Source organism: Juglans regia, chromosome 6 (genome assembly GCF_001411555.2).
Source record: "Juglans regia cultivar Chandler chromosome 6, Walnut 2.0, whole genome shotgun sequence".
NCBI classification, from domain to species: Eukaryota; Viridiplantae; Streptophyta; class Magnoliopsida; order Fagales; family Juglandaceae; genus Juglans; species Juglans regia.
The window spans coordinates 12118897-12190985 of NC_049906.1; the positions used below are offsets into that span (position 1 = coordinate 12118897).

At 34.1% G+C, this 72089-nt stretch overlaps 3 protein-coding genes and 1 pseudogene across 3 annotated transcripts in view; 2 read left to right on the forward strand and 2 right to left on the reverse strand.

Annotated features, from left to right (window-relative positions):
* LOC109002494 overlaps window positions 1-10663 on the reverse strand; it is a 13142-nt gene extending 2479 nt beyond the window's left edge. The window contains exons 1-2 of the mRNA XM_018980282.1: window positions 10645-10663; window positions 8113-10105 (exon numbers count right to left, since the gene is read on the reverse strand). Of these exons, the coding sequence (XP_018835827.1) occupies window positions 8113-10105; window positions 10645-10663 (2012 nt within the window). The remainder of the gene's footprint in view (window positions 1-8112; window positions 10106-10644) is intronic.
* Window positions 10664-22130: 11467 nt separating this feature from the next.
* On the forward strand, window positions 22131-23318 carry LOC109002520 (pathogenesis-related protein 5-like). Its single transcript, XM_018980310.2, has 2 exons — window positions 22131-22287; window positions 22392-23318. Exons 1-2 carry the CDS (start codon window positions 22233-22235, stop codon window positions 23084-23086), a joined length of 750 nt encoding a protein of 249 aa, XP_018835855.1. The 5' UTR covers window positions 22131-22232; the 3' UTR covers window positions 23087-23318.
* Window positions 23319-24102: 784 nt separating this feature from the next.
* LOC108988632 lies at window positions 24103-28722 on the forward strand (annotated as a pseudogene).
* A 2137-nt stretch (window positions 28723-30859) lies between these two features.
* On the reverse strand, window positions 30860-41093 carry LOC108988633 (leishmanolysin-like peptidase). Its single transcript, XM_018961950.2, has 17 exons — window positions 40664-41093; window positions 39436-39795; window positions 39180-39320; window positions 38840-38972; window positions 38614-38727; window positions 38440-38513; window positions 38255-38329; window positions 37543-37635; window positions 37374-37434; window positions 36742-37074; window positions 35954-36080; window positions 35735-35834; window positions 33982-34051; window positions 33643-33795; window positions 33426-33521; window positions 32399-32718; window positions 30860-31596 (listed from the first exon to the last, which is right to left on the reverse strand). The coding sequence occupies exons 1-17, from the start codon at window positions 40748-40750 to the stop codon at window positions 31339-31341; spliced, it is 2595 nt and encodes an 864-aa protein (XP_018817495.2). The 5' UTR covers window positions 40751-41093; the 3' UTR covers window positions 30860-31338.
* Window positions 41094-72089: the final 30996 nt, after the last annotated feature.

Here is a 72089-nt window from a genome sequence, read left to right on the forward strand (position 1 = left end):
TGGTAGGGTTATAAACCACCATTATACCCGTAGCTGGGCCGTATACCATGTTTCACCCCCGTGGTAGGGTTATAAACCACCATTATACCCGTGGCTGGGCCTTAACAGAAACAAAACGGATTTCATCGAAAATCCGATTACAAACATATACAGAATCAGAACTTCATGCCAAGATTTTCAGATGATACAACATGTCTAAACAAAACACTGAAAAGCTTCAAATCATTTCACATGTTCGAGATAAACATAAACAAAATATTCTCATTTGTTCATAACAAAACTTTTAGAATTCCTTATTCGCTCTTTTACACAGTTCAGAAACAAAGTGCACAAAACTAGCTCATGTCTACACCAGTCATGACAGAAAACATTTTCTCTTATATTGAATTTATGCATATGCAGAATAAACTTCTGAAGTTGTTTTCAGATCATTTCTTTCAAAAAGAAAATAAACACATTTATTCTCAAAGTCAACCTCATTTTATTTCTTTTATGCAAAACTAGTATATGAACCCCGCTTACCTGACTTCTTCGTATTATCAACACCTTGAGCCGGAACTCTAATAGTAACACCACCTAAACAAAAGAATATATATCCAACATTTAATAACCAATCTAGTAGGCTGCTATTTATTAAGTAATAAATCAAAACAATCCCTTCACAACTCAATAACTATCCTAACAATTAAACCCGAACAACTCTCTTCACCCATTCGCATTTAAAACCCGAAACAACCACCTTCTATAACACCAAACCAATTATAATTATTTCCAAAACCAACAACAGTAACTCCATTAATTAAAACATAATCCAACCCAAACCACTTCCAACCTTTGAATAAGACAATTCCAGTGCACGCATCATTACTCTAATCATTCAACAATTCAAAACTTGCACGAAACTTCAATACAACCAGTTCCAAAACATCCATTGTTCACACCAAAGAGTCTGAAATAATATTTCAAACACCGTCTCACAAAACACCCAAGATTATACCCCTCAACATCCTTAATTCTAACACACTCCACTGCTCTAACAATTAAAATACATCAACCTAAAATAAAAGTCACAAAATTTTCTACTGAAATAAATTAATGGTCTGCGTAAAGGGGAAAATTGACTAAATGTGATGCACGGCTAGACAAGCAGTGTGCGTGTGTGCGTCAAAACGGAGCAAAACCGAAGATGGTAATGAGGCCCGTAAGAGTAAAACCGAAAGAAGAAGGAAGGAGAAGAAGTAAAATAAAATAAATAAAAGAGAGGAGTTACCAATCTCTGTTCAAGAAGCCGAAAAAAATCTGCAATGGAAGAACAATTTGAAGTTTCAAAACCTTGAGTTGAGCACACGGTGAAGAGATGAAGAAGAAGAAGAAAAACAATGAGAACCCGATTGAGTAATCTGTAAAAAATGAGTAATAACCGAACCTTGAGTGTGAAAGGAGATGAAACACAACTGCTGGAGTCGTGGGTTGGTGCACACGGGTGAGTGAGATCCGGAATTGCAGAGAAATGGGGGAGGCAACGCGAAGAAGAAAAACAGTGTTTCCGTAAAAGGGAATTTAATCCCTTCACCCAAACGGCGCCGTTCGGTCTTACCTTAACCACTCGTGGGCTGGGCTTCTCCAACGGGCTGGGCTTAAAGCTCGGTTGATACATTTCTGGATTTGGCTACCCCATAGGGTTTTACCTTTAAGAAGTTCTTTAAAAGGTTTCACTTCATTACCAATTTTTGTGTTATGCAATTAATTTATTTTATGTTATTGATTGGTTATTAAATAATTGCATGATTGACGACTAACCAATTTGTTGAGTGAATTGGTAGATCTTTGTATTAATATGCAGAGATATGTGGGTAATTTCAATGGCATCAAAGCTTGGTTCGCTCATCCGAGTGTGATCCGTGTCCCTGTAGATCACGTCATTGTAGTTATATGCCTCACCATACTTTGATGGGAAAAACTATGTTTGTTGGAAAGTTCGTATGAGGGTTGTACTCAAGTCTTTAGATGAATGTGTGTGACATTAAGTGATAGACACTTATTTTTTTTCTTGCACATCATTAGTCTAGGACATGCATTTCACATATTTTTATTTTCTTTCATTGTTTTTTACAAAAAAATGTTGATTTTTTTTTCTTTATTTATTTTTCTGCTTTGTTGAGTTTGGTGAAAATCATGCTTGTGTGCTTAGCTTTGAGTACTCACTTCTTCACACTTCCTATACTTGGAGATGGAACATCTCTCTAATTTTTTGTAGTCTACAATCTAAGTGTAGACTCCATGGCTCATTTTGGCAAAATTAACTTTTAGTGCACTGTGAGGAACTTATTTTCTACATTTATTTTCATTATGTATGTTCCATAAAGTTTCATAGATGATGTCTCAAGTGGGAGTCTATACCTTAAATTGACTAATACTAGTTGAATCTAGTACAAAAAGTCAAGAGATCTCTTCTTGCCAAATATAAAGGTTTGATCCATATAAAAAAAAGTCGGTGTTTCTTCATTTCAGAAAAAGACAAACATCTTACACGGATCTTGTCCCTTAAGACCTTATAGAAAAAATAGTTGCTCTATTCATTGTAGAAAAAGATTAGTGATAAAATGGACGTATCAAGAGTTGTGCAACTTTATGTTTGGAAGAGATACTATTTCTAAGTATCTAGGTCCTAACATAATGTTTGACTTTTCAAGTCAAAAATAACCCATTTGGAAGTATCTATGTGCAAAAATGGGGAAAAAGAAAATACATATATTATTTTTAAATATTTAAATATTTGATAGTGGTAGTAAGTTGCCTCACTTACACACTCACATAGACTTTGGCCATGATGAATTTGTGGTGTATCGTCATTTTTTTTTTTTTTTTTGGACTCCTTACTTCAAATAAGAGAGTAAGAACATCTTTCAAGGTTGGTTGTGTGATGGATACATTGTGATTGGACACTTGGTGCATTTAGGCAAGTGACTTGGCTTCAAAGAATTAAGTTGCTTAAAATTTTTTTGAGGGTGTGGGTCAACCTTTATGTCATTTTATTTATATTTTATTTTTGTGATTGTTTTATTTTTCATTTAGGCATATGTGCATTTTCTGCATGAGATTGCAATTTTTTTTGGTCTTTAGGCACATGGATTTGGAGTCTCTTTTGTATGGAGTCTCTAAGTCCCAGTGGGACTCTGAGACCTAGTGGCCATGCCATGCATGTGTCATGTGCAGTGACTAAGTGTAAGACTTAGTTTCCAAATACTCGTGCCCACCCCGCGATATTTCCTACTTCACTCACCCACATCTCTCTCAATCTCTTTGTACCCTATCCAAACACAAGTTCTCACTTTTCTAGTGTTCTAGATGTGACACCTCCAACCTCTGCTTGAGATGGAAAAGAGACTTAGAGCATCGAAACATGTAATACAAGGTTACATACTCCCGTACATGACTGTTAATATGCAATGCATCCTATAAGTGCAACTAGCAGAATGCAATATTCGTAACGGATTAAGGGTGAAAATAAAAATTATGCCAAAATAACTAAAAACATCTCAATGCATTATTGTCCATCATAACTTCAAATCAAACAGTAGCATAATCTTAGTACAGCTAAACATAAAAAGTCTCCAAAGCTAGATCAATCCCTTCATGCATTCTAGAGCATGAAGGACTAGTGCTATAAACATAAGGATATAATCTAGTATTTTCTTGAGGTCTAACTCCTGCTCAATCAGTTGGATCCACTTCTCCATCCAATCCATCATTTTCGAGTCTTGACACAACTTCTATCATTCCAAGTAGAATGATAGTGGGTCCACAAGGGGTGAGATTTACTTGAAATATCAGTAAGTTAAACAAACAACGTGCGCAAAAATAAATTATGCATGAAGAATGATAAATATAAAATGCATGAAATACAAAAAAATCAATCTGTCTCACATCCAGATTCCTTAACATTTTCAGAAAAATTGAAACACATATTTTTGCTCAAAGAACGTTTTTCACTTTACTGGCAAAAATAATCATAACGTTTCATCATTATTAGCAATTCATAATTTACTGTAACATCGTAACGTGTGGTATGGTTACAGTTCCTCATATGCAATGCGAATACCTTCTAGTGACCATAGTACAACTCACATTGAAACTACGTTGCCTGCAAACTCATTTTCAATGCATTGGTAATATAGCATAACATCATCATAACATCATATCATGTACACCCATGATTACGTCCAAAAAATAATGCGGTAGTTGTAGCACAGCTTTGGGGTGTCGATTCCATAGAGAGACAAATTAAAAGAATAGTAGAAGAAACAAAAAAAACCCAAGAAAAAAGTTAAATGATTAATGGAGAACAAAGATTATTTTAAATGTAATTAAAGTGAAGCAAAGTGACTAAGGGAAAAAGTACTCAAATTTGACAAACAATAACGCGTCCGTAATCCCTTGCACAAATATGGTATTTTAATTATTCTTAATTCATTGAATAACTCAATTGGGAACTCAATTTCTAATATTCTCAATCGGAAGGTATAGATTTATAAACCAAAATTAAATCAAATGTAACCATTTGAAAAATCATTCACCACTTTTAAAATACGTAAATTATTATCACTATTGAGAAAATCCAACGATGACAATATACTCAGGAAGCGATATTGCAGCAAAGAATTAAATCAATATAGATAAATAATTGATCCAAACATAATCAAAGAGCTAATCCATTCAATAGAAAAAGCATGACTGAATCCATAAACAGAATAAATTCTATGATTATTCGTAGAAGAAAACATCAACAATGAATTGAGAATGATAAAACAAAAGAGTTTTAGAAATTGAAAATCAAATACATAAATTAAAAATACCATCTAATGTGTAAGTTCATCCTTAGCCCTACTTGAGAATTTAGTTACCTATAAACGTAATGGACAATAAAAATCTCAAGAGAAAAATAAAGCAAACGGCGGCCATGGAAATTAATTTCAGATCTTCCTCCTTCAAACTGAGTCGTCTCCCCTCTTCTCCACTCCACAATTTTTGTATTAATGATATGCTTAAATAGGGTAGGAAAGAAACCCTAATGTCTTCATATTCTCGCACACAAAATCGCCTAAATTGTTTTACTCAACTTTGTAGCCACTTACGCGCTTCAGGAGTTCGAACGTGGAAGTCCTTATTGGAGATAACTTTGTAGCCCTTTAAAATAGCTTTCCAACGCATCAAGAATCGCATCAATCCAATATTTGAGAGGAAAGTTATGATTAAAATACTAAAGTGTATCCATTCTGTCTCCTAGCGCATTTTGGATTCTGATCCGAATTACTCTCAAACCCCATCATTATCCTTATTTGAAGAGTCCTACACTCGTTGATAGTTCTTAGATTGTTCCAACATCTTGCCCACTTAAAAATCCTTTGAATTTGAATGGGTTTGGACTTACTCTTTTATAGACTCTGAAATTAAATATAAAAATCTACTCAGGAGTATCCTAAAGTAAATAGAAACTCAATTCAAGAATACACATTAATTCCAATGATTTCTATTAAAATTTTAACATTTTAGTCCAATAATAGAGTATTTAGTGTGCACTTTCATACACTCATCACACTAGCATTAGGTGTCATAACATTTAATTTCGCTTCGACATTCTTTAAAAAAACTCATTCAAAGCTCGTTGACTGTTCTTCATCAACTCAGGAGTTATCACTCCATTCTTAAATACTCCAGAGTAGACTGAGGAGTTTCACTAGGATAATCCTCCATCCTAACCTTTGGGACTGTGACAAAAATTATTTTCATGCTATGTTGAAAATACTATTTCATGACATGTGCATATGTAGCAATCTTTTATGTGAAAAAAGTCATTTATAGATGCAATATGCAAAAATGGTTAAAATATCACATGTCATGTAAGTATGCACTCAATGTATCATATAACACAATATCTTATGCTGAAAATGACAATTATAACATAAATGTGGCATATATCAATAAATCATAAATAAATTATCAATGTATAAATTAGATGTCAACTTACAAACTTCCTGAGTTTGAAAAGTCGTAGGGTCTGAAATCAAATTCATACTAAGTTAGAATTTATGCCACTATGTAAGATGTTCATAATCAAAGTGTTCAAAATGAGTATTTACAAAAATACCCCTAAACGTTCAAAAATTACCACTAAGGCCCTATTTTTCACTATTTGCAAACAAACCTCAAATTTAACCAACTTTCATGGACCTCATATTTTGATACTCTAAAACCATCTATACCCTTAGAATTGTAAAATTCAAAGTGAAACTAGCTCAAACACTCCCAACTCGTGGCATGCACTCTAGTTGATATCCTAGTGTGTTCTCAACTATTAATCCCTGTGAGTCCATGCTTATGCAATTTTCTTTAGTCACAAATAGTCATTATAGTCCTTAATGATATGATAAAGGGTAATTCATTGTTGAGTAAGTTCATCCCAACACTTAATCATTGCTAAAAACCTTAATCTTCATTAATCCTCCATTAATCAAGCTTGATGTTGCTACTGTAAATCACGAAGTCATGCTTTCAAAACTCACCCAAAACATGTATTTTCGTTCTTGTCCCAATCAGAAGGTTTCTAAATGCTTAATCATTAAGCCTAGGTGGAATAAATCAAGCTTTATGCCTTAATCACAAACTTACTTAAAACCCAAAGCATGTTTTGATGATCAAAACAAGATAGAATTAAAACCTATCATGACATGCTTTTAATAAAAAAAATAAAATCTTCCATGATCATTATAAGACATTAATAAATCATATCAAAATATGCTAAGACATGTCATAGCTAAAATTTCCACTTAAAACAATTTAAACACTTAAATCATTCTTAATGAACCCGGTTTTGAATCAAGCATGGTAACGTTTTCTAGATTCCCCCAAAAATCACTCCAAAACTTAAAACCACAACTTGACATGTAAACTAAGATCTGGGGCAAGAAAAATTACAAATGTTGTAGCCCACTCAAGCTCCTAGCACAAGAACTCATAAGAACTTCAAGAACACTCAAGCGCGCACATGCCCCTTTTGGATTCTCTCAAAACTAAGGGGGAAGATGGCTCTCAATCCTCAAGGGGGAGCTGGAGATGAGGTGTGGAGGAAATGAGGGGGCGGTGGATCTATTTATATGTGGCCAAGGGGCGGAGATGTCAACCTAAGTCCATGGGAATTGGATGAAATGGGCGGTGGTGTAAGGAGCTGAATTTTCAGCTTGCACTTCATCACCTTATGTCACTTGTGCAAAACAAAATAGTGCCCTAAATCACCATGGCTTCATCACTACATGTGCTAAATTGATCCTAAGGGTGCTGGTCAAGTCGTGCTGTAGAAAGAAGAGAAGAAAAACCATCAAAAATCAACCATGGAGCTGACGGGTTCATGGAGGCTTTCCTTGGACAGTTTTGATCATGGCCTTGACTCATCCATTTGTCTCTTCTTCAAGGCTAATTTGAGCAGGTCATAAGTCACTTCTCGAAAGCTTTCTCAGGTGGTAGAAGATGGAGGGTTGGTTTCCATGTGACATGAAGGTGTTGCTCAAAGAAGATGATGCAAGGGAGGGTGGTTACCGAGTGGAATGGTGCACAAAAACCATTTGGTTTTGGTGCCCTCTTTGGTGGAAAAATTGGTCAAAAGCTCATGATGACAATGAGGGCCTCTTTGGGATTGGGTGGTGTTGGAGGTGGCATGGGGTGGTGGCTCAGCCATGGGCAGATGGGAGGTTGAAACCCAACTAATTCGGTTCCTATCCAACTAGCCTTTGGGTGCAATCCGTTTGGGGTTTTGGTTTAGCTTTTAAAACCAAATTTCATCCAAGGCTAGGTCTTGGTCTAAAGGGATCATATGAGGTGTTTAGAGGCCATATTGCCCTTGAGAAAAATGGCACAAAAAGATTGGGCTTAAGGGCAAAACAACCTTTTTTTTTTTTTTTGAGAAAAGGAAACTTCATATAAATATCTCAAGAGAGATGATGGTGAATACAATGAGGATAGTCCTCTACATGGATTGAGTCCTCATCTAACTCTAGAGAACTTCTTGCTAGACTGTGAGCCACTACATTGGCCTGTCTAGGAACATGCAAAACTGACCATGAAGAATAATTGCTTAGAAGTAGCTTGATGTCTTGATAAATTAGCCCCTCCGAGCTCCAATCTTCAGCTAGACTGTTTATGCCATTCACCACTAGGAGTGAGTCCCCTTCGAAAATGACGTTTCGTAATCCCATTTCAGTTCCAAATTGCACAGCTCGTAATGTAGCTAGTGCTTCTCCTAGAGTGGGATCAGGAAAAGAGTTGCTAGGGCTCCTCAGAGTTGCTGTGAATGGACCTGACCAATCTCTGATAGACACCCCAATGCCCACCTTGCAGTTGACCTTGTCTATGGCTGCGTCCCAATTTATTTTATAGAAATTGGTTGGAGGTTTGCACCACTTGGCTGGAGGTTGATGCTGATTAAAGTGCTTTTGTTGGTTCCTTGTTAGCTCCTCCAAATCTCTCATGCAATTGGACACACGATATAGTACCTGTTGAGGTGACTCGAATCTGGATTCAAAAATGAGTTTGTTTCTTCTAAACCAGATTTCTTTTGCTGTGAGAGCTAGCTTAGTGAGATCCTCTGGTGGTAGGGTGGCTAGAAGCTCTTTTAACAAGTCAAAGAAGGGTATGTCCTCAGTCCTACTTTTCTGAAGTCTTCTTGAGCTACTGCACCAAACATCCTGGGCTGCCTTACATGTCCAAAGAGCATGAGAAACAGTTTCTGGTAGAGTTAAGCAAATAGGACACATGGGATTTTCAATGATCTTCCTTTTGTGTAAGTTAACTCTGGTGGGAAGGATTTCCTTTGCTGATCTCCAGAGAAACATTTTGATATTGCTTGGCACCTTTAGCTTCCATAACAGTTTCCATAGGTCCTCATGTTTGGTCGATTCTGATGATTGCCCCTTATTGATCCCATTCATAGAGACTTGAAGATGGTATGCTGATTTTACTGAGAATATACCATTCTTAGTACATCTCCAAACTTGTTTGTCACTCCTGTTGCAGGGACTAATGTGAATTTTGGAAATGATGGCAGCCTCCTCAGGAGTGAATACATTATGAACCAGGTGTAAATTCCAAGAATGGGTGTCTTGGTCGATGAGAGAGCTAACCGTGGCATTTGAGTTGAGAATCTTTGGAGGAGACTGGGATTTGTAAGATGAAGGGGTAGGCAGCCATCGATCTGTCCATATCTTCACTGTGTTTCCATTGCCTATCTTCCAAAGAAGGCCTTCATATAGTAATGGCCTTGCTGTTGTAATACTCTTCCACACAAAAGAGTCCTTTCTTTTAACTCTTGCTGAGGCAAAGTCACTTGATGGAAAGTATTTAGCTTTTAGAACTCTAGAGGCCAAGGATTGGGGATTGGTGATGATTCTCCACCCTTGCTTTGCTAATAGAGCTCTATTGAAGTCTTCAAAGTCACGAAATCCCAAACCGCCAGCCTGTTTACCCATTCCAAGACCCTTCCAACTTAGCCAGTGCATTTTAGGATTCTGGTTTCTAATTCCCCACCAAAATGACTGTAGTAGCTTATTAATGTTCCTTAGGATGCCCTTGGGAATTAGAAAGATACCCATGCTGTAAGTGGGAATGGATTGAATAACTGATTTCAGCAATACTTCCTTGCCAGCTGGAGAAAGCAGATTTGTTTTCCAATTTGTCATTTGTCCTTTTATTCTGTCAATAATGGGAAGAAAGGCCCTTGATTTGCTCTTGCCAATGTGAGAAGGTAACCCCAAATATTTTTCAAAAGGCCCCGACACTTTGAAACCAGCTGCAGCCAGGATGGAGTCTTGGATCTCTTGCCTTGTGTTCTTGCTAAAATAGATAGAGGATTTCTCAAGATTTAGCCTTTGACCTGAAGCTAATTCATAAGACGAGAGGATGTTATGTAGCCCGCCCCATTCCTGCAACTGAGCTTTGCAAAATACCAGGCTATCATCTGCAAAGAAGAGATGATTAACTGATAGAGAGCCTCTAGAGATAGGGAAGCCAGATATTAATCCCTTTTGTTCAGCTTGATTCAAAGAAAATGTGAGAACTTCAGAGCAAAGTATAAACAAGGGCAAAACAACCTATTGCACACAAAGGGCACACATGTGTGCCGATTGGTATATTTTGGGGTTTAATATGTTATTTCTTCTAATGACATGTGTGGAAGTTTATCTAGGGTCCTAATATGATCTAAGAATGATATAATTGAATAAGAAACAAAAATATTTCAGATCAAAAAGGCTAAAAAGATTAAAAAAGAAAATTATGCTCTAAAACATGGTTTAAAGAACACTAATCATGGGTAAGTTGATTAATGGTCTTAACCCAATTTCAAAATTTAATTTGGGTACTTAGGGTATGACATGGGCTTGAGAAAACCCATGTTATGGTGTATTGGACTTTCAAATTAAATAGTGAAATAGAAGCAAAACAAGGCTTTGGGTCTTGTGGACTTAAAAGGACCATGAGTGTGGGTTAATGGTCCATGGGCTTTTGGGTTTGAGTGAATGGAAGCGTCTTGTTTCCAGATTTTGAGGGATTAAGAGAGGCCTCAAGATCCACAAAGATGGTGCTTGAAAGGCTTACCTTGACCAAATTGGGTCATGGGTCAAACCTATCCCAAGTTTGGCCCAAATGCCTTATGCCTTCCTCAGACTTGGGCCCAGGCTATCATACCAAGTCTTGCATTCCTATGAGGCTTGGTTTAAGGCTTCTAAGGCTTGGCCCATAAGCGTTCTAAGGTTCTAAAGGCCTTAATAGGATTACTAGTGGTCTTGATCCTCTAATCCTTCATGCTTAATGATTAATGACCCTAAGTGTCATGGTTTAAATAAATCTAACTATCAACATTGAAATAAATAAATAAAATAAGCAAACAAAATAATATGATAATAATAATAATAATAAATATTTAAAGCCCAAAATCATAAGCTTAATCTAAGGGCGTTAAAGATTAATCCTAATGGTTAATTAGGCGGGGTGTTCCATTAGATCACTTTGTTGCTTAGAAATCGCGCAAACCTCCTCATCTACACGATTACTAGTCACAGTAAGTGTTATATTCATTTATTTTATATTCATTTTTAGTTCTAGCCCACTTCATACACCTATTTGGGATTGTTGGTTTTTGGTGGGATTTAAAACTTGGATGTTTGTGTTTGGGCTGTGATTTGTGCCGGTTGTGGTTGGGTATGCACTGATAACGTATTGAGGATGGTTTTTGGGTGGGTTTTTGCCATTCGATTTCCAAGGAGTGCCCACCAAGTGTTTGATTTTTTGTCTCAACCAAATGTTCTCATGTATTTGTCAATTTCTTTACATGCATTCATGTTCAGTCATCGTTTTACTCCCATTCATGTTCATTCCGATGACGAGGAGGTTTAAGCCTTGTCAAATTAGAGACAAAAGGGAGAGTTAGAGGAGCATTGGAGGAGCAGATTGATTTTTTGGTATTGAGAAATTTAAGGGGAGTTGAATGGATTTTTTGTGTTGTTCTGTTTAAGATAGTTTAATATTGAGGGGGATGACTAAATTCGAGCTTGCAAAAATTACTTTAGAAACTGTTACTTGATGGTTGATTTCATTTAAGTTTATTTTTGCTGGACATAATTTTGATGTTGGACTTGAACATGCTTAGACTTTTAATTAGATTTTAAATCTTGTGAATTTTGATAGAACTAATCTTAGTCACTGTTCGATATCAGTATTTTTTATTATTGATTATTGGCTGGGAATTTTTACTCGGTTTCATGGTTTGCATGTTGTGTTTTGACAAGTCCATATTACATTAATCAAAATTGATTTTGTCACAAATCCGCCAAAGGAGGAGATTGTAGATACAAGAATTTGGGTAGGACTAAGTGACTAAGATGATAAGTTTGGATATGACTAATTGAGTAAGATGATAGAATTCATCTTATGTTGAGATTTATATTTTGGATAAATGTAAAATAATTTGAGTTTTAACTAAAGTTGTTTTGATCTTATCTAGAGGCTGTTAGGAACTGTTTTAGATAAGTCAAAAATGTAGAAGTCGAATTCCAAGAAATAGATCTTATCCAAAGAAGAGTTTGAATATGAAACTGCCAATGCTAAAAAGATAAGTATCAGACGCCAGAAGTTGTCAGTAGAATCCGTCAATAAAGTTTCACTATAACTTGGGAACTGCTTCCAGAAATCAACTTAAACTGTCATATTAATTAGGATATGTAAAGATTTAGTTCTAGATAATTTTTAGAGAATTTTATAGTGCATATTTTGGTGAGAAAATTCCTTTGAAAATTTTCATATTGCTTCTCTCAAAAAGTGTGATCGTGCTTCATGTTGGAGATTGAGCGATCGTGTTTCAACCACTGGAGTTTCAGGAGAAAGTCCAATATTTGAAATTCATCATAAGTTCTGGATGCTACTGATGTAGAGGCAAACGAGACGTTTATTGTGTCAAGTAGGAGAATCAATTGACAAAAGTTTTGTAATTGGAAACTTACTTGTAATTGATTTTTAAATAATAAAATTGACTTTTCTGGGTTTGCCCTGTAGAGTTTTATCTTTAAAAAATTCTTTAAAGGGTTTCACTTCGTTACCAATCTTAGTTTTATGCAATTAATTTATTTTATGTTATTCTTTGGTTATTAAATAATTGCATGATTGATGACTAACCAATTTGTTAAGTGAATTGGTAGATCTTTGTGTTAATAATATATAGGGATACGTTGGTAATTTCAACCTTGATACCTTGTATAAAAGCCAAACTCCAGGTTTGATTAACTCTCTCTAAACTCTCTAATTCGTCTATAATTCTCCAAGAAGAAGTACTGACTTTGGCATCAAATGCTCCCTAGACCACCAACGAGCCCACCTTCATCTCTTTAATTATAGGTAAAAAGATCCCGGCCCGGATTGTTGGAGCTTAGCCCCAATGTTTGAAACACATCATCAACAAATATATATCATCCACCATGTTTAGAAGCCCATGAATGTCTTGTTGTATTTTTATGTGTGGACTAGCGTAGTCATAATGTGAGCCCATAATGGGCTAGGCTATTTAGTGAGCACTTAAGAAAACCCTTACTCTCACCCCATACATATATATATATATATATATATATATATATGTATGGAGTTGGCCCATTAAACTCCATGAGAGCCATTTCTGTGTCATAGAAGGAAGAGAGTAAAAGTCTCCTCAACACTCAAACACCAGATTATTTTCGAATACACGAAGGTGATGGCAACCTCATCTTCTAACCATGGAATAGGTATGTTTTCTTCTGTTCATGAGTTTAAGCAATTGGTATCAAAGCTTCTTGTCTCATTTTCATGGCTGTGTGAACTCTACCTTTACCTTCTTTTTTGTTTTCTCTATTGGTTGTTGAAACTATAAGATTGTGTGCATTCATTTTGTCATCAAGCCTAGAAGTTGTGTCAAATTTATTTTAGTAAAATTTCAAAAAGGAGTCATCATTTAAAAAAACAATAGTGCGAGTGGAGATGGTGGTCAGACGCTAATGTCTGTTTTCTCCTTTACCTTGTTCATAACTCCAGTCGACGCTAGTATGGTGGCTTAAGACATGTTTTGGGTTGTGGTGAGAGTTGGACTCAACCACAAAGACCCAGTTACAGATATGGAGTGGTATGGGCGACACTAGCATGGTTGCCATGAGGCAGGCGAACAGACATGGCGTGCTCCTTCTTCTTTCTTTAGATATTTTTCTTCTTTTACTTTTACTTTTGAATATGTCAAAAGCTGTCTTTTATTTTTTCCAAGGAAATTTTTTTTTATATATATTACTTTTTGGGATTGCTTTATGGACAAGCCGTTCATCTGAAAGTGTCTTTTAGCCTTTCTTCGTTTAAATTCTGGTGCATATATTATATTTTAGGGAAACTTCAAAGGCTACTATGAGCCTTTTATTACTTCTGCAAAGCTACAAGCTACCACATTCTGAAAGGTTGCAAAGGATGCTTTTAATTGTTTTAGTCAAGACAAATACATTGTCCGCATATCATGAACGGTCACGTCGGTAATTTTAGAGCCTTTATTTTTTCAGTTTCGGCAAAATTGTCTCAATGTCCAAGTGTTAATAAATAAAATTTGATGTCAAGCCTTTATATATATATATAACGATTGCTTATATGAACATGTGTGTATGTATATATATATATATATATATATATATATATATCCTCGTGTGACAAAGCCGATGATTTAATTGGTTATGTTCCTGCCTATCGTAGAACTAATCATGATAAATTGTTGGATATGGTAGGGATTTATTTAAATATATATATATATATATATATATATATATATATAAATGGGGCTCATTGCTTGCAGATGGTAACTTTACTAAGTTTTATACGAATAATTAATTTACCCTATCAGTAAATATTTATTTGGCTAAACACCTAGGATGATAAAGAAAATCTTTAAATACATTGTACTTGGTGGCTTGGTTATATACTTTAGATAGCTAGTCATCTTAAGCCGTTGTATTTAATTATTTGGCCTTATCATACGAAATGATCTATTGTGTATTATGGACCCTAGCATAAATTTGAGATGAGATTATTCTTTAGGTGTCCATTGTATATTACAGACCCTAACATAAATTTGAGATGAGATTCGTGTTTGAGTGTTCATTATGTACTAGGACGCTAGCATAAATTTGAGATACATATTTTAACATTTTGAGGAATGAGGATAATTTAAGTTTGCATTTTCACATGCTTAATTAATTTCCTTTGTGATGTCCTCAGCTTTTGGGAATCCTGGATTGTCTCTTCAATTATCTGACATCAAAACACTAACGGGGACTAATTATGAGGATTGTCATGAGTCACTCACTATTAGCTTGGCAATTATGAATCCGAATTTGGCTTTGAGGACTGAGATATTCGCCAAGCCTACTAATGAAAGTTCTATTGAGGAGAAAACTTACTATGAGCGTTGGGAGCACTCAAATAGGACTTGTCTTATGATAATGAGGCACACCATTGACAAGTCTATTATGCAAAGCATTCACCAAATTGATAATGCCAAATATTTTCTCGACGTTGTTGGGAAGAAGTTCACAAGATTTGACAAAGCAGAAAAGGGAACCCTCATGAAGTTGCTTACGAAAATGACTTACGATGGTATCAGTGGAGTTTGTGAGCATATTATGAAGCTTACGCATTTCTTTAATAAGTTGAGAGAAATGAATGTTGAGTTGGCATATAGTTTCTAGTGTGGCAAGTGCTTGAATCTTTGTCGTCTCAGTTTGATGCTTTCATGACCACATACAACGCTCAAAGAAATGAATGGAACTTGAGTGAGATGACTAATATAGTCTCTCAAAAGGAAAAAGTGATAAAACAAAAAGGGGGGGAGGTCTCATGCTGCATCTATTATAACTCAGGACTCTGGAAATTTTAAGAAAAAAAATTTCTAGGAGCAAAAACAGCAGTAAGCCGTATAAGGTGAAAAAGGTTGAAAAGCCCACTCGACAAGCTAGCTTGGGTACTTCTTCTAATCCTCAAATGGAATTTTTAGAGCAAAACGTAATTTTTGTGACATGTTTGGACACAAAAGGGCAAATTGTAGGAGATTTACAGCTTGGTTAGAGAAGAAAGGTATACATATGACACTAGTACGTTTTGAGTCTAATATGATTGATGTTCCCTCTGATACTTGGTGGTTAGATACTAGGCAACAATTCACATTATAAATTCTTTTCGGGAATTAAGAAGCATCAGAAAGCTGGTTGATGGTGAATATCGGAACGACGTGAAGGTTAAAGTTGAATACATTAGAACAATCAGACTTCTTTTGGCCTCTAGGAAGTTTTTAGACCTAAAAGGCACTGCTTTTGTACCTTCCATCAGGAGGAATCTTATTTATGTTTCTCTTTTAGACCAATGTGCTTACACTTTTGTATTTGCAAACAGAAAGGTTACGATACATTATGATTCTGCTGTGATTGGTTATGGCGTTTTGTATGATGGTTTATGAAAAATTGACTTGATTCCCATTTTGACTCATTGTTCTTCTAATACACATGTTGTAAATGCTACAATTGGCTCCAAAAGAAGTAGAGGGAATGAAGCATCTTTCATGCTATGGCACAAACTGCTTCATTCATGCTATGGCACAAACAATTGGGTCACATTTCCAAACCTAGAATGGAAAGGTTGCTCAAAGATGGTGTCCTTGTTAATTTAGATTTTTTTTATTTTGACACTTGCATTGATTGTATTAAAGGAAAGCTAACTGCTAAAGTGAGAAGGAAAAAGATTGGTAGAAGAGATAATATTCTGGATTTGATACACACTGATATATATGGTCCCATCACTCCTGCTACCTTGGGGAATTATAAGTACTTCATCACCTTTATTGATGATCATTCTTGTTATGGTTACATTGAGCTCATTCGTGAAAAGTCTGAATCATTGGAAGTCTTTAAAGCTTTCAAGGCTACTATTGAGATTCCGAAAGACAAATATATTAAAGCCATGAGATCTGATAGAGATGGAGAGTATTATGGAAGATATGACGAAACTAGGCAAAATGCAGGACCATTTACAAGATTCCTTCAAGCATGTGGGATTAAGGCACAATATACTACGCCTAGCACTCCTGAGCAAAATGGGGTTGCAGAAAGAAGAAATTGTACATTGATGGATATGACGCGATGTATACTTAGTCACTCACTCGTCTTTACCTGAGTTCTTATGGGGAGAGGCTTTAAAAACCGCTGCATACATTTTGAACCAAGTATCGCGCAAGACGGTCCCTAAAACTCCTTATGAATTATGGTCAAGAAAGAAACCCATTTTGCGCCCTTTTTAATGATTAGGGTTGCAGGGTAAAAGTAAGACCTTACAATCCATACCTAAAGAAACTTGATCTTAAAAAAATTACTGGGTATTTTGTGGGCTATTGTATTGGCTCAAGAGACTCCAGGTTCTATTGTCCTTCTCCTGCAACTAGAATCATTGAGTCAGATCGAGCTGTTTACTTTAAGGATGATATTAAATTTGAGCATTCAAAGCCACGAGAGATTGCATTCAAAGAGGAGCGTGTCATTGTCCCAGTACCTATTATCTCCTCATCTATAATTTTACCTTCGCCTATAGAGCATGCTATTGCCATTACTCAAGAACCCATTATTGATAATGAACCTGCTATCGTTGAAGGGACAACTAATGATGCTCATTTGAGGAGATCACATAGGACACATAGACCTGCAATCTCTAATGATTATATGATCTATTTGTAAGAGCATGAGTTTAGTATTGGAACATCTATTGATCCGGCTTCTTTCCTGGAGGCCATTGATAGTCTCCTAGTCTTCACATTGGGAAAAGACTATGCATGATGAGATGAGGTCCATGTGTTAGAATGATGTATGGGATTTGGTTGAGTTACCGAATGGTTGCAAACCAATAGGTTGCAAATGGATCTTCAAAACCAAACATGATTCTAGTGGCCAAGTAGAGAAGTACAAGGCTAGATTCGTTGCTAAAGACTTTAGCCAAAGAGAGGGCATTGACTATAATGACACGTTCTCACCAGTGTCTACCAAAGACTCATTTCGGATAATCATGGCACTTGTAGCTCATTTTCACTTGGAGCTACATCAAATGAATGTCAAAATAATTTTTCTTAATGGGCATTTGTCTGAAAAAGTGTATATGAAGCAACCAGATGGCTTTTAGGTGAATAATAAGGAACATATGGTGTGCAAATTAAAGAAGTCAATTTATGGGCTTAAATAGGCATTGAGACAGTGGTACCTAAAGTTTGATGAGATTGTTACCTCTTGCGGTTTCAAGAAAAATCTTGTTGATCAATGCATATATTTGTGGGTCAGTGGGAGTAAGTATATCTTTCTTGTTCTTTATTTGGTGATATATTACTCGCCTCAAATGAAATTGAGCTTCTGTTTGAGATAAAACGTATATTGTCACCTGATTTTGATATGAATGATCTTGGTGAGGCCTCTTATGTTATGGGCATCCAGATTTTTCATGAGAGATCTAAAGGCGTTCTTGCATTGTCTCAGAAAACCTACATTGATCAAGTTCGAAGTAGGTTTAATATGCATTAATGTTCTCATGGAAAAACATCTATTGTAAAAGGTGATAAATTTTCTAACTCGCAATGCCCTCAAGATGATAGTGAGAGGACTCAAATGCAAACGGTTCCCTATTCATCAGTTGTGGGTAGTTTAATATATGTTCAAGTATGTACACGACCTGATATTGCTTATGTTGTTGGTATACTTGGGAGATACTTAAATGATCTTGGTTTGGCTCACTGGAAAGCTGCAAAGAAAGTACTTAGGTATTTGCAAGGCACTAAAGATCTAGTGCTTACATATCGACGATCTGACATTCTTGATGTAGTTGGATATTTTGATGCCGATTTTGTGTGAGATCCTTAATTTCTTGTGTTTTTAATTATTTCACTTGTTATTATTATTGGCTCTTTTATTTCAATTTATTATTATTTTGATTTTAATTATTTTACTTTGCTTAGCTTAGGTTGCTGTGTATTTTTCTGATGTGCCTTTTAATTTTATTTTCATGTCTTTTTCGGATGGGCCTTAGATTGGTGGGTTGTGTTTATTTTATTTTCTGTTTGGGCTAAATGTGTATGAGTTAGGGCCTAACCCATGTGAAGTGAAGAGGAGCCCAGCCCCTTGCTAGAACGACGTCGTTTTGGCTCAGCCTTTAGGGCTTCATTGCAATCTCCCTCTACGCCGCACGCCCACTTCTTCTTCTTCCTACTGCTGAACCAGTGATGTCGCCCACCTCCTCCAATCAAACCATTTCCACACAGAGCTTTTTCTTCCTCTTCATCTGCCACCGCATCCATTCATCTCACTCCGAACCTCTATGGCTTTCCCCGTGTCCCTTGGCATTTCCATTTTCACTGTGTGTTGTCTCCTTGCCACCGTGCCACGTGTCCAAAGCAGCGACACCTCTCCACTCCAACCTGCACCACCGTTCCTTGTTTTGTGCCATGCATCCTATCGATGTACTCATAACTTGTTGCTTGCAAATGCACTTGATCCAGATTGTGTTCACTGAATGCAAGTTCATATTCAATTTATGCATGGATGACTTTGTTGTCCAAGTGGGAGTTTGTTATATTTTTATGTGTAGACTAGCATAGTCCTAATCTAAGCCCATAATGGGCTGGGCTATTTAGTGAACACTTGAGGAAGCTCTCTCACCCCGAGTTGGCCCATTAGACTCCATGAGAGCCATTTCTATCTCACAGACGGAAGAGAGTAAAAGTCTATTCAATACACAAACACCAGATTATTTTGGGATATACGAAGGTGATGGCAAGCTCATCTTCTAACTATGGAGAATGTATCTTTTCTTTTGTTCATGAGTTTAAGCATGCTATCATAATAGACAGACATGATGAAACATTTGTCTGTTTCCGTGTTTAGATTTCATTCAATTTCACTTGATCATGATGATCATCACCCTCTCGCTTTTGGCCAATCCTTTCTAGTATCCACCCTCAAAGGAATCGGAAATGTTCTAAATATGATAAATGGTAATGTCAGAAACAGAGAAGTAACAGAAAAAAGGATGCGTGGTTTGTTGAGTTGAAAATCACCTCATCAATATCGGGCTTGTTGAGATAAAAACATTTGGTTGGGATTTTGAGAAACCAGCCAACCTTCTTTGCGTGTGTTAGGTTTATTTGTCTTCTCATGACTTCATAATGAATTAGTTTTCTCAAGTGGTTAGGTAATAAGCTACAACATCATGATCAGCAGCAAGAAGCACTGCATGTTATGGCTGAAAGATCTTCGTATTTAGTTAATTAGCTATTATTTTACAAGTAATGTTACGTACAAATATCAAATAAATAAATCTTGTACAGACTTTTTGTAAAATAATAAATCTCACAAAAGAAATTTTCTTACACTTTTTCATGATTTGAATCCACTTTTTTATAATGAAATTGTACTAGATTTGTTTATTTGAAATTTTTATGAATCATTAGGTTATGTTTAGATGTTGATATGAGTTGAGTTAAGTTGTGAATAATAATATTTTATGAGTCCCATTGAGATGAGTTTAACTTTTTAGGTTAAAATATATTATGAAGTAAATTGAGAATGGTTAAACTTTTTTATAAAAATAATTAAAAAAGTAATAAGTTTTATCAATAATTAATTTAAAATAAATTAAAATGATTTGTAATTCAACAACCAATAACAACCTTAACCAATATGAAAATTTTGGTTGTAAACAGATTTGCGCATCAATACGCATACCAATTTTGAGACAAAAAGATAGATTTTAATGAAATAATTTCTTTCTCTTTTAATTAATATTTGATAAAATAGTCCACGTTAATATTAATACAAAAATTGATCTGTAAATCCGCATATACAAAAATTGGAAGGAGAAAAGCTGGTTTTTTTTAGATAGAATATTGCAGAGTGGGACTAGCTAGCCACCAGCTTATAGGCCGGTGGGAGACCCAATACCCATGGGATCCGGAGTTGCTTTTGCTGCTGATCATCTTTTGGGTGGTGATCAAGGTACGTACCGACCCAACCACTCCTTTAATTTGCAGTGATCGAGGTGCATGGTGATCATGAGGACATGATATTTTAGGGAGGGAAAATGATAAGTTGAAGTGGTCTTCATGCATGCGATAATACTGGAGATCATGATCTAGTGCAGGCAGATCAAAGCTGCCTGCCTACGTGCATGCTTTCATTAATTAACTGCTTCCCTACGTGCAAGATCATCATCAATGGCCGGTGGTTTTGCTGCTGATGCTATACCACGTTGGGAGTTTTGGAGCTTTTGACGACAGACAACACGTGCACGCCCAGTACTGCATCTCTGCCTGCCCACTTCCTCGCTCCGTTGTCTAAGGAAACAGCCGTTATCACGTGACCCTGATGCATGAATTACATTCAAATTATTAATCCAATGTTTGATCAAATATTAAGTTCCACACTAACATTAATCTCAACTCCAATAGAATCTATATATGTACTCTGATCTTACAATTACATAAAATTTCCAAAACCGATAAATATATATATTATAGGAATATTTATCTCTTTTAATGTAATAACTAAATAATTTCAGATAATCGTTGTATTAATTAATAAAAAATACCCCTTTTTTTTTTGCTGATCGAGGGTGTCATGCCTTGCAGATAAAAAGCGCTCTCTCTCTCTGTACACATAGCTTCAAATAGGTCATAAGCCACATACAACCTCTTGTAAAAAATTAAACTTCACGTAAAAAAAAAAATGTCTAAAAAAATTATTATATATTAATATGACTCACTTGTTTACAAAATACTTGTATTTGACTTATCTAACTTATAAATAGTATTACTTATATTATATATATTGATTCGATTTTGTGTACAAAAAGTATTCCAGGCCGGTTTGTGAATATCTCTTCCTTATCAAGTGAATTAACGGCCATTTTGTGATTTTTTTTTTTTTTCCTTTTATCTCACAATACATGATTTAGGCCCGTTTGAGCTAAATTGAGATTAGTTGAGTTTTTTATTAATAGTATTGAGTTGAGATGGTGAAGTGAATTTTATAAGACTTATCTAAAGTAAATTTAGATGTATTTAAATGTTAAAGTGAGTTTAGATGTATTTATGAAAAATTAAAAAATGTTGTACGTGATCCTACGTATAAAGAAATGTTGAGTTGAAAAAAAATTGTGAATCTCATACGTATAAAGAGATTTTAAGTTTAAATAAATTTATAAATTTGAGAGTTAAGTATTTTGATGTTAAGTATAAATTCTAAATTGGCATTAAACATAATTGTGATTTTGATTTGTGGCGGATTTAACATGTATGGTAAGAGGATATTCATGATGACTTGACCACATCATGATTTTCCAGTAGTCATCATCATGTAATCTCATTACGTGGCGATCTGCCATTGGCTTTAGTTTCAAACGCATCCTGATGGTGTTGACAGAGAATAGATACACCCAATACAATAATGCTCACGTAAAGAAAGGGACGTATTGATAATGCATAATGGCGGAGAGATTCACGGGGCCTTAAATATAAGTACGAAAACCTCCGACCTTACTCACAACCACCCTGACTCCTGTTTTTCGCCCTCCATTAATATCTTCATCTTCTTCTTCCTCGCAAAGAAACATCAATGGCGATACCCAGCTTAAAGCCTAATTTCCATCTTCTCCTTTTATTCTCATTAGGTAAATCATGTTCCTTGCACCTTTGAAAAATCCTTGTTTTAACTTTGGAAAGCTGGTTCTTCGGTTTTTGGTTTCATATTCTTTCTCGTGCTTTCAAATTGCAGGTACTGTGGCTTCAGCTACCATATTTACCCTCCAGAATCAATGCAGTTACACGGTGTGGCCCGGAACTCTCTCAGGAAACGGACCGGTTCTCGGGGACGGCGGCTTTTCCTTGGCTCCTGGCAACTCCGTTCAGCTCACGGCGCAACCCGGCTGGTCCGGCAGGTTCTGGGCTCGAACAGGGTGCAACTTCGATTCATCCGGCAACGGCAAATGCATCACCGGTGACTGCGGCTCGCTGAAATGCGTCGGCGGTGGAAAGCCACCCGTTACGTTAGCCGAGTTCACCATCGCGTCGGGTTCCACCGAGAAGGACTTCTACGACGTCAGCCTCGTCGACGGCTACAACGTCGGTATGGGAGTCAAAGCGACCGGCGGAAGCGGCGACTGTCAGCACGCGGGCTGCGTTGCTGACTTGAACGGTAAATGCCCGTCGGAGTTGCAGGTTGTAAGCGATTCGGGCTCGGTGGTGGCCTGCAAGAGCGCGTGCGCGGCATTTAACACGGCAGAATTTTGCTGCACGGGGGATCACTCGACGCCACAGACTTGCCCGCCGACACAATACTCGGCAATGTTCAAGAATGCCTGTCCGACCGCGTATAGCTATGCGTACGATGATGCTTCTAGCACTTGCACTTGTTCTGGGTCTGATTACTTGATCACGTTTTGCCCAACTCCTTCGCGATCATTATTTTAAATTATAGAAAAATAATTTCTAAATGTTTCTTTATTTATGGTTGTATTAATATTGGGACAAGTACAAATTCTGTTGGGTAGGTTTTGTGTAGTTATATATATATATATAAGAAATAATTAGATCATGTTATTCTTCGCTTTAGCATGTTTATTTATTTATCTTTATTTTTTTCCTTTGATTGGCAGTTCTGATTTGTGTAAAGATTTCTTAGTACTATGGACTTTTATTGTCATTTTCTAGTCTTGGCATATATTATATATATATATATATATATATGTGCCATAACTTAATGCACGTGGTGAAAATTTACTGATTCATAAAAACTGTCCGTTTATATTATGGAAAGACGAAGTTTTAATTATTTATATTCTGTTTTAACACAATGTTGCTATAAAAAAATTATTTATTTATGATCAGTTATTTCTAATAAAATATATTTTTATCATAAACAATCATTTTCATCAGAAATAATTAGTCATAAATGTTCGTTTTTTAACTAAGGTTAAAAACTAATTGGATAAACAAGAGTACTTGGATCATGCGTGAGCCGCTTGTCCATAATTTCTAATTAGGTTTGCCACAGATTCTGTTGCAATTGGTAGGTTAAGTTATGATTTGATAGACCCTCTATATTTCTAATATTCTTCGTTTTTTTTTTTCATTATTTTTCTAGGGTTATTATGTCATATATAAATATATAGGAGAATCTAGCTAGGAAACTCTACCAACCAAGGTTAATAAAGCAGGTTTGGCTAGCTTGCACTCAATTACGACCTTTTCAATCACGAAAAGGACATGTCTGTTGCATGTTGCATGTCACAATATGCATTCTTAATTATTGCATGTCTGTAGATTGCTTCCCCGCCGGATCGAAGCTTCCGTCTCTGTTTTTTTCTTCGTGCAATAACGTTTCATGCTCAATCGGTTGCATTCATAATGTCTGCTATATATATATATATATAGCAGTAGTGTAATGTGGACAGGTGCTCGATCGATCGATCGGTTGCAATGTCTTTATGAGCAGTGGCGTGAATGCACGTACGTGCTCGATCGGTTTTGAAAATGTTGAAGAAACTTGTGAAAATAAAGGTTAAAGAACAAATTTCACCGACAAGCTGCTGGAATATGGAAGAAAAAATCATACCAGTATCGATACGGCGTGCTTGAGTTTATTCGTGGTAGTAAATAATAAATGAAATCATGCAAAGAAGAGAGACAGATATTTATGTGGTTAAACATAAACCTATGTTTACAATATATTTGAAGGACAAATTCATTATAATAATAAGTGATTTGTACAGTCTCTCAATGCCTCTCATATTTTACAGTAAAATAGAGGTAGATGACAATATCTTAGTCTAGAGGAAATAATCGCTCTGGAGTCTCTGAGAGAGCCCTCCAAAGTCCCCATGTGTGCCTCCCTTCACTCTCTCTCAGCCCTTGTCTTGTCTTGTCCTGTCCTCTTTTTCTTTTTCTTCCTACTTTTTAGTAATAGTCTTAGAGCATTCTTATTGGATTACCTATAATCTCTTTTTTCCTATAATTTGAGAAAAAATTTAAGAAATACTCTTAAAACCTCCCTCCATCCGGATCCCTATTTTAGGGAAAAGATTTAGGGAATGAATAGGGGTTCCCTATTAATTCATTCCCTAAATCACTTTTATCAATATTTTATTCATTTCAATTAAATTAATTATTTTTCCAATCATCTACATTTTCTCTCATACTCATATTTGTTATAATTTTAAATAATAATTTTAAAAATAATTTAAATAACTACGAAAAATATAAAAAAAAATATTAATTTTAAAAATTTTAAAAATAATTTAAATTTTTATTTAAAATATTCACTAGAGTAATAGTTCAAAATATAAGAAAAAATATTGAGTAGTTAAATTTGTAAATAGAAGTGAGAGAAAAAAGTAATAAAGAAATAATAGAGAAATATTATTTTAATAGAATAGGGAATGGAAAGGGAATGAGATGTAGAAGTTTTTTAAAAAATGAGTAAAATTTAGGAAAAAATTTTACATAATGTACTTTTTAGCTAAATTATAGGAAATTTTATAAGGAACCCAATGTGAATACTCTTACGGTGGTTTGGGCCTTGCATATTTTAGGGTGAGCTATATTGTCCTTAACATATGCTCGCAATTCTTAAAGCTAACTTGTTCAAATGAGAAAGCCTTGGGAATCTTTTAGTTGACCAAAATATAGATAGTCCATGGAAATCAATGGAATACGAATATAGGAAACTTGTCCCCGGTTTTTTCTTGCTGCATGATCCAACGACGATCTTCAAGTGCTGAGATATGTGGATTCTCGGCAAAGGCCATAAGGGATGTGCCTTTAGGAGGCTTATTCGTGGGTACGATAACTAGGCAGACTTGTGGTTGAATGTGAGCAAAGTATGTTCCGGGGGTGCATAGCCATCGAGGTTCCCGTGGAATCTCGAGGAGTTTTGTGGAGAGACCTTCACAAATTAAATCGGTTAGCAAAAATAGATTCAGACAGTAAGTGAAGAAGCTACCCCTAGCCATTTGGCTCTCAATTGTGTGTTTGGCAAAGAATGGTCGTTGATGAGAGTGTTGGGCGAAGAGCATTATTCACATATCTTCTTGACTCGTTTGCTCATCGTTATGTCCCATTTGCGTTACTGGGTGTAGCCTCATTTTGCTTGCTCATGATTCTTGTCTCTTGGGGCGAACATCATTTCTTGCCTCTGATTTTTGTCACTCAGCCCGTCTTGTTCTTCCTTTGATGGGAACAGTCGCACCTTGCACATCGACAGAGCCACTCCTCACGCCACAGCAAGTCGAGGCCAGCATCCTGGACACATATCCATCATAATAAAATGTTGACATTGTGATTCTTAAGCCCATCATGGCGGCGTTGTTGGCCAGGTGTGGGTTGTTTCATCATAGCGTTGTGGCCGTGTATGGGGTGTTGCATGGTGAGGTGCCCTCTTTGTCGTTCCTCCATGCAATGTATCTTGATAAGGTGCGTTCCTGATGCGTCTCCACAGTGGGCAAGCAAAACTTTGCTTTTCGGTGTCCGCATGGCTCGGCTTGTAAAATGATTATGCCCATCGCTTGCTCATGACGCTTCTAGCCTTTGTCTTCACGTGCTTCTGTCCTTCATTGCTTTCTTTTCGCTACCCGTAGCGTTCTTCCTTTCTCACATTGTACAAGCTTCTGCCTGGAGCATGACTCCCACCAACCTTGCTCCATTCGCACACGGTGGTCGATAATCATGGCGGGCCCGTTGCCTGCAGAGTTCTATCAGTTTCCCACAGCGTGCTGTTCATTGACCGTAGTTTCCTATCTGTTGTCCTCAATTTCTTGTCTGTTGCCCACAATTTCTTGTATGTTGCCCGCAAGTTCCCGCTCGTTGCCCGTCCACGTTGCACTCGCACTAACCTTTCTCCGCCATACATGTTGGTCAACAATCATGGTGGGTCCGTTGCTCATGGATGCTAAGCGCATTTCTTCTCAGTTGTTCATGGTTGTCGCCTGCCATGGGAAGTGGCAAGCTGAACGACGTTCTCCTGACCGACGTTAGCCACGGGAGGTGGTAGGCAACACCCACAAGCCAACGCTTAACTCGCAAGGCGTAAGGCGCCGCTTCGAATGAGAAAACTTTGCAAGCCCCCAAGCGCATGGTGTTGCAAAATGCCATGCATTGTCACCACGTTGATAGAGCCACTCCTCATACCACGATCAGTCATGATTAGACCTTTAGACATGGAATCATCATCGTCATAAATGCTACTACTATTAGACTCCTCAGCCAGATATGGTGTGAGTTGGTCATCCTCGGTGACACTTCACTACAAGAAAGAGCCATTTATGCGACCAAAACATATTGCGGTGAGCAGCAATTGGACGACAGAAGCCATTTATTACTGTCGTCGTGCTTTTGTTCTGGAGAGGGAGAAAATCACCGCTAAAAAGACTATTTCCGACAACAATATGTCGCCACAAATATAATCGCAGATAGGTGTATAGCACGTATGGGTCTTTGACGGCGACGTTTTCGTTGTATTTGCGGCGATTTGTAACCGCCGCAAAATGTCAGATTAAAATCCTTCGAAGTCCCCTTCTTTCTTTTTCCCCCTTGTTTCTTTTCTTTCTCCCGCTTTTTTCTTTTCCCCCAAATCGATACTCCCTCTCTATCGTTTATGAGTTTGTTGCCGCCCTTCCCAAGCCGTGCCGTTGGCCACCTCGCCGAGGAGGTGAGTATCTCAATCCTCTGTCTGTTTCTTTCTCTATCTTCATCTTTGTGTGTACGCGTCTCTCTCTCTCTCCCTCTCCTTTATCTCTCTCCGTCCATTTCTCCCACTCCACGCTCTCTCCCCTTCTCTCCCGTAGAACGAACATCAGGAGACAAGTTTTATTTCAATGTCAGAGGTAAAAAGAGGCAGAAAGATGGAGGATCATGAAGAAGCGAAGCCAGTAGTCAGAGTGGCAGCCGTATCTAGGTCTCTTCGTAAACATTCCAACCACCGAGGCCTCATTCGTGCCAGTACTTCATTTCTCTCTCAACTCTCCTATAATTTATGTCTCAATCCTACTATAATAGATCATGATACATACATGAAAACTTTCAATTTTTATTTCTAAAAAAAAAAAAGAAAAAAAAATACTTTAGTGTTTTTTTGGTTGATGAATGATATATTTATTGACTGTGTTTACATGGGTTCTACCCTAATCACCATAAAAGGACATTTAATTTCTGGTTGAATAAGATTTCTCTCTGATTCTTTTGTATAAAAATGGATATTGGTATGGTGGGATTTATTGTAGCAATCCAACTATGCGAGGACTTGATTGACGGCATGCAAATTGAGCACATAGAGATCGAGAAGCTACCGATGCTAAATACAGATCTTGAAGACAAGGGAACTTACCCACCAGTGGTTGAAGCTTTTCGTCAGAAAATAAAAGAAGCTGATTGTGTTCTGTTTGCTTCGCCTGAGTACAATTTCTCCCTCTCTAGTACTATCCTTTCTCTCATTCTCCAATTAATGTACTTTCATGTTTGTTTAAGTTTGGTAAAGGCCTTGGGCCTGGGGGTTTGCTCCCTTCGGTCTAAGTTTGGAAATAACAAATATACTTGCTAAATTCGATAAAAATATAAGGCTATGTTCTACCTAGTATAGAGAAGACTACCCAAAAGGAAAGTGAAAAAAAAAATGTTAATAAAAACATAATCTTGAAGTGTGGCTTGCAAAATTTCTGTACAAAAATGAAGATTATGCATAAATATCTTGGGCATACCTCTTATCCATACCTCAACTTCACGTTATATGTGTTACATTTGTGGGAACGTATATGAGTTTTACAATGAGTGAACTATTTGCCTTATCATAATACAGGTGAAGGCTTCGTATTTATAGATAAGAACTCTTTACAGAGATAACAATACACATATGAAATACAAATTTGAAATTGAAAAAAGCCTTATCACATTGTTATCTCAACTTGGTGTTATCATCATCTTGAATTTGAGTTGTTTTGTTTTCCTTTGGTAGCACCTCTGAAGAATGTTGTTGACTGGGCATCTAGACCCCAAATGCTTGGGCTGACAAGCCTGCTGCAATCATAAGTACAAGAGGAAATGCTGGTGGGGAATAAGTTCTGTAGTGTTTAATATATAGCAGAATAAGTTCATTTTATTTAATATTTGTATCATTCAGTTTTTATGTTGGAGTCTAAAGTTTTATGTTTGTTTTGGTTGGACTCATTACATTCTCTCAAACTTGTTCATCCAAGAATCATAAACAAGAGGTTCAACATTTGAAAAGACAATTACTTAGTGCCACAGAAGAAAGAAATAAACCGGAGGCTAGTACATATCAAAACTTTGATGTTTTCTTTTTGGTTACTATACAATTTTCAAATGCATTTTTTGGATGCTAAAATGTTTACATATTTTAAGTTGTTGTGGCTATAAGTGAAACTCAAATTTGTGCATTATCCAAGATTACATTTGGTGAATCTATTGCAAACATATTACAGATGATGTTTTATCAATGATACAGGTGAAATCCATGTGTCATGTTTGCATCTTCAACTTTTATATGATGTTTACCTTTTAGAGGACATTTATTTTTATTCTTTTGGTTAATTTTTATTCTGCTTGGATTTTTATAGATTTTCCTTGAAATATAAAATTAGTACATGGCTTGGATTTTGATGAATACGGTTGTATGCTTTGATATTTTTTTTTGGGGATAACTGTTTTTTGCGGCGAATTAGGATTCGCATCAAATATTTTTTTTAAAACGTTTAACTTTATTTGCGGCGAGTAATTATCGCCGCAGATATTTCGGCGCGTCATTCTCGCCGGAAATAATTATTTCCGGAGAACTAATCAAGCACCAAAATTGTTTGTACCTCAGTTGAAACTAATATTTCTGACAAAATTTATTTGCGGCAAAAGATATTTTCAACTAGGGGCGGAACTATAATTTGGTGCGTGGGGGCGATTAGCAAAGTGTGTCGTATGTATGAATAAACAGTAACCAACATTTAATATAGCAAAGTGTATATTAATCCTATAAGGTTGTTATCTAGGGACACACTAAATTATTAAAGCCACACATCTAAACCTCTCACTTGAGCTCCATCGGACTCAAATGAAATATAAAAATTAAGATAGAAATAGCCATATAATATTTTTTGAAGCAAATGATAAAAATTAAATAAATAAAGATAAATTTTTTGTTGAATCTAAGATTGAATATTGTAAAGTCTCTATAGTATAGATAGAAATAGCTATGCGAGATTTGTTGTCTTCACTCCTAATCGTTAACTTGATGGTAGTATATATGTACTTACTAACAAAACTTAATCCAAACAAGCTAGCTAGTGGAAGGCTTAAAAAGGAAAAATGTAAATAAATAAGAAAAATGATGTTGTAAATTTACTAAATAGCTTATAAAAAAGACCAAGATATTTTATTGCCTCTTATGAGATGTAAAAAAAAAAAAAAAAAAAGTGAGATTTTATTAATGACAAAAAATAGTTATAATTATTAAAAAATTATTAAAAAAACTAAAAAAAAACCTAGACAACTAAGTATTAAATGAAATTTTTGAAAATGTTTTGAGGGAACAAATTATCTTTATATTCGGATATCTTTGAAAAATTCGTATACTAAAGTATATTTTTGAAAAATTTTGGAGGGCCAACCACCAACGTGGGTCCGCCCTGAATATTAGGTTGGCCCATCCCATCGAGGACACAAAATCCTTATGCCAGCCAGCCACTAACAGAGAAAAACCCACGAAAGGGACCAAATAATTCAACTATTTTCAATTATAAAATTATAATTGAACGCCAACTCCAATAATGGCTACTGGTGCCAAACCATCCCACATTTTTTAATTGAAATTTAATTATTTTCAATTAATAGAATTTTAATTCTGTACTAAGTATTTTAGGTCCAGAAAGCTGAGAAAGAAGTTGAAACTCAACCAGTCCTAATTGGATCGAGTTGAAATAAAATGAGTTAAGATGAAAGTTAAATAAAATATTATTTTTAATATTACTATTATTTTGAGATTTAAAAAAATTAAATTATTTATTATATTTTGTGTAAAAATTTGAAAAAATTATAATGATGAGATAAGATGAATTAAAATCAATTCTCAATCCAAACAGGACCCAAAACATCTTGAGGCTTCTTTCCTACCTATATATTACTACCAAGGAACAGTAATGTGCAGACAATTTTAAGCAAAATAGGAGTGATCACAATGTCTTCCACTTTCACAATGTCAATTTTGCAACATTTGATTGCAGAAATTTCAATCAGCATAAATCTTCTGTCAGCATTTAACATTATGTCAACATCTCTGGCATTAGACAACCATCCAATTCAGTCAAATAATTGGAATTGGATCATATCCATCTCATCTTCCCATTCAAATATGAACCCCTAAAAAGAAAATTGAAGCCTTTTTCTTTACTTTCAAGGCCTTCGGCCGGAGCTATCTTCATTTTCCTTTTCAATTTTTTCACAGCATTTTCTACAAACCGGCTTTCGAATCGATTCGAAAGCCGAAACTCAGTTAACCTAACTACCCATCCGACTTCAAGAAGGCAACCTTACATCAACGGCTCGTGAATCACAAAGGCCATTTTGCCTACAAAAGCCCTAGAAAATTACAAGCCAAATATTGGAAAAGATTAACACCCAACTCCCTCCCCCAACCCCCTCCAAAAAGAAAAGGAAAGAAAAAACCATTAAAGCCGCCTACTTTTTACAGACATTCCCTTCCAGGAACTATTACTTAAATAGAAGATGCTCAGCAGCCGATTGAGCAACGAGAGTTTCATTTCACTAGAGCCCGTGCATTGCCCCTCAGCTTCCTCCTCGCTGCTGAAGAGGGTTTGGTCTGAGCAGTCAAGTGAAGCTCCGCAAGCTAAATTATACGACTGACATGCTGAATGGCAAACCCGAAGCCTGTTGTCACCATCCTTGTCACACTTCTGGATTGAGATCTGATGATTTACAGTCAATATATTTTAGTCAAGCAGATACAGAAACGTGATTTTGTATTCAAACAGCCCAAATAGTAAATATCAAACATCATATCAAGTTTCAATGTGGAAGTAAAAACTGCCGCAAGAAGAACGAAAGATGTCAGATGAAACCATCAAATCATTTATTAATCTGGAAACCAAGAAATATTTGAGCCTCCAAAATAAAGCCATCAGTTCTAATGCAATTTCAAAACACACATTATGCATTGAACATTACAGAAGTATATCAAAAGCAGATGCATCGTCATATCCGGATATCTGTAGGCTGACCTAAGCATACATATAAGTGACATGATCCTTGTACGTTGAAATCTCAAGCTACTCCCAGAAGGAAAATGGAAATCTTGCAACACTCGACTAACTCCTATTTTATCAAAGAAAACTAAGAAATGCGCAATGTGGAGCTCACTGTCAAATGTGAGTGGAGGATTTTCAATACACAAACTGGATAGGAAAAAGAAAATCTTCAATACTTGACTATCTTCTATTTCATCAAGAAAACTAAGAAATGCGTTGTGACTGGAGTACTTTCAATACACAAACTAGATAGGATCTCAACACTATTGAGTGTATGCTTTCAAGTTCTACATTACCAAGAAAAGCCTCTATCGAATCTCTACGTACAGGCATGTAGAGATAAGAGAGAGAATAAAAATGCAATAATAATAAATAGGAAAGTCCTTATTCAAAGGGGAACTGGGGAGGAGGCCCACATATAAAATGTTCAGCAGAAACAATTGCAGGAAGACAGACAACTTACCCAACACGCTAGGTGCTTAGCTGCTGCATCACAGTAGCTGCTGCCAAAGAAATTAAATAACTTCCTGGCACCACCTGGGAACAAACGGTGGTAGTTGGGCATGACAACTACTTCTTCTAGTTGCTGGAGTATGCTTGGTTCACTGGGTGCACAGTGCTTCCCAGACATATCACTTTCCAGCACATTTTTGCAAACTAACAGGCTAGAGGACAACATCGAGCTGTTCTGGCATGTGTAGCCTGCATAGTCTGAACAACGGAATTCACACACTCCATTATCACAGACACCTCCATGAAGGCTGCATTGTTCATCGCAAATTGCTGCACATTATGCCAAAGAACAAAGTTACAAGGTTACAAAACCAAACACAATAATATGTCAAAATACTCTAATCATGTGCATGCAAGGATGAAACAAAGACTATCATGTGTTGTGAAAATGTTCCTGGAAAGCTGATCTAACCCCTTCACTCAACATGTGCTCACTCATGAAAATAGCACCGATTGCACTGGGTTGCCAATGCCTATACCCATGGTATAGCTGCCTGGACAAAGCTTAAACACACTAGGAGTGAAGATGCACCTAAATTACAAACTTTGAAATAGGAGTCACCACTGAATTAAACTAATCAACCTTCAAATCAAATCCATTATTCCAAAAGATATGTGCTTTTTACATACTGACCAATGTGGAAAGAGCATTATCAAAAATCAATGGGTTGTAGACTTTCATCTGCACTGCAGACAAAAATGACGATAACAATGAAACAGATTTTTGTTCTGTACAACTCATCAATATGGACATCACCCCCTCAGTATTTCCTTTGCAGGTAAAACATAACTGTTCGAGAAAAGGTAATGCCAATCATAAAGAACATGAAAGCCACCAATAAAAAAGTAGGTTTCATGTAGTTTTTGTTTTTTTTGGACAAGATGTTCCATGTAATTTCACCATAATTAAACAAAATATCAGTCACTAAAACAGAGAACATATGAAAAGATGAAGAAACAAAAGGATATTCCTTTACCAGTGGAGCAGTCAACACCAGTGTACCCTTTATCGCATTCACAAAGCCCATTAGAGAGACATTTGCCATATCCATTACAATTGCTGGGGCAAGAGCCTGCAAAAAGTATCAATTTAGAGCTGATGCCAAATCAAAGAAAAATAGGAAATGTGAACTTGCATGAGCAAACTTTATAATGTGAGTCTACAAAGCAGGAAAAGAGAAAATGAAAGCTCACGTTTGCTACAGTCATGACCATGAAATCCTAGAAAGCAATGGCACCTTCCATCAACACAGTCTCCACTGAAATGACAAGAATTGGGACAATGTCCTGAACCGAGAACTGGTCCAGTGCTACAGAGATCATGGTATGCAGGGCACATCAATTCACCTACAGACACATCAAAAAGAAAATTTAATATAAGTAAAACTTTGTTGGTAGGAATGGGCATAGCCCAAGTACACAGGAAGTATACACAGAAAATGCCTAATACAGACAGATCAAAGTTGATTCAAAGAAAATGGGTCAAATAAAAATTTGTGACATAAATTTCAGTGCATAGGACAGCATACTTACCATTAAAGCCAGCAAACTGAATTGGTCCACCACCTTCAGGACATACTTTCCACATACCATCAACAGCAACCTACAAAGTAAATCAATAGCCATTTAGAATAATGTTGTGGCAAAATGAGGGAACTTCAATTTAATAAAAAAATATATTAAAAGAGATTGATTGCCACAATCATTGTTGCAAAAAGGTATAGCTCAGTATCCTTGGGCAAAGTTCCTTCCAATGTTGCTTTTTTCTGTTGGGTGGTATCCTTGGGCAAAGTGTTGACAACTGAAAATCTTAGAAGAAGAGGTATGTACATTGCTGATTGGTGTGTCATGTGAAAGAAGGATGGGGAATCTGTTAATCACCTCTTTCTTCATTGTGAAGTGGCCAGGTTCTTGTGGAATGAGGTTTTGAATCGGACTGGTTTACTTTGGGTAATGCCCAAGGAAGTGGAGGATTTATTGGTAGGGTAGAAGGGATTGAAGGGTGGCAAGAATGCTGTTCATGTTTGGAAGACGATTCCTTCTTGTCTCATGTGGTACCTATGGCTTGAAAGGAATGAGAAATGCTTTGAAGACAAAGAACGTTCATTGAGAGAACTTAGGGATTTTTTCTTTAGTAATTCTGAGTTTGTGGGCTAGAACTTTTGTATTGGAAGATAATTTCCAGAATCTGTTTTAGTTTCCTTCCGTTTTTGGAAAGTAGTAGGTATTTCCTTTATATACATCCCGTGTACTTGGGCTTATGCCTATTTCTTGAGAATAAAATCTTTTATTACTTATCAAAAAAAAGAGAAAGGTATAGCTCAGGAGTTTGTCTTTTATATATATTTTTTTATAAGTCAGCATATTTGCTGCCAGTTCTACCATGATGGCAAAAATTTAATGGATTTCTATTTACAGATAAATCATCAATGAACGGTTTGTTGTCACACTTCAATTACTCCACAGGCCTGTGCCTAACTATGACTCTTCCGTCATGACAAGAATGCCACTCTTTCATAAGAACATCTCACATTTTGAATGCATTATGTAGTACTGTAACTGATCACGTGCAACTTCCAATTCAGTGGTTACAGACTTATGGAAGAAGAGATATTTCCTAACTAAATCATCATAAGTGTCTTTTAAGTCAAAGCTCCCTAATTTACCTTAAAAAAAGTCAAAGCTCCCTAATCTGTTCAGAAGGGGCTGAATGGGCTCTCAAGCCAGAGGCAGGTGATTTTGAGGCAATCTGCCACCATTGCATATTGCCGCAAATGAGTGTATATCAACAGCAACTCCACCTACTTAGGGTTGTACACACAGTGCACAAGAATGGACCAGATCAAGGTCACTAGGGGTGGTTCATAACTCCATTAAACATATTTTAGGGAATGGGTGACTTTCATCACACTAGGGACATAAGACTGCAACACAACATGCAATCACAACAGGCTACCTATTCCCATTTGTTATTTTTTATTATTTTAATCCTAAACATTGTAAGATCTAGCTAAGAGTCACAGGAAAGTTCCTTCTATATTTCATTTGACCATTAGAAGAAAAGTTGGAAAAACAGGAAAAGGATTAAACACGGAGTTGACTCCCAACAGAGTGAACAATAGGCTTTCTGTTTCTGTCATTAAAAGGCAAAATAGTGCATGGTAGGACTGGGTTTTCAGAATTAGATGCTCTCATGCTCTTTCTCCAGCTCCAATTTCTAATTACTAAGACCTAGTTAATGAGCAATAATGAATGGGGACTACAGATATTGAGCTCTAAATCATACCTCTAGAGAGTTATTAATGCACCTGTGTTGATAACAACCATTTCCTTGGCTCATGGAACCTCGTACAAACCCTGTACGTACTAATGATGAGGCCATACACCTACACTCCAAAGAGGGAAATATCATGAGCAATATTGAAACGTGAAGTCTTTTAATTACATGCCATAGAACATCAGGCATGCCATACAGCTAGTTGAGAAAGTTCTGATAATATCAGACCTGGAGCTACTCCCACGCACTTCACCCAACATTCTGTCTGGTGCTCGTGCACTGTTGGTGTCTGTACATGATCCATCAGAGTAGGCTACAAAGTATGTACAGTAATCAGCCAATGATGACTGCCCACCTGCAAATGGCAATAGAATTAATGGAACTTCAAATTAAAGACTCAGAACAGACAATTGGAATCTCGATACGACGAGCCATGAAGTGGTGATATAAAATGGTATCCAGCACATTTTAAAAATGCATAAATTTATTTTATTTGAGTACTCCAGCAGAAGGGATACTTTTTCAGATGATACCAACCAAAGAATTTTGATGCAGGAACAAGACATTTGGAAATCATGAAATCCAACCAGGATCCCATTCCAAATGTCAATATTTTGGTGGCTATCACAACTTTCCAGGTTGGCACAGAGGATTAGAATGAAATGGGGCAGGTCAACAGAGAACATTATAATTCTTTTAGTTGGCAACTGGTTCAGCTTACACGACTATACTTTCATTGCAAATAAGCTAGGTTGAGAGTTTCTTTTCTTTTCTGGGTTCAGTTCTAGATCAATGTTGATATTCTTTTGTTTGACAGTCAGTATATAGTGCTTTTGGTCACCTTCAGTCTTTAAAGGTTCATCATTAAATTATCAGGCAAAATGCCTTCTTATTCCCCTTTTCCTCTTGTTGGCTAGTCCAGTCGGTTATTGCATGTTTAAATCAAAAGCCCATTCGGTGGGTAAAGAGCATCAACCATCACTAGATATGAAGGTAAATTTAAAATAAGAACAAACCTTTGTTAGCCTGTGGAAAATAACGAGCCCACTGAGGGAGGTCTCCACTGTAACTTATAATTGGACAGTAACCCTCTGCCTCCCTGTTATATGTACAGCCCGACGACTGGGTTGTGTTGCAATGGTATGCCCCCTTCCAGAGATTGCAGGGCAAGGTTACAAATTCAGTTCCCTGGTTGCGACCCCAATCAAGATGATCTGCCATGCTATAATTAGCCTGGTACCATCCACTATCTTCTAGTAAAGCAAGCGTCATTTTTGAAACTACTGATCTTGTATCGACTGAACCCGTCATAATTTCATTCATCAGAAGTCTTTTTTCCCAATGAGATCCTGCAAGCCAGTTGTTAGAATTACATGAGTATAACCATGGTCTATTAACACAAAATTAGCAGCATTGAATGGATGGAGTCTGTCATAGACTAAAATATGCTACACTCTTAATTGTTTCACGAAATTTCCATATTTTCAAACTTTAACCTAAAATTATCAAACCAAACATCAGCCTCCATAAATATCACTAATTCTCATGCCATTAAAGTTTTCAGATAACCTCTACACTACAATGCGAAGTGATTTGCCTCTACAAGGTTATGGCACAAAGCCAATAAGAAAATAATTAAGTTAGAAACCTGATGTGCCGCGTCCTCCTCCATCTTCTAGCTCTAACCCAGTAAAGTTCTCAGAGAATGCCTGCCAGATAAACATTTATAGCCACAAAAAGTAAAATAAAATGTCATCTGATTACACAGACCTGTAAGCAACAAATCAATTAACAGAATCAAGAACATCGACAATCACCCCATAATGATAACGCGAGTGCATGACAACACGGGGAAGCACCACACGTGTCACTATACGCCCAAGCTTTTCATCCATAACTTGCTCTGTAACCTGTCAATAGAGGTGACGAGTAGGGTAACAAAATGAGTGCCACTTAACCTCCAATACATGCAGAACAATCAATTGTTATATACACTACAAGCGAGAAGAGAAGACAGGAAATAGAAAAGGAACATCTTATAAATGAATAAAAATAATGCAAACTAATAAAAGTTATATTGCACTGAATTTCAGACAAGCACATAGGCAACTAGAGTTTCAAAAAGTACCTTATTTCAAAATGCAAGAAACTTATATTTATTAGAAAGTAGAACTGTTAGCATTTTTTACCATTATCAAAATCTAATATTGAGTTTTAGGTTGAACTTCATCAAAGATATTGCATAAAGCTGCATTTAAGTAGTTTAGTGATGGTTGAAAATTTCTACATGACTGACCATATCAAGGAAAATGTGTGAAGAGGGCAAGGACCTACAAAATAAAGTTATATTACAAAAGAGCGTCTCAATTCTAGGAAATGAAGATATATCTCCTCTTTTAACCATTTAATTAAGTAGAAACGGCAACATTAAGTCCCAAGACATGGGTTATTATTGCAGCAATTTACCATTTGAAATGTGGATCAGAATGACATAAAGTAGGATCTAAAATAATATGTAGTAGCGTTTACCTGACTACGTCGTCTTTTCCTCCCATCTCGAAAATGAGCAAAGGCATGGGGATCAAAACCGAGGACGTGCATAACCTGCAAAAAAACACTTGCTGATCATCACAACAAAAATTACCACTTCTTTAATTCTTTAAAAATATAATATATACATAGGTATGGATATATATGTATAGCAACTATCTGACCTCGTGTATGAGAGTAGCTGAAAGTAAAGACTCGGCTTCAGCTGTCAAATGGCGAGGAGCAACATTTACGTGACCTACAAAACAAAATGAATCATCAATATTGGTTTCATATTTCTATCACTCCCAAGGGTAAGATAATACTTCAGAAAAAAAGATGCTCCATGTATAATTTACCAGCAATTGCACGGCCCCATTGATCACGCTCACATGCCACTGCCCACGCAAGAGTGTTGCCAGTGGTAGGTCTTGTCGTGACCAAGAGAACCAAGTCAGCATCAGCTACACCATCTGGGGAAAATAGCTGAATAATCAGTGTGTGCACAATTTCAACAGAACAAGTACTAGTAGAACAAAATTGCTATAAGCTCCACAAAAAGGCACTCAATTGCTGTGAAGATACCTTCAACATATTCGCGTGGAAGTTGTACCCCTCCATCTTGCCCACATGCAGAATATCCACTTAACCGCAAGTTTCCTTTCACAGGCTCCACAGAGAGGGCTCTCATGAACCAGTCTGCTGTCTGACCCAAAGCCTGCATTAAGTTGCTTCCCAAGAATAAGTTTCTTAGCTCGATAAGAAACTCTCTGAAAGAGTAATGCAAATTAAAATGCTCCACGTGATATAGCAGTGGACAAACGACACAAAACATTGCAAAAAAGCCAAACATAAAATTGACTCAATCTTCACAATAATTAATAAAATCCAAATAAGAGAGAATAGACAAAGAACAAAAACAAACCTTGCGAAGGCGAGACCTTTTATCCTCCCCAGAGATATCATCCAATGTGCAGTTATACCAGCAGTCACCAAAAATTGGAGGATCTCCACGAGGATTGCAAGGAGGAGCGCCAGTATGAGTGGTCAGGGGAGGCTCGCCAACCTGATTGAAGAAACAGGAAGATGGAGCATAATTAAGAAAAGGAAACCAACATAAGGTTCACAGTCATTGCCCTTGGGCAATGTTTTCGGCATATCGATTTAATGAGAACACTAACCTTCACAATGTCTCCAACGCGTCGACAATCTCTTTCAGGCGAGTGACCAACAGCATCATAATTTAAATATATTCTAATAGGCTGCTTTGCATCCTTTTGCTGCTCCAGAAATTTGGAGACCCCAAGCAATGCCCTACCTTTGCGGTGAAGCTGTCTTGAGATATCAGACTCCTTATAAAGTTGCGGGGTAACAGAATACACCTTGCGCCCAGGTCGCCTCCTTTGTTCAATTATCTGGTCATGGATGCAAGAGTGTGAAACAATGTTGCTGTTACTTTCCCCTTTTGGGCCTTGCCATTGCAATTGATGCTCTAGAGATTTTCCATCAGTAGCTTCCAACAGCACCAAGATCAATACAATCTGAAGCAGAAATAGAGGAAATTTTTTATTTTGGGATTTTGAACACAAAAGATAAGCACGGCCAAAATCAAGAGACCTGAATTTAAGATTCATATATTAAGAATGAAAAAAACAAAGGATAAACATTGCAAAAATTTATCATTTTGTTACTAAGAAAGAGAAGCAGATCTAAGAAAACCAGACTTCTGGAAGCTACCATCACGCCAAAGGAGAAATTAGTGTACCCAATAAGCCAAGTTTTTTCTTTTATAATTTTTTTTATTTTTTGCACTTATCACAAAAAAAAGAAATTAATTTTTTGCGCAGTTATACAGATTAATACCTTCAACCCCAGTAAATCTGAGTTCTACTATCGGCGAAAGATAAACAGTAGCTCAGCTAAGTTTCCATATGGAGCTTGTATTAAATGCAAGCGAAATTAGACAGTTCGGATTTCTCTCACAAATTTGCCTCCCCACGCACCAACGAAAAGTTTCCATTAATAACCCACAAAAACGCGAGAAAAAAATTCAAGAGAAGGGAAGACAAAACCATACAAGCTTACGAAAAAATTTAACTATGAAGTCACCAAGCCGGTTGATTTCCTAAACAAAAGGACCTTCCCTTAACAAATCCACAGTAACCCCCCATTAGGTTCCCGGGGAAACCAAAAACAAAGCTCAGATTACTCTCAACCGCCTGGGGGTTACGGAAAAAGTGTCACTTCCAAAACCCCAACTTTTATCCTCTTTTCCCAAACTTTCTCAGCGACCAAACACGGCCAACAGAAATTTAAAAAAAAAAAAAAAACTCAGCCCTATGCATCCCATTTCTCGGAGCACTGAGAGATAGAAAAAAGAAAATTGCAAAATCAACTAGCACGCCTTACCTCGAAAAAAACGACGGCGACGGCGAAGTGAAGCTTAGTTCGGAATCTGGGTACTTTACATGGACTACACCGAACCATTACCTCCATGAAAAAACAACAGCGAAAACTCAAACTCAAACTCCAACTCCAAGAGTTCCGATTCCATCAAATCGCCGGCGATTTTCCGATCGGCTCTAGAACCCAGGAAAATCGCTGGCTGGCCTGCATTTCCAATGATCTGTGTCCACTTCACAGACGAGACAGATACCCTTTTGCGTTGTATACGAATCAATGGGATACTGATTTGAAAGCACGAAACGAAAATGGTAAGGAGAGACAAAGAGTGTGTCCTTTCGATTCCAAAGTTCTTCTGGTTCCAGAGAAGCTCTTCCGAATCGGAAGCTCACAATGTCTCGTGGAGCGACTTGAAAATGTCGAAGATTTTTTCAGCGATATATATATATATAATTATCTTATATTTTTTGTGATATCTGAAAGGGGGGACAAAGGAAGTGTAAGGGACAAAGCAGAGGAGTTGATAGAAAAAATCAAATTATCAAATATATTGGGTGGGTGGGGGTGGGTAGACTGTAGAGACCATAACTTTTTTTTTATTTTTTTTACTTTTGCTTGGATTTCTTTATAAAAAAAAAGTTGCTGGAAAAAAAATAAAAAGAAAAGTAACAAACAAAGTCAACATGAATGACCCCATATGTGGCTCAAAATTACAGTTTAAACCTTCTAACTTTGTTGATTTTTTTTTTTTATGAGTTGTGATTCTCATAAACCTCTCATTCTGTACATTCATTTTAAAAATATATTATTTTATATTTTTATCTTATTTTATTTATAAATATATTTGGAATCATTTTTATCATGTAAATAAAAAAATAAAATGACATATTTTTAAATGAGTATGCAGGATGTGAAGCTTATGTCTAGAATTTTTCTTTTTTTTATTTTTTGCCAATTTATTTGGTAGTTCTTTTATTTCTTGACAGCATGCTGCTTTATATATTATCTATAAATATATCATTAAAATTGTTGAAAAATACATGAGAGAAGACATGATTCTTGGAAGCAAATAATAAGTAATATTATATTTTCATAATTGTCTATCACAAGGAAATTTTTAATATTGGCCAAACATGGGAGACAATTTTTTTTATTGGCCGTGGATGTCCGAGAATAGCATCTCGACTAATCTCGAGGGTGCATAGGCTTTCGACAAAGATTTTTCTACAAGTGCAACTCAAATAATTCAAGAGAAAAATCTTTCAGTCCAATAATCCTTAAAAATTATTTACACCCAAGAGGACTTGACTTGAACCTTGGAGGGAGTGTGCCTTCAAAACCAAGATATTTACTACTTGAGCCAACCCCTAGCAGTTATAGCCTGTAAGAGACAATATTGATACTGAGAGGTGAATTTCTTGACTCCATGTTGAGACCACAATCTATATTATTAGGATGTTTTGATTTTTGGTTGTCACTAAGAATCAACAAAATATCCATGTATTAGTGTGCTTGCTTGGATGGCAAGCAATGATATTCTTCTATGTGTTCATCCAGATTGGCGAGCACTGTTACTCTTTAGTATGCTCTTTCGGATTAGCGAGTACTATTACTCTTCCATATGCTGGCTCAGATTGGCAAATACTGTTATTCATTAGTGTGCTCGTCATAATTATTGAGTGTGCTCATCCCGAGCGGGACGGCACACGAGTCTCTAGCCCCAACTAGATGGTTGTGAAAAAAAAAAATGAAGCTTTTTAGCTCAGGGATGTGCAGTCTTCAAAGGAAGCCAAAGCTACAGAGATTTTAGAAAAGATAAAATGAGGGACACTCACTCCTCTTCTAGGCAGCAAAGAGTTTGAGATAGCGTAACCAAGAAAAAGAAGAAAAAATAAACTTCAAAAGTGAGGGACCAACTTGATGTAATAGATCAATATATTATTATTTTTTACATTTTCTCTGATTTTTAGTATTGTGTTGTGGGGAACTAGGATTCTCCATACATTTCTCATGCCTAATTAATCTGCATTTTGGGTGGATACTAATTATCTTAAAATAGTAAAAACTTTAAAATAAAATAAAATAAAGGAGAGCAAGTTTCCAGTGGTTTGTAAGAGGGCTATAATGTAATTTAACTCTTATTTTATATTTATTGTCCTACATTTTCTTCCAAATTTTTAATAGACATAAATACGTTGCGGCTTTATCTTCCCCTAGTAGCACAAATTGTTACAAATCTTGTAGTTTTTGTACATGATACCAACATATTTTCATCATAATAATAAATTTAAAGTAGAGTCGGTAAAATTAGTTTTGTATAATTATTTGTGACTAAAGTATTTCTTTTTTCAAATTTACGCGTTTTTAAGAAGTGTAAAAATAAAAAATATTGAGAGAAAATTTAGACTATAGATTACACCAGTTTCAGATCAATTGTTTTGATTGAAGAGGTTCTTTGTCTCTCACTAAAGAAAGTAATAAGATAGATGAGAATGAAGGATCGACTCGATCAGTGCTTCGCAAGTATTCAAAAAGCACGATGAACTGTCTCGATCGACATGTGAGGCTCTACGTGCTGGTTGTGGAGGAATGTAAATGGTTAAATCTTGAAAACTCTAGGCCTTTGAATCGAATAGAGCGTCGCATAAAGCACACTCGCCCAACCATTTTGTGTGCTACCATTTCTTGCTCCTTGTAGATTTGCAGTATGAGAATCTCAATACGACGTACACAACTTAAAAGGTGGTTAGAACCAAGTAGGTGACTATTTTTCATCAAAAATAAAAAAAACACAAACTTTAAGTCTTAAGTTGAGTTGAGATGGTGGAGTAAGTTTTGTACGACTCATCTAAAATGAGTTTAGATGTATTAGGATGTTAAGATGAGTTTAAATGTATTTATGAAAAGTTAAAAAAGATTATGAATCTTACGTGTAAAAAGACGTTGAGTTGAAAATGTTGTGAGACTCACATATAAAGAAGAGTTGAGTTTAGTGATTTGAGAGTTACGTGTTTAAATGTTAGATTCAATTTAAAATTAGATTGAACAAAGCTTCAAACGAGCCCTATATCTAACTATGGAAGGAGGAGGAAGAGAGGGGATGGAAAGTGGAGTTGGAGCACCTTACTCCACTCAGATCTTTTGTTTATCAATCAAGTTTAACTAATTTTTCTTTAAAGAAAGAAAATTAGTATAATATGTGGTGTTGGTGGTACAGTTTGGTTCGCGCCAATGAAAGCATTTGTGGGTTGGTATAAGTTCACTTAATGGTTTGTTGTCAAGGAATCCTACCAGGGATATTTTGCATGTGTTGAGGGCTCAAAGTCTTAAGGATCATCCTTTTTTCACAAAAACATATAAACTATTTAAAACTTTGTTCTAAAAATTCTTCAACCTTTTCTCAACATCCAAACATGCAATACCGAATATTCCTAACATTAAAGAGCTTGTTTGGATAAAGAAACGATCTCATTTCATCTCATTATTATAATTTTTTAAATTAATAAACAATTTAATTCTTTTAAATCTCAAAATAATAATAATATTAAAAAATAATAATTTAATAATATTTATTTAATTCATATAAAATTATCTCATCTTGCTATCCAAACAAATGTCTTGTCCAAGTCTCCTATGCATAATGGGGGAATATCGACTAACTAAAATAAAACAATAAATTAAAAACTGGTGACATATTTTTCAATAATGATCAAATGATAAAAAAAAGTAAAATTCATCGTAAAAAAATTATTTTTTTCTTGTAAATTTTATATTTGTTTTAATTATTTTAGTTGAAATACGCGAGATTTATGGAAATTTTTTTTTCAAAATATACTTAATTATTTTCCATTTCCAAAATGTACTTAATTCGTACATTCAGACGTTAAATTTGACTGGAACTTAAAGACCATGTATTTTGTTTAAACTTCCAAGATTGTGAGCATGAGATTATTATTAAATGCAGGCATTGATAATACCCAGAAATTTGCAGCGGTTTTTTAGGTATACACAGAAGAATTTAAAACATATCAACTTGTTCTGATCGAGTGCTTTTTAAAGCCGTTGGCCCACTCTCCCTTTGAACCGCGGTAGTGTTTTTTAAATTATTTGTACATTAATTTAAATATAAATATTTCTCACCCCAATAAATTATTCTAAAAAATATAGTTTTATGACGAAAGTACGGAAGAAAAAAGCAATCAATTCCTTATCCCCAAACTTATGATTAAAAAAAAGACCCAAAAAAAAAAAAATCAGAACCCAATTTCCCAAAAAATTTCTATCTAAATTTTTACACATAATATAATAAATAATTTAAAATTTTCAAATCTTAAAATAATAATAATATTAAAAAATAATATTATAATAATATTTTATTCAACTGATCTAAAATCATCTTATCTCATTTAAAAATATTTCAAATATCACTTTCTCTGTACTTTATGTACAATCACTTTTGTATATTTTTTATGTATTTTATTAATGTGATTAATCAAAATAATTATTTTATATTAAAAAAATAATACAATCAATCATATTAATAAAGTACATAAAAAAGACTACACGTAAGATTTTTTTTAGAAATATTTGCCAAGGTTTTATTTATGAAACTATTATGTCCTAACCATTGGGCCAGCTTCAAGACTAGATTTTGTAAAGAAAAATTATATTTACAATCTTCACTTGAAAATTGTATGTGCAGACATTTTATTAAATAAGAAAAAGTATCATTTTAGAAAGAATAGTTTTGTAATTTTAAAAAATTTTAAAAATAAAATTACTTAAACTTGCACTAAAAATAAATTTTATTTACAATCTCACTTGGAGATTATATGTACAGATCTTTTATTAAATAAGAAAAAGTATTATTTTAAGAAGAATAATTTTATAATTTTAAAAAATTTTAAAAATAAAATTACTTAAATTTATATTATAATCTTTAAATAAAAATTATATTTAATATTACTCTTTATATTGTTAGAGTTCAAGAATAGTGTTTATTGCGTATTTATTTAATATTTTTAAAAAATAAAAAAATACAACAATTCACTACTAATCCATTATTTAATCATTAAATAAAAAAGAATTGAGTATCGGTCAAAATGGGACCATTCTCGGTGCCCCTATCATTTTCCTTTTATAGACTTGATCATAAGCATAAACCAGGTCACTCATTTGAGAGCGCTCTCTCTCTTCCCTTTTGCCTTCCACGGGTAAATTACTTGTTATAATTTATAAAATAATTATTTTTATGGGTCGTTATTTATTATCTTATATTTTATATTTTATAAAAAATAAAAATATTATTAAATATAAAATATAAAAATAAATAGTGACTGATACGTAACAAAATTCTAATTCATATTAACACATTGCATAGATCTAACACCATTAAATACTGTCAATGGACAACATGGATTTCAATTATTTTAAAGATAAAATTTATATATTAATATATCTATATCTTTTCAAATTATGATTTGTCAATTACTTCAAAATTAAGAATCTAACATGAATTCATTGGTTGGGAGCACCATCTGAGGCCTCTTTTTTCAACGTCTTTTTTTCCAAAGGAAGAAAAAGAAGAAGATAGAAACAAGTGAACTTAAAAAAACTGAGAAAATACCTGTTGGGGGCTTGACTTTATTAATTGATTGAAAAATACTATTCTTATTATTTATTTCTAATTTTTTTATTTAATTATTAAATAATTGTTTTTTAATAATATTATGATTTTTTTAAAATATTTAAAAGTATTAAAATATATATAAAAAAATAAAAAAATAAAAAAATCTTATACTAACTGTAGCTACAGCCACCTCTGAGAGCAGTGACTGTATGGCCAGTAATCTAATTGATTTGGGCAACATATATAAATTAATAGGGTAGTTAGGTTTGGTATCCAGCCAATGTACATCTAATCTAATCTTCCATCTTATCTGTCAACTTTGACTCATTTAATTGTTTAAGTTTTATGGCATTTATTGTTATTTATAGTAAAAGAAACAGTAAAACATCGTTTCCAAAGATGCTTGCTTTCATATATACAGTTTGCTGTCCATAAATCGGAAGTCGCAGCACACTTTATAGGATTTTTTTTTTTTTTTTTCACTCAATGCATTGAGTGTGCTAAGGCTTCCGGCTGATGCACATATTTTTTCTTCATATATATATTAATAAAAATAATATTATTTATAATCGTGAAATATGCAACTATCGTATAATCGTTTTTTTAAAAAAAAGTAAAATTTATTATTAAAAAATTAATTTATTTTTATGTAGATCTTATATTTATTTATTTTTTTAAAAATAACTGTACGGTACTTATACACTCACGACTACAAATATCATTTCTCTACAAATAAATAATTCAGAAAACACCATCTACATCATAAATGAAAGCTTTGTGCATTTTTTTTTTTATATATATAAATGGGATTAACCTAAACAACAATATGATATTGAAAAATGCTTGGCTGAGATTTTTTTTAATTTATTTTTCTTTTTATTTAATGATTAAAAAATATTTTTTAATAATATTATAATTTTTTAAATATTTAAGAGTTTAAAAAAATATATGAAAAAAAAAGAATTAAATGACCAAAGAATTTCTGGGGCTACACCTCGATAGGTGTAACACGATCCATGGATATTTACCAACAAAAGTGGCCTAGTGGTATTAGTTTCAGGTCCTACTACCTTATTCACTGACTTTTAGCATAAAGCTAATGGAGTTTCTTCTTCCTTTCTTCTTTTTAATCAAGGTTTTATGTTCATACAATTTATTCTAGATGTCAAACTAATGGAGTATCGATCTTTTGACTTTTTCTATGAATATAGGGAATCCTAAAGTAAATTGATTAATACTAGATATAATTATAGGTGATAACTATGCAAGCATCGCAGATTATTTTTAAAAAAGTATGAGATTCATATTTTTTCATATTTTTCATGTAGATCATATATTTATTCACATTTTTTAAAATGAGTAAGTGACGCTTGCGCACTCTATAACTGTAAATATCATTTATCAAATAAATTATAGGTTATACACCAAGCTTGTATATAGAATAATGATATATATAAGTTTTAAATGTACAAACTTGTTGTGGGCCTTATTTTATAAAAATAAAAAATAAAAAATAGACTCGACTATGAAAAAATGTGAAAAACTTAATTTTTCTTAATATATCTACTTTTTTATAAAATATTTATAAAAGACTTTACATTTGGGATAAAAAAGATTTGATAAAATCTTCATCTCTACTGCCCATCTCACTGATCTTTACCGTATTCAAAATTTTAGTTTCTTAACGAGGAGTAAAATAAATATTCCATATATTCACATTAAAACTTATTGTGCAAACAAAACTTCCTATTTATAGTAATTAAAATTTTTGTAAATCAAAAGTGTCATTTGATAAAATTTATCTATTACCTATATAATTTTTTAAAGAAAATACTTTAGATACAAATAAATTACACAAGAGTAAATTTATAAATTGATGTAGCTTTATGTGGTATATATGTACGCCAAATTATAAAATTACTTTTATTGTAAAGTAGATCTAACAGATCTCATGACACCACATCATTTTGTAGGTTTACTTTTATATAATCTTTTTATGCATGTAGCAGTTCTCATTTCTTAAACATTAATTTTCTTCCATTCAATCGAGTTATCTCATTATTTTCTTACTTTACTTTAATTTTTTATTCATTAATCTTATCCTTCTCTTAATTATAAAAATCAACCTTTTATCGATCATTTCATCCATTGTGATCATTGAATTACTTATATTTTACATCCACCTATTGTTTAAATAATTACTATATATATGTTGCATAATAGACCATTCAATTTTTAACTTCCCAAAAAAATCTTTTGATTTTCACATTCCAAAAAATCGCTTCACATTCCATTTCATTCACAATTACCACACATATATCGAGATTTTCTTTTTATCTTTTTATTTTCTATATTTAATTCAATTTTTTTTTTTAGCATAGCGCATGCACCATGCATGCAACCAAGATCAAGAATATACAATCCTTTGGAAAAATTTTCACTAGAAAATATGGAAAAGAAAATCTTTGGATCAACTTTTTAAATAAATGATGATTTAATATGGTATATGAACGTAAATCTTAAATTCAAATCCTGACTCCAAATTCTATTTTAAAGAATATTAGATTACACGTGAAATTTGATCCATTTTGAAAACAAAGTCCGACAAAAATACCAAACGAAATGTAAAAAACAAAGAACACAAATCTCATCACTAGCTACTATATATTTTGCCATCTCTACCTAAACTAAAAGTAAATGTCTTTACAAATTTAACTACTAAACACATTCTATAGACCTTAATTAAGTGATCCATATATTATCTCAATCTCTTAATTATATAATTGGCAAGATTGTGATACTTTTGAAGGAAATAGCCAGCAAAAAGACACGCACGAAAGAATTAGTGGCATCCAGGAAAGGAAATCATGGGATCACTCCATATTCTCCTAAAATCGATCCCAAATTAAAAAAATATATATATATATATTACAAAGTCAAAGACTCGAAAGATGTGAAAAATAATGCAGATTTATGAATAATAGTTAGAGTCAGTTTGAATTGATATATAAGTTGAAATCATCTCATTATTATTTATAAATTTTAATTTATAAATTTTATTATTATTCATAAATTATTTTAATTCATCTTATCTTTCAATTCAAATGAAATTTTATTAAAAAAATATTTTTAAATTCAGTCATACATATACATATATATATATATATATATTAGTATTAGTATGAGTGGAAACATTACATACCCCAGTTCGCAGCAGCTGCCTGCAGGGTCATATCAAGGGGCATGGAGTCTTTACTTTGCTTATGGCTGTCGTGATTCATGCATGCAATGATCGACTTATCATGCTCATTAAATTAAAAAAAAAAAGAAAAAAAAAAAGTAAAATGGTTGATGAAATCTTATAATTGGACTGTTGCTTGGATCGTATTTGTCACAGATACGGTGGATCTGTAACAAATCTGTAATCACTATCTACTGCCAATTACCCTCTTCTTTGATGTGATGTGATGTGTTGAAAGGAGTGCGAGGATGCCTAATAATTCGGTGCACCCTTTGTAATTATTATTGCGTTTCTTTTTCGGGGCTTACAATTTTTTATCATCACTTTATTATTGTATATTTATTTATTTATATTTTATTTTCAATATTTCTTTAATATTTTTAATCATTAAAAAAAATTAAAAATATATAATTTTACTAATAATCATTTTTTTTAACTTTTAAGTAAAAATAAATTTTAAAAAATTTTAAAAAATTAAAAAGAGTAAGAGAAAGGTAGTATAAGAATGATAAGAGTATCATTATTATTCTTTTTCCATCTATTTATTGAGAGATAATAAATAAAACTTCAAGCATGCATGGGGCATCAAAATCGAACAAGAAATTGTAAACAGAACGAACTCAGAGCTTTGTCGACCATAAGGTTGGGAGGCTATAAGCAAGAGCTACCAAGTGAAATCACGTAAGAATTTCACTATTTCTGTATTGACGTAATTTAACGTGATTGTCAAGTTGTAAAATTCTCTTTTTATTTAAAATAAATTTGACGTATTTACAGGTTTGATTTGAATAATAAATTAAAATGAGATGATATGTCAATAATAATAAGATATTTGAGTTGAAATAAAATGAGTTAGAAATAATTTAAGGTAAAATATTTTATAGAGTTTTAAAAAAATAGAGAGAAAAAGTTAAATAAAATATTATAAAGTTAAAATATTATTAGAATATAATTTCTTAATATATATATTTTTTATTTTAAAATTTGAAAAAGTTGAATTAATTTCTGTATTTTGTTTAGAAATTTAGAAAAATTATAATAATTAAGTAATGATTAAATGAAAATTTTAAAAATTAAAAATTAAAAGGTGTCTGGATTTGTGGTGTTTAGATATTGGGATTAGATAAAATGATATGGAAACATCTTATCTCTATCCAAATCAGGTCTAAGTCATGCCAACATATACATTTATTTATATGCTAGACATAATATTTCTTGTAAAGAAACCATAAAAGATGATATAGGTTTTCATCTTATTTTGTTTTTTTAATAAAACTAGAAAAATTCCATTCATAATTCTCATACAACATACACCACACTTTTATTTATTTATTTATTTTTCTCTTACCAAATGAGTAGAAGAATTCAATAAGTTTAAGAAAAATAAAATTAAAAAAAATATGGTATGTGGTGTGTGAAGATGATGAACAGTAAAACTCATAAAAATATGGTACATGACCTCACATATATATGAACTTTTGAAAAGATATATAATCATAGAATCCTACTTTCATGTATTTGTAGACCTTTTTTAATTTTCTCATTCTTGCAGCATGCCAACTTCACTTTTGCAATGACACTTTCTTTTAAAGAAAGGAAAAAAAAGAAAAAGGTTAGGTAATAGAATCCAAAATTCGATGTCGGATTTTGTATTGGATTCTTGATAATAATTTTAAGGATGTTGGAGGGGAAAAGTACTATTTCTTAGTTGTATATAATATGCCTTCATGATTTGTGTAGGTAAGATTGGTTTTGGAATCGGATCAAGTTTTTTGACATTCTCACCCTAAGGTATCCAACTCAAACAAAGATGTCTGCCACAAAATTTAGAGGGTGGATATGGAAATATCCCAATTATAAATTTCGAGTGAAAACATATATATAATTAGGTAGGATCATGGAGATATATATATATATATATATATTGAGTTTCATGAATATGACATGAACATATATATATATATATATATAAGACTATATATGCATGCAGCATATATAGCATGCCAATTAGCCAATATTTCCAAGCAAATTACGTACGATAGATCTATTAATGAGAAATAGTCAGAAATTTGGGAATTGTTGGAAGAAAATATAATTAGTAGTGGGGTTGATCCATTCATAAGAAACTTCTAATTATTTGTTGGAACGATATGATGATAAACATCGATCCTCTCTATAATTGCCAATAAGGTTATAATATCCTATATATTGGATAAGTTTTCAAATTTTAATAATCTGTAATATGAGAAATGATATTTGCAATCATAGAGCGTATAAGCCCTACGCACTTTCTTAGAAAAAAAAGTAGGTAAATCTTACTTATATGAAAAAATTATTTTTTAAATGGTGGATCCTACTTTAAAAAAAATAAATAAATAATGCGTAGAGCTTACGCACCATAAGACTGTATCTAGCATTCATTTTATAATATATATAATTATTGAAGCAAAAGTTTTGTTCTTGTTAATTGAGTTAATCAATTCATTTGTTAGTCAATTAAGAAGATTAATCAATTGTAAATTTAAAATAATTAAAAATATTAAGAATTGTTCATCTCTTGCATCTATATATATATATATATATAGGTGATTCATTTTAAATTAATAATCAAAGAAGACTACGTACGTTGAAGTACTTTTCAAATCAAATTACAAATAAATAAAGTTATAAGTAGATAACAATTAAATAATTTTTTTTCCGCGCATTATGCGAATGTACGTGCAAATGGTTCACGCTTTTATTTTCAACAGTGAGATCTCAATTGGATAGTATTATATTTGTGGGGGCACCAATGAGTCAAGCATGGTATTATGTTGCCATGCACATGAGAAAAAATAAAGAATAATGTATGGTCCCCATACATAAAAGAAGGTCCCCCATATATATATATATAAGAGGTTCATTTTGGAAACACAGATATGCACACACAGATATCCCAAGTTTCTAATTAGCACCTTGGCCCTATTTTGTCTGCCTCCGATCATAATCGTCGAGTTAGATATATATGTATGTATATTATTGCAAAGTCAAGACATATATATCTACCTCGAAAAAGCGGCTATCCGTTCATGAATAGTGATTTATATTTAGGGCAGGTTTGGGACACAAGACAAAACATAAAATTCTCATCTCATCTCATCTTATCATTACACATTTTTCAAATAGATCTTCATACAAAATAGAATAAACAATTCAACTTTTTCAAATCTCAATATACACTACAAGAAACATAGTCTTTCCCGGCGCATAAATTCGCCGCAAATAACCCCAAAAATCGCCGCAAATAAGTATTTGCAGCGATTTATGTTGCGCCGGACTTTCGTCGCAATTGTAGAGCCTTTTAAAAGATTAGCCAGCGAAATACAAAATTCGTCGCCAAAAATTTTTATTTACAACGATTTTTGTCGCTGCTAATATTATTAATTTCGCCGCAAATAACGTTGGGATTTTAGTCTTGTTTCGCTGCGAAAAAGTATTTGCAGCGTTTTCTATCGTCGTGAATACACAAAATATCGCCGCAAATATCTTGATATTATTTGCAGCGTGCTCAAAAATCACCGTGAATAATATTTTTTGCAGCAGTTAAAATCGCCGCAAATAATATTGTCTCGTTTTCAGCGAGTAAGTGTCATTGTAAAAGATTATTTTCGGCGAAATAAATTCGCCGGAAATAGTTTTACTTGACCAAAAAATTATTTCCGGCGAACTATACTCGCCGGAAAAGATTTCAGGTAATTAAAAAAAAATGCACGAAACAGAACGAATAAAAAATATAATGCACTATATTGCATTGTCCTGATAAAAATCACATGTATTTAAGTTCATTTCAGCCAATATATGGATATTTTTACTAAAAAAATAAGTAATGAAATGTCAAAATCTCACTCAATTAGATGTGGGAAACAACAAGAACTACTCCTATGAAACACTACCATAAGTTCGTGATAGGTTATAGACAGAGACACAGGGTTTTATGACTTTTGTTTCCTACCAATTATATCTTCAAATAGGCTTACATCCCCAGCTTTTGATCAAGTCTTTATTTACATTTAAGTGAACTAAAACTGAAATCCATGTCAATTTTTTGTCAGTTGCCAAACCTCCATAACAAATACTGAATGCTCCAAGAGATTTGTAAGGGAGGAACATACCAGATGGACATAAAAATCATCAACTATAGTTCCATTATTTTGCAGAAGCATCAATTGGAGATGAGATTTAGATCTATGCAATACTTGAGCAACAAGAGATAAACTGTCAGCACCTGCACATCTTTCCTGTAACACAAAGATGATATTATTTGTAGGCACACTTATACAGCAACATACGAAGGGCTTCAGTTAACCAAATCGATAGTGCCAAGCATATGGATGACAAAGCTAACCAGTTTAACCACTGACAAAGCTAATCATGTTCCTATCAAAAAAACAAAAAATAAAGTGTCATGTAGAATAAAGAAACTGGATATACTAGAATAAAGGGAAGCCCTTCGGGTACTGCAACTACTACTATGGTGACCTACAAGATTTCAACAAAGGTAATAGGAAAATAAAATTCTCCACACAATAATAAATATATATCTACATACAAAAGAAACACATACAGCTTATCTTAAAACTACTGCAAGCATTATAAAAAATTATCACGAGTAAGTCCTGAATAAATGGTATGTCATCACCAGACACTTTATTCCTATGCCCAACCAATTGAACAACAAATTGATAAAGTCAAAAGTTGTAAGAAACAATAAAACTTCCCAGTTAAACTAGAATAAAATCATAAGATATATTAGAAGTGACAGGAAATTGAAATGCATACCCATTCTCATTTTCAGCAGTCAGACTGGCACCCCTGGCAATTAAAATCTGAACAGAAAGAAAGGAAATTAGAAACTTCAGCATAAATACCAATAGTGTATTCAAATTCAGAGTAATTGAAAACTTACTTGACAACATTGTGCATTTCCCCCGCATGCAGCATAATGCAGAGCTGTGCTTCCAGCACCTGCAAAGCCATGAAAAATGTACACTGTTTTAGCACATATTTAGACTATTTTTATATGTATTATATATATATATATATATATATATATAAATGTAGACCTCAACTATATATATATATATATATATATAGAAAGCCCAAAAAGGAAAATATCCAATTAAAAAACTGTCCCATATATATAATATTACATATATAGTCGATCGTTCTGACCTGTGTTGATGAGTATATTTAGGACATATATATTCATGTAGCTAGGCCGTATCGTGTATATATCAATCATGAACCAATTAAGCACATGATGACAACACGGGCTAGCTGTATATATGCATGATCAATATTTATACAAATGATTTTGTGGTAAGTTGATCATCATGACAACACCATGTAAAAATATTTGTTTGCATATTTTAATGACAAAAATATTTTGTGGTAAGTTGATCATCATGCCAACACCACTGCTAGTGTAAAAATATTTGTTTGCATATTTTAATGACAAAACTAAGTCCATTAGAGTTGTAATTAGTTTGGGCTGAGTTTAGTTCAAAATTGGATAAAAAATTAAGAACCAGAGACTTTGCTAGACTCCTGTGAGATGTGCAATACAGCATTCACTAGACACCCATGAGATGGTGGGAGACCCTTCTTACTTGGTTGCCATCATTATTGAGTTCCTTCACAGGTATGCTGTATTACTGAACTTGGAAGTTGATTCACGGCTGTTGAGGTAAAAGCAAAGCATGATGGTTCTAGTTTTTCAGTCTAAGCTCTTTATTTTTACTTAAAAACTATAGATTATTCTCCAATCATCAATCTGGTCAATATGTGCTTGAGGAGCTCATCTTTTACATGGAATTAGTTGATCGTTACTAAAGGGCTGATGCTACTCTGTGATAGCTAGTTGTGAGAGCCACTCCCTGCGTTATGATGGCCTCATCCATGCCCAAATTGTACAAATGTGTGTAGTAACCATGATTAGAACTCCCATCAATGGTCTAGTTTGTGACTCAGATGGTACAAAAGTGCAGAATTTATTGCAAAAAAGGCTCATGATTCTTTTCTGGACCAAGCTGAAAATAAAATCAAGCCTAAAGTGCATCCAAATCAATTCTTTTCTATTCTTTTCTCATGTCCATGAATTCTTATCTGTATCTACTTTTGCAGAGCTAATTCAGAAAAGGTTAAAGTGCATCCAAATCTTTATGTTTTAACCATACAACTGCTAGCCCGCAACGAGCGATATGCAAAACTCTCCCTATGTGTATGGTAACATGGAGTTAATTACATAAAACTCTCCCTATTTGCATGAAAGTTCGTAGAAATGTATCCAAATATGAAGGCAGAAAATCGAATTTAAAAAATTTGACAAAATCACCAACAAATCAAATCGAAGAGGCTAAAACCCTATAAGTAGATACGGTAGAAGAACAAGGAGACGATACAGAAATCGCATCGCAGAGACTACCTTGCTTGCTCGTGAATCAAATTGAGTGGAGAAGGAGGGGGTGGCCGTCGAGATGAGAAGGTGGTGGCATGGTGGGGCCATTGGTGACGGGCTGTGCGCAGCAGAGGCTTGAGGGAGGAGACGGATTGGGGAGAGAGAGGGGGGAGGAGGGGAAAGAAATAAGGGCTGGAGGGAAAGAAATAACAAGAAAACTTAGGGCGGGCGTTTTAAATTTTATTACGGCGATAATGTTCGCCGTAAAAATTATTTCCAGCGGCGATTTTTCCTAATCGACGGTAGATTAATGCCGCAACAGTTGAAACCTTTATTGCGACGAATAAAATCGCCGTTAAAAGTGAAAAAATCGCCGCAAAAGTAAATTATACATCTATGTGATTTTCACTTCGCATTGAGATTAAGCAGCAACTTGTAATTCGCCAAAATAAAAATTCTTTTTTTGCAACACTTTTAAAATCGCTGCAAAAGCTAAATTATTATTTGCAACGCTTTTAAAGTTAAAAAATCGCTGGAAAAGGCCACTTTTGCAATTGCAGCGATTTAAAAATCGTCGTAACAAATTTTTTTAAATATACCAGCGATTTGTTTCGCCACAAAAAGGAAAAAATCGCTGCAAATGACCATATTAGTTTTTGCGTCGGATATGTGCGTCGCAAAAGGCTAAAAAATCGCTGTAAAAGACCATGTTCAAAATTTTATATAAAAAGATCGTGACGATTTAAAAATCGTCGCAAATAAAGGCTTTATGCGGCGATTTTATTTCCAACAGTCATAAAATCGCCGCAAAAAGCCTTATTTCTTGTAGTGATACACCATTTTCAAATCCCAAAATAATAATAATGTTAAAACATAATATTTTAAACTTCAAAACAAAACACAAAATTCTCATCTCACCCCCCAAACCTACCCTTAATGGCTACATTACATTCTTTCCTAGGGGCGAGCACTCTCCTTTTTCACTTTGCTTGCCTAGGATTCGAGCTTCATACTCCTCCTGCACTCTTTGCTTGCTATAGTGCTAGCTACTAATATTGCTTGCCCTGGTTTGAGATGTTGTCGTTCGCCTTGATGCGAGATGCTATTGCTCGCCCCAGGCAAGCATTTTTATGCTCGCCTTAGCCATGAATTTCTTCTCCCTGAGGCGAGCACTCTCCCTTTCCACTCTGCTCGCCTACGGGGGGCGAGATTCACACTCTTCCTGTGATGCTCGCCTTTACACGAGCATTGTTGCTCTTGACTATGCTCACCCAGGGGCGAGCATTCTTTGCTCGCTTTGGGTGCCTACATTTATGCTCATGTTGGGTGTGAACTTCTTCTCTTGTTGGGCTGAGCACTCTTACTTTCCACTCTGTTTGCCCAGGGTGTTGAGCTTCACACTCCTTTCATGGTGCTCACCTTTCGGGGAGCGTTGTAAGAGTAATGCTAAATACAGTTTTAAGAAATACAAACCTCATGTACTCTTTTTGAAAAAAGTGGGGTCCACTATTAAAAAAATTATTTTTCATATGGGTCTAGATTTATCCACAATTTTCAAAGGGAGTAGAGGGATTTGCACACCTTAGGATTGTAAGGATAATTTTTCTTTATGCAATAATTTATAAAAATAAATAATATTCATTGGACTAATATTATTATCATTTTACAAAATACAATTCTTATTTTGTAGGTTCCAATTTATGCTTTAATTCATGATTGGTCTTTAATTTATCATATATATCCACTGTTTGATTTTCTTTGGTAATCCATTTCAGATTGATTCATTTTTAATGCATTTATTTAGTTTTTCATTTATAAATAAAATTATTATTATTATTATTATCTTGTATAAGTCTAATTGGTCTTATAACAAGTGGAGCAATGCATGTCCTATTATGATTTCAATATAATGAGTTCTATAGATTTAATTTATTATGTGTTCCATAATTTCGCATTTTTTGTTTCTTTCATCTTGATAAAATGTAGTATCACTTTCAAATTCAACAGCGAGATCTCAATTGGATACTATTATATATATTTGTGGGTCACCAATGTGTCTCTACCTTTGATCTTAAACTCAAAAGGGAAAAGTAGTGCATGCCAGGATGAGTCAAGCATGGTACGTATTATCTAGCCACATGATGAAAAACAAAGAATAATGGTCCCCATTATATATAAAGGACGTTCATTTTGGAAAACAGATATGCACACACAAATATCCCCCAAGAAGTTTCTAATTAGCACTTTGGCCCTATTTTTTCATGCCTGCCTCCAATCATAATCGTCAAGTTAGGTGTATATATATGTACGTATATTCTAAGTCAAGACATATATATTTATATATATATATATATGTATGTATGTACACACACACACACTTCTATTATAAAAATGGCTATCCGTTCATGAATACTGATTTGCATTTGATAGATGCATTACATTCTTACCTTTGAACTTTATGATGTATGACATGGGAAATTACTTTCTCTTAACCGTGTTTTTTGTCATTTGACTGTCTGGTCTAAATTATCTAGTCGTTAGCATTCTTCAGAATTTGGTCTTTGTCATGTGTAATTAGATTGTGTTTTGGAGGGAAACGATGGTATCCCTATGATTGATGTGTGTCTATTTTGCTTTGCCCGATGGTATCCCTATGACTGACGTTGGTAACAGAGTTGAAATTACGTCACTATCTTTACTGGATGTGTAAAAATGTATGGCTTTTGTCTAAAATATCCCTAGCTATGCAGTAAGGGATGAGCCTTTGAGGCCTTTCTTGGTCCTTTTGCTTGTCCTATGTTCGAGGACCATAGGGTTAGCTACTATTTCTCACCCAAGGCGAGCTCTTTGCTCGTCTTGGGTGCCAATACTTATGCTCGACTCAGGTTTGAAGTTCTTCTCTTTTGAGAGTGAGCAGTACCATTGCTCTTCATAATACTTGCCTCGGGAGTGAATTTCTTCTCTCTCAAGGTCGAGCACTCTACCTTTCCACTATGCTTGCTCAGGGAGCAAGCTGCACACTCCTCTCGCGATGCTCACCTTCAGATGAGCATTGTTGATTGCCTTGGGTTGCGAGCACTCTTTGCTCGCTTGGTGCAAGATAATGTTGCTCCCTTGGTGCAAGCTGTTGTTGCTCGACCCAAGGTGATCACTCTTTGCTCACCTTGGGTGCTAGAACTTATACTCGTCTTAGCTATGATTTTGTCTCTCCCATGGACGAGAACTTTCTCTCTACTCTTTGCTCGCCCAAGAGCCAAGCTTCACACTTCTCCTACGATTAGGGCTGGGCTTCGACTCCGATGGAGTCGGAGTGCTCGTTTCCGACCTCCGACTCCGACAAGAGTCGGAGCCAAATTGGAGTTCCGACTCCGACTCCGACTCCGACTCCGACTCCGAATAGATATTCGGAGCTACTCCGAATTCCGATGACTCCGACGAAGTCGGAGTCGGAGTCGGAACGGAAGTCGGATGGAGTCGGAATTTTCGGAATTTTGCACACCCCTACCTACGATGCTCACCTTGGGGAGAGCACTGTTTCTTTTCAAGGTGCTTGCCTCGAGTTGCAAGCACATTTTATTTGCCTAGGTGCAAGATGATGTTGCTCGCTTTGATACGAGCATTTTGTGCACACTAATTCATAAAAATACTTTTATATTTATTTTTAAATTTAAATATATTATGGTTATTCCTATATAGTAATACTCGGAAAAAATAGGATTTATCTTCATCTTAATTTTTGCAATAGTTCATAAAAATAAATAATAGTGGTTAGACTAATTATATTGTTATCATTTTAGAAAATACAATTCTTATTTTCAGGTTCTAGTTTATGCGTTAATTCAAGATTTATCTTTAATTTATCATATCCACTATTTAATTTTCTATGGTAATGCATTTCAAATTGATTAATTTATTTGTACTGAAGTACTTAATTTTTCATATATAAGAAAATTATTATTATTTTATACGCATCTAATTGATCTTATAACAAGTGGAGCAATGCATGTGATCTCATTATGATTTCAATATAATAATAAGTTCTAAACATTTGATTTGTTATGTTTTTCATAATTTCACATTTTCTGTTTAATTTCTTCATATTCTTGATAAGATATTTTAGCAACACCTTCGACCATCATACACATAGATCATCAATCCTTGCTAGTGTGTGTATGTATGAATGTATGTATGTGTATATATATATATATATATATATATATAGAGAGAGAGAGAGAGAGAGAGAGAGAGAGGTGTTGGGCAGGTTTGGGGGGTGAGATGAGAATTTTGTGTTTTGTTTTGAAGTTTAAAATATTATGTTTTAATATTATTATTGTTTTGGGATTTGAAAAAGGTGTATTGGAATTTGAAAAAGTTAAATTGTTTATTATATTTTATATAGAAATTTGAAAAATGTGTAATGATGAGATGAGATGAGATGAGAATTTTGTATTTTGTTTTGGTTACCAAACTTGCTCTAAGGATCACTTTGGATCGTTAGTTTTTCACTGTGCAAATGGACTGATTAAATTTGGTCCTATATATTTAGAGTAATTATGGAAACCCACCAAAGTTGGCTTCAAATCCATGCAATTTAATACGAAAAAAGCAATGCGATATCTGATCTTTGGCAAGCAGATCAAGCAAGCAGATCAAGCAACTTATTATCAATAACTACTAAAAATAGAAGTTGACAAGTATGCATGCACGTACGTCGCTTTTGTTGCTTGATCATATCATTTGGTTGCTGAGGAATAATAATATTAATGTGTGTAGCATATATATATATATATATATATATATATATATTATATCCAAAACTTTCCTCTCTGCTAATTAGCTACCTAACACTATAAAAAATTTCTTATTTATATTGTCAACTATTTTCTACGAAAATGATTATTTTATGTTAAAATGAGAATATTCTTATCATAAATAATTATTTTCATTACAAATAATTCGTTATAAATACTTATTTTTCTTATAGTGTAAATACCGATCTCAATTGCAGTAACAGTAGCTTTTGTATGTATCATAGTTGGAAACAACGTTGTCTCCTTTTTTTGTTTTTTTTTTCTATTTATGGCAAAAGGAAAAAACTACTTTGCCCACCAATTCTTACCGCTCTACTTGCATGACCACTTGGGAAAAAAAAAATATTTCTTATTTTTACTTAATGATTAAAGAAGTGATTTTAAGTATATTGGTATATTTTTTAATTTTTTAAAAATATTAAAATATATTTAAAAAAATGAATAGAAAAATGAAAAAAAAAATTTACAAAAGCAACTAGCGGTTAAAGTGAGTGGCTACTCTGAGCGACAAAGTAACCCGACTCTATGGCAAAAATATAACTTGGTTTGGTACGTACGTAGCATCATGATCAACTGCATGCATGCCGCTAGGAAATTTATAAGACAAGTCGTAGATCCGAAGCAAGATCCTAGCAAGCTAATGAATGATAATGAGACTTCATCGTAGGAGACGGCAATACCGTTACGTTGAGGCATGGAGACAACGTCGTCTCCTTTTTTTTTGCTATTTATGGCAAAACTATAGCTAGGTTTAATACGTACGTAGCATCATGATCAACTGCATGCATGCCTCTAGGAAATTTATAAGACAAGTCGTAGATCTGAAGCAAGAGCTAGCAAGCTAATGAATGATGATGAGACTTCCTTGTAGGAGACGACAATACCGTACGTTGAGGCATGGAGAGAAGGCTACATGACAAAGATACATACGTGAGAAAATGATGAAAACTTCAGCATGCACCATATAACCACTTTGGTGGCCGGGAGGGAAAGAGAAATGATAGTTATAGTTATACATAAGTGCATAAATATTGTATAATCATTAATTTGAAAAAAATGAATAAATATTATAAGACTCATATGATAAGAAATTATTTTTTTAATAATGGACTTAACTTTTTTTTAAAATGACTACATAATAATTACGTATTTTACAATTATATGTAGCATTACTCGAAGGGAAGAGAGTCGAAGATGTCAAGTGGTCCTCACATGCCAAACAATATGAACCTTCAAAAGGACCGGAGTTTAAGGTTAAGTATTGATGCACGATGGAGATGTTTAGATATAATATAAATAATTATAGATATTTAAATATTATATATTAATTTACGTGTTTGATCTATTTATCAAGGTGGAGTTTGATTTACACATGAAGAAAAATTTAAAGATCATATAAAATAAATTCAAGAAGCCCCATTGTTAATATATAATTGTTATGGTAATTAATTTACGTTTGCTAGTTCTTGAATTTTAAAAAGAAGAAAACACAACGTGCACATGATATAATATTTATAAAGTATTTAATTAATTTTAACTCAATTTAATTCTAATTAAGTACTGTTATAAGATGATCACTTGAATGCTATATCTATAGAAAAATATTACTCATCATTTTTTTTTTAATTACCATCTTTTCATCATCATTTCAAAATCTCATAAATCCATAAACTCATCCAAACGAGATAATCTTGTAAGATTTCTAAAAACCCTCAAAGATTATTTCAATCCAAACCCTACATTAAGGTCTCGTTTATTTTCATAACTTCTCTCAACTCATTTCATCTCAGATATCATCTAATTATTATAACTTTTTTAAATTTTTACACAAAATAAAATAAATAATTTAACTTTTTTAAATTTCAAAACAAAATTTATATAAAAAAAAATATTCTGACAATATTAATTTTATTCAACTTTTAACTTTAATCTCAACTTATCTCATATCATCTGTAAAAATAAACGAGGCCAAGTAGCATTAAATGAGTGTCCTTTTTCCAATAATTTGATCGCAATAGAAGATGATGATTAAAAGATAAAAAATAATATTACTTTTATGTTTATATCTCTTTAAAATCCAAGTGTAATAAATATACATACATGATCAACACAGATAAAATATTTTTATTTTTTGATTCAACTATGTATAAATAGATATATAAAGTGTGTCTCACAATATTTATAATTATCTGGATGAATTTTTTAGACAATGGATCTAAAGGAATGTATGATTGAATGAGTGGTGGTCCCACTATTTTTGGGATCCAACGGCTGAGATTTAAGATGCCATGAATTTAGGTTCCACTATAAAATAACATTAGAGAATTCACATCGGATAGCTATAATAATGCATAAAATAAGAAACTTAATATATATAAGTACTATCAAATACACAAGTGGGATACAAGAAAGCAAAAATTGGTACAATTGATCAAATCCCTATACTCTTCCATCCGAGTTGGTCAGATTATGTGCAAATTTTTTTTAATAGTTTTTATATCGCAAAATTCAACAAGTACGGTGGAATCTTGGAGATCAGTGTTTGACATTATCGACCCGAGTTATTCTTTAATAATGAGAGTCTTTTTTAAATATGATATATTGACGTTGCGATAATTAATAATAGTTCAATTATAATGAAACAGTACTTGTAACGAATCGAGTGAACTATTCGAACTTAATAATACTATGATCGTAATTGTGTCATGGAAAGTATACTTGTAAACTTTAGTCGAATCTAAACTTGAAGTCTTATTTGGCGATGAAATTGATCATGGAGAAGAAGGCAATTTACCTACCATGCATAGAAGGGAAGAAAATGATGTATGATCTAGATGGAACCAACCTAATCAACGAACCAAATAATGGAAGAGATAGGTGATTTGTTTACTAACCCATTGATAATTGGTAGAAAGAAATGGTTGGAAATTAGTTGGATACCATCACTTTTCATGACTACATATGTATTTCCGTTATGCATGCAATTTCTTCTTACGTTATTGAGAAGTGGTTGGGTGCCCAATTCAATATTGCTCCGAAAAAGAAAACATTTCTTTCTATAATATTCATAGAAAAAGACACATCACTGTCTTCATAATTCATCTTCTTAAGTTATACTCAATCTGTTAATTAATATAGAATGTTTTGTTAATTTGTCGTGTGTCTCATAGGGAGGGTGTTATTTAGGGAAAAAAATTCATCAACTTTATAGCTTCAATTTGAAGACTTCAAATAGAGATAAACATGACACGGGCCCTACAACATTTGATTAATGCTAAATAAATACCGTAAATTTAATATCATGTGTCTATTTCTTTCCCACTTGATCAATACTTATGGCTAGATAAAAATTTGACGGAATTTTAATCCGTTATTTTAATGCCATAAAGGAAATTTACTCCGGTGTTAATTAATAAGATGTTAGTTATAAACACATGTTGTATACGTATTTATTCTAACTTCAAACCCTAGCTAGAAGGAATATGATTTCTTCTAGTTCTGATCTGTCGTAAATACTTTCTACAATTCAAATAGAAAATATGAATCCTATGTTATTAAATACTGAAGTCTACATTTTTCATGTACTACATTTAATATAGAGGGTCCATATACTATATCTATCTCTTTCAAATTGTAAAAAGTCAAAAAAATTGTAGAAAATCTCATTCTATCCTAGAGTTCACACCCAAAATTTGAAAAAAATAATTAATCACATATAGAAGGCATCCCAAAATCTAAAAACATTAATCTCATCTCATGTTATATAATCATTTTAACTTTTCAAAATTCTTCTACAAAATATAATAAACGATTCAATTTTTTTAAATATCTAAATAAAAATAATATTAAAAAATAATATTATAACAATATTTTATTTAACTTTTAATAAAATATGTCATCTTATCTTATTTAAACTGTATAATCAAATGAGACTTAAAACTCATAAAGTCTTTTTTTTGAAGAAAATGATTTAAAACATATGCCCATGGGCCACTGTGGCCACTTTCTTTACCAAAGAAAAATTAGCTATATGGCACGATAGCAAGCAATGTACATGTGCATCACAACTGGGGTGGGCCATGATTTGTTTGAGATATTAATTTCGATATGTTAAAAAGGTAGAGTGGGTACCAAACCTTAATGAATACTCAAGCGATTCGCCCTACTAGCTTGAAGAATTAAATCAAAGTACCAAGTAGAGATGGACCATTATTGTTTTCTAAATTTCTTGGAGGAGACAAATTGTCTATGTTTGGATCCAATTATAAAAATATAAATAAATTATTTTACAAACTGACATGATTAAAGCTCGTTTGGAGAGTGAGATGAGGTGATAATTTTATGAATAGTAATAAGATAGTTTGTGAATAGTAATGAGATAGTTTGAGTTGAGTATTTTTTAGATTTTGGGAAAGAAGAGAGAAAAAATTGAATAAAACATATTATAAAGTTAAAATATTGTTAAAATATAATTCTATAATATTATTTTTATTTTAGAGATTTGAAAAAGTTCAATTCTTTTTAGTTTTTGTTTGAAATTTTGGAAAATTTATAATGATTAATTTGAAAGTTATAATAATTAGTTTAAAAATTTTATATTTAAATTATGCTTGAGAAGTAGACGTGATGATATGAGATAAGAATTTTAGGATTAGATCTATTTCCAAACAAACCATGGAGACGTGTTATTGGACTTTCTTTGAGTTCTTTTAAAACTCATGAAAGTAATTTAATAAAAGGTCAAGGTTTGAAGGTGGAATTTCAAAGTTCAACCATCCCATTAATTTAAAGTAGTTATAAGGTGATCAATTTATTACGGCGGAATTGAAAATTTAAACCCCACCTCATGCAGCCAAATGGTAGCATAGGCAATGGGTGAAAATAGTCTCTCAAATGGAATCATTTCATATTCTTATACAGAGAAGTATTACCTTTATATATACAGAGTATTTTGAAAAGAAGAATTTAAAAACTGACATGTCTTAATATGGTACATTAAATAAATTATATAATAAAAAAAAAATTTATAATCTGACGCATCACATTCTACTCGTAATATCTCAAGTGTAGCTCTGGCGATCAAGTTTTCAACTGGGCTTGGTTTCTATTGCATCTGCGTAAATGTTTAACATGGCTAAGATTGGGCCAAATGGGCCCATTTGTTTCTTATTACTCGGCCAGTTTTACAAAAACATATTGGGCCGAAGTTTGGTCATGAGAAGTTTACCACTTGGATGACCTTTTTAATGTGGTATGATCATATGGTTCCATGCGATTTATTAAAAGAAATTAAAAATATAAATGCAAGAGAGGTAGAGGAAATTTAAGATTTCAATCTTCTTCTTTTTATATTTTTAGACGTCATAGGACTCATATTATTTTGAATATTTTTTTATTATTTTTATTATTTTTTAATATATTACTTGGCACTATGCCACGTCAAGAGGACAATATAAAGGATAAACTTCACACCTAATTACTAAATCCGATTTGATTTTTCTGTATAAAATGCTTTCAATCTTGGGTGGCTAGGAATTGTCATTTGTAAGGCCTTGATAATAATGACGAGATTATTTTTATTTATTTTTGTCGGGAGGGTTTTAAAAATAAGGGACCTCAAATCTCAATTTAAGTATATTCGAAATTATAGGATATGAGTAATATTGAATACAGTCTTAGCGCGCGCACTCATTTTAAAAAATAATAGAGTCCACCGTTAAAAAATATATTTTTTCATGTGGATCTCACATTTACCAACTTTTTTCAAAGAGGGTACGAGACTTGTACACTGTAAGACTTTATCTAACATTACTCTACTGGTACATATCAAATTAGGATTTTGGATCATAGATTTGTAAAATAAAAATAGGACAGTTGCCTAATTTTTTCTGGATCAATTATATTTTTATCTTAAACTTAATCATATCTAGTTTCATTTACTGATATAACATATTTTAAATGGTTATCTTTTTTATTTTTTTTTAATCAAACAAAGATCAATCTTATTCATTGAGCTAAACATCATTACAATGCTTTTCACGATTAATACACTGCATGATCTCACCCAGCCCATCCTCTATGCACACTAATTCCTCACCACAGTCTAATACCAACTTAGCTAGTTGATGTACTGCTCGATTACCATCTCTTGGAACATACTGAATCTTCCTTACCTCTCTATGATAGAAGAAATTTTTTATATCTTCTACAATCTATTCATACTAAGACCAGTTCTCTTCACTACTCTAAACATCATTAACCACTTCGAGTGTATCTCCTTCAAATATCACTTGTTGAAGACTTAACTCAATGCTAAATTCTATAGCTCTCTCAAGTGCCAAAGCTTTAGCCTAGAATGGACTGCGCATGAATCTCCTTGGCATACCTGCAGAAGCCACCAACTCACATTCCCAAATCCTTACCACTATACCACCTCCCATAGTAGACTTCTTCACATCCAATGCAGCATCCCAATTCACCTTATACCAATTAACTTCAGCCTTGCTCCATCTAACTCTAGTGCTCCTTTGATTTGCCAGTGTTGTTTGATCTTTAGTTCTTAGTTGAGCTTGCTGATAATTTTCTACTTCCACTCTTGCTCCCTGTAGCAAATTCAAAGGGTTGTCAAACTTACCCTAAAAAGCAAACCTATTCCTCCCCAATCATATCCTTCTAAATACACAAGCTATTTCTTCAATCTCTGATTTTTGTAAACCTGAGACCAAATCTTCTCATATGTTATAAAAAACCCCATCTGTACACTTCCATTTTTGTAAGAAACTTGATGAATCTGGCCACTCATCTTGAGCTGCAACACAGTTCCACAAGGTATGACTACTGGTCCCCTTGTGTTGTTCACAAATTGGACAGAGGCCATTATCAATGATTTTCCTTCTGAACAAGTTTCTCTTTGTTTGCAATATCTCATTTACAGCTTTCCAAAAAAAAAAAAAATTTTACCATATTTGAAACTTGTAGATCCCATATCTTCTTCCATACAACTCAGCCCAGGTTAATTGATGAAGTCTCACTCATAACATACCTCTTCATTTGACATTCTATAAAGTAAGCTGACTTAACTGAAAAAATACCATTTTTAGTAGGGCCCCATATTAGTTTGTCTTTAGAACCTCTTTTGCTTATTGTCAAACTCTACACTATGTCTGCCTCATCTTCATTGAGCACTTTATCTATAAGATTTACTGGAATAACATCCCTTAGCATCAATAAAATCCTTAACAAAAACTTCCCTTGGTAGAATTTTGATTGGTGACTAGATCATGTGAGTAGAAGGACTTGGTAACCATCTGTCACCCCATATCTTGATCTTCTCCCCATTCCCCACCCTCCATCTCATTCCTATTTTGACTAGATTCCCAAATCCCCTTACACTCCTCTAGATTTGTGATGGGGCACTGCCAACTTTCGTTTGTAATATGTCAACATGCTTATAATATTTATCTTTCATAATCTTAGCTACGAGAGAGTTAGGATTTATGAGCAACCTCCAATATTGCTTTGACAACATGGCCTGGTTAAAGTACTCTATATCTCTAAACCCCATCCCTCCTTGACTCTTGACATACCAACCTTACTCCATTGCTTTCAATGGATTTTCCTGTTTTGGTTCATATGTCCCCACCAAGATTTAGGGTAGGTTTGGGGGGTGGGATGAGAATTTTGTGTTTTGTTTTGAAGTTTAAAATATTATGTTTTAATATTATTATTGTTTTGGAATTTAAAAAAGGTGTATTAGGATTTGAAAAAGTTGAATTATTTATTATATTTTGTATGGAGATTTGAAAAAGATGTAATGATGAGATGAGATGAAATGAGAATTTTGTGTTTTGTCTTGTGCCCCAAACCTGCCCTTAGCCATCATTCGAGTAGCTCTTTGCACAATTGTTTTGACAATTTAAAGACACTCATAGCATAGGTTGGGATAGCTTGTATGACTGGCTTTATTAGGATCTCCTTACAAGCTTGTGATAGAAACTAGTTTTTCCAACTATTTATTTATTGCCATACCCTTTCCTTGATTCCTCTAAAAACTTTATATTTGGACCTATCCACCATAGTAGATAGTCCTAAATACTTCTCTGCATCCCCCACAAACTCTTGCACCAATGGCTTGTGTCAACTCTTCTCTAACTTCATATCTTGTATTAGCATTGAAATATAAGGATGTTTTCTGCATATTCAGTTCTAACTTGATGCCTCCTCATACGTGTGCATCATAAATTCCATAGGCCTCCACTGTTGCATTTCAGCCCTACATAAAATTATGCAATCATATGCAAATATCAAATGATTAATGCTAGTCCCCCCTTGGCCCTTACTCACCTCCACACCCTTTATAGACCCATTACCTTATGCTTTATACAACATTGAAGTCAACTCTTCTGCACAGAAAAAGAACAAGTAAGGAGATAGATTAGAAGACACCCATCAAACCCCAATTGCCTCTTCACAAACTCCATTATAGTTTACACTAGTAGTGTACTTTTGGAGACTTTTGCTTTACTGTCTGGTAAAGATTATGAACTGTTCGAGAGTTCCCAAGCCTTCGACAATTACAGCTTAGTAGACTCATAATCCTCGGCGGGGCTGATTAGCAGCCTCCGCCAATACCAAGTCCTCTCCACCATCAATAAATTCCTCCTTAGTCCTTTGTTTTTTCCTTTCCACACCAACAATCTCCTCATATACTAATACCAAAACATCATGTTTTTTAGTAGAAGATAGATTAGAAGATTGGCATCTGATTCCTTGCAGCCTAGCCCTTCTCTTCCACTTGCCCCTCGTGCTAGAGTCTAGCCCTTGTGATCTGTTGGTAAATTGTATGTCAACCTCTTCACTTTGCTCTTTAACAACTCCTAGACACTTGGTAGAACAAACTTTGAAGTCATCACGAGGCTTTTAAAATCATGGGATCTCAAACTTAGTATGTTCGAAAGCATAGGCCTCAAACATATCAAATTAGAATCTTGGATCACAAATTTGTAAACTAAAAATAGGACAGTTGCCTATTTCTTAGGAGCAATGCTACTTTTATTTTGAATTTTGTCAACTTTAATCATATTTACTAATATAACACATTTTAAACAGTTATATGTCTCAACTATTTTTTTTTTTTTTGAAAGGAATGTGTCAACTATTTAAATAACATATATTTAAAATATGTTACATACTATAAGTCTATATATAACTAGAAATGATAAAACCGATGACAAAGAATATATATATATATATATATTTTGTAAACTTTGCTTAAACATTATAATTGTTTAAAATATATAGACAGAGAGTCACTCTAGGTTCATGCTCCAAAGAGAGTCCCGCTATAAAAAAAGTGGGTTCTACTAAATAGAATAGATTTTTTTTACACTTTTTTAACGTGGGATCCAATTTTTTACATGCAAAAGCCTACGGGGAGCTTGTCTATATAAAACTTGTATAATTTTTTTCTCTAGTTTAAAAATCACACTAAAAAAACAAGGTAAGAAAAACAAAGAAATCATGCATGGATCACCAACTTTTAAGTGACCCTTTTGCACTGTGCCCTTCTCAGGGTTCTCACTACTCACAGTTCTGGCTGGTAGTGCTTGCAAAAGTGACACAATTACACAAACTAAATTTTGCATCCATTAATGTGTAAATTTTGTTCTTCCAAATGAAAAGCCTAAGTTCACATTAATTAATCTGAACTCATGCTTTGTTGGAATTCTAAACAGACTAAATCGGCCCATTTGTTTCTTATTACTCGGACCACATTAGTGTACAAAAACATATTGGGCCAAGAGCCTAATGGCTCTAGGTCCAGTAGTCAAGGATCAAGCCCATGAGGCCCTGGAGCCAATCCTCTCTTAATATAAAGGACAAACTACACCTAATTAATAAATCCAACTTAATTTTTCTCAACAAAATTATGCTAGGGATTGTAATTTGTAAGGCCTTGATGATAATTGATCAGATCATTATTTTTTGTTTTTTTATAAAAAAAATAAAAATAGGGAGTCAAGAGGGTTTTAAAAATAAGGGATATCAAATCTCAAATTTAGTATGTTTGAAAGAAAGCCCTAACTAACACAAACTTTTGCAGACCAAGAAATAAAATAAGGAAAATGTTAGTTGAATCGATGAAATTGATTGATAAAAGTGACCGAAGCCACCAACTTACATTCCCAATTCCTTACCACTATACCACCTCCCATAGTAGACTTCTTCACATCCAATGCAGCATCCCAATTCACCTTATACCAATTAACTTTAGCCTTGCTCCATCTAACTCCAGTGCTCCTTTGATTTGCCACTGCTGTTTGATCTTTAGTACTTAGTTGAGCTTGCTGATAATTTTCTACTTCCACTCTTGCTCCCTGTAGCAAATTCAAAGGGTTGTCAAACTTACCCTAAAAAACAAACCTATTCCTCCTCAACCATATCCTTTTAAATACACAAGCTATTTTTTCAATCTCTGATTTTTGTAAACCTAAGACCAAATCTTCCCATATGTTATAAAAATCCCCATCTATAAACTTCCATTTTTGTAAGAAACTTGATGAATCTGGCCACTCATCTTGAGCTGCAACACAGTTCCACAAGGTATGACTACTGGTCCCCTTGTGTTGTTCACAAATTGGACAGAGGCCATTATCAATGATTTTCCTTTTGAACATGTTTCTCTTTGTTTGCAATATCTCATTTACAGCTTTCCAAAAAAAAAAAAAAAATTTTTACCATATTTGAAACTTGTAGATCCCATATCTTCTTCCATACAACTCAGCCCAGGTTAATTGATGAAGTCTCACTCATAACATACCTCTTCATTTGACATTCTATAAAGTAAGCTGACTTAACTGAAAAAATACCATTTTTGGTAGGGCCCCATATTAGTTTGTCTTTAGAACCTCTTTTGCTTATTGTCAAACCCTACACTATGTCTGTCTCCTCTTCATTGAGCACTTTATTTATAAGATTTACTGGAACATCATCCCTTAGCATCAATAAAATCCTTAACAAAAGCTTCCCTTGGTAGAATTTTCATTGGTGACTAGATCAACTGAGTAGAAGGACTTGCTAACCATCTGTCACCCCATATCTTGATCTTCTCCCCATTCCCCATTCCCCATTCCCCATTCCCCATTCCCCACCCTCCATCTCATTCCTGTTTTGACTAGATTCCCAAATCCCCTTACACTCCTCTAGATTTGTGATGGGGCACTGCCAACTTTCATTTGTAATATGTCAACATGCTTATAATATTTATCTTTCATAATCTTAGCTACGAGAGTGTTAGGATTTATGAGCAACCTCCA

Coding starts and splice junctions, on each gene's coding strand:
- LOC108988633 (XM_018961950.2), bottom strand. CDS start 40,750: ATGGAGGTAATGGTTCGGTGTAGTCCATGTAAAGTACCCAGATTCCGA. Junction 39,321..39,435: donor GCGTTGGAGACATTGTGAAG/GTTAGTGTTCTC, acceptor TTCTTCAATCAG/GTTGGCGAGCCTCCCCTGAC. Junction 38,330..38,439: donor CAGCTACTCTCATACACGAG/GTCAGATAGTTG, acceptor GTTTTTTTGCAG/GTTATGCACGTCCTCGGTTT.
- LOC109002520 (XM_018980310.2), top strand. CDS start 22,233: ATGGCGATACCCAGCTTAAAGCCTAATTTCCATCTTCTCCTTTTATTC. Junction 22,288..22,391: donor TCTCCTTTTATTCTCATTAG/GTAAATCATGTT, acceptor TTCAAATTGCAG/GTACTGTGGCTTCAGCTACC.